The following is a 72,089-nucleotide window of genomic DNA, read 5'->3' as shown; positions in this document are numbered from 1 at the left end:
TTTTAATTTTCAGATTCTACATATAAGTGAAATCATATGATGTTTGTCTTTCTCTGTCTGACTTATTTCACTTGTCATGATGCCCTCAAGGTCCAGACATATTGTCACAAATGGCAAGACTTCATCCCTTTTTATGGCTGAATAATATTCCAGTGTGTGTGTGTTGTGTGTGTGTGTGTGTGTGTGTGTATGTGTGTGTGTGTATACCATATTTTCTTTATCTGTTCATCTGTTGATGGACACTTAGGTTCCATATCTTGGCAATTGTAAATAATGTTGCAGTGAACATTATTTACATATATAATGTTCATATACCTTTTCAAGTTTGTGTTTTCTGTGAATAAATATTCAGGAGTGGAATTGCTGATTATATGATAGTTCTATTTAAAATTTTTTTAGGGACCTCCTTTTCCAGAGTGGCTGCACCAATTTATATCTCCATGAACAGTGTACAAGGTTTCCCTTTTCTGCACATCCTCACCACCTCACTTGTTTGTTCTTTCCTTCTTTCTTTTTCTTTTTTTTTTTTTTTTTTTTGCGGTACGCGGGCCTCTCACTGTTGTGGCCTCTCCCGTTGTGGAGCACAGGCTCCGGACACGCAGGCTCAGCGGCCATGGCTCACGGGCCCAGCCGCTCCGCGGCACGTGGGATTTTCCCGGACTGGGGCACGAACCCGTGTCCCCTGCATCGGCAGGTGGACTCTCAACCGCTGGGCCACCTGGGAAGCCCCCTTTTTCTTTTTTTTTTTTTTGATAATAGCCATTCTAACGGTATAAGATGATATCTTCTTGTGGTTTTGATTACACTTCCCTGATACAAATTCTTAAAAATTGCAATATTCTTTTAATAATGTTTTAAAAAACATTTTTAACATCTGGGAACTTGGCATAAAATAATTCACTTATCACCTTCCCTGGTGGCGCAGTGGTTAAGAATCTGCCTGCCAATGCAGGGGACATGGGTTCGAGCCCTGGTCCAGGAAGATCCCACATGCCGCGCTGCAACTAAGCCCATGCGCCACAACTACCAAGCCTGTGCTCTAGAGCCCGTGAGCCACGACTACTGAGCCCACGTGCCATAACTACTGAAGCCCACATGCTTAGAGCCCATGCTCCACAACAAGAGAAGCCACTGCAATGAGAAGCCTGTGCACTGCAACGAAGAGTAGCTCCCGCTCTCCACAACTAGAGAAAGCCTGTATGCAGCAACGAAGACCCAACGCAGCCAAAAATGAATAAATAAATAAGTTTAAAAAATAAACAAAAAAGATTTATGTATTTTTTCATACCACAATCAAATTCCACATGAATTTAATGGTTAGTGTATAAAAAATCATTAGGTGGAATAAAATATTGAACATTTAGAAAACATCTGGATGGGAGATTTTTCAAGCCTGAAGGCAAAGGAGGAAAGTGCCAAGTAGAAGACTGGTAATCCAGAGGAAATATATATATTTTTCAAAACAATGAAGATGGTGCATTAGGAAAAAAGCAAATAAAATGAAAGTGGGAAAGGTTATATGTGACACATATGACAAAGGATTTCTATCTTTATAGACAGCTCTTTTAAACTGAGAAGTTTCAAGATTTATCCAAGAGATAAACGGCATGGACAAAAAATCACCTAAGAGAAAATCCAGAGGAAATATTAAAAAAAATTTCAACCCCATTAGGAGGGAAAAGCAGATTAAAATGAGATGCAACTTCCATCTGTCATATTATTAAGTTTTTAGTGAGAATATCTAATGCTGAAAAATGTATTGTGAAATAGGTACTTTCATAAGGGCCAATGGAAATCTTAATTAGTACAACTTTTCTGGAAAGCTGTTTGACAATTCCATCAAGAATGTCAGATGTTGTAATTTTGGGGGCTCTAGATTAGGAAATTAAATTTGGTTAAAAATTAATCCACAAAGATGTTCAACAGTGTTATTTAATTGCAAAAATTAGAAACAACTGAAATGCCTAAAAGTAAGGAAATGCTATATGCCATCCATTTACATTAATAATAGCTCTATCAATACCATCGAATTACCATAAAGAAGATATTATAAAGCTCATGATATAATGCTGACAGACTTAAAAAGCAGCATTTAAAATTGTGTTTATAGGTAGAATTCAACTGTGAAAAACTCTTACGGAAAAAACTAGAAGAAAATATACTATAATGAGAATATTATAGGGTTTTGAGTTGTGTTATGAATTTAGCTATCTTATATTCTTCTGTACTTTGCAGTTTTCTACAATTTTTAATTTAATACTTGTTAATTGGGTTTTTATCATATGCCATACCGTCTTCTAGTTGTTGGAGAATATGATGGTAGATAAGGCAGGAAAAGATCCCTGTCTTCATGAAGTTTTCATTCTAGTGAGGCTGATATAATAAATAAGCTAATTACAGATTGCAGTTAAGTACCAGAAAGGATGGAGAGCAGATGGTCTGGCAAGAGGAGTCTGTGAAGATTTCTCTGAGGTGGTGATGTTCGAGCTGAGATCTGAAGAATTAGAAGGAAAGGAGGAGCATGACAGGCAAAGGGACCAGTCTGAGCAAAGACAATGATGTGGGAAAGAACTTGTTATTTAGAACTATAACAAGGAGACCGGTGTGTCCAGGAGGCTTAGTTATAAGAAATGAGGTTCAAGGATTGAGAAGAATCCAGACTTACTAGGCTCTTAGGTCATAATAATGATTGTGGATTTTGTTTTATCCTAAATGTAATTGGAATCCATTGAGATTCACTCTTCTCCTAGGCAGAATACAATACAAAATCTCAGAACTTGAAGGAACAGTTTGATAAGGAACCACTTAGGCTGCCAACGTAAGAAAACTTCTCAAATTCAATAAGAAGTATATGGGAGGGTAGCAGAAGACATGTGTCCTGTGATTAGGAACAGCCTTTTCTTTGACATGATGCTTTGAGATGGGAGACCCCAAACAGCGTCAGTCCTTTTCTTCCTTACATGACTACAGTCAAGGTCTAAAGTTGTAATCATGTATATATGGTGATTTAGGGATTAGTCAAGAGTCTGGATGTCAAGATCAATTCAGAGAGGCTTTGAACTTTCCTCTACTTCCCCAAAATATCATGCTGACCTTGAAAAGAACATTAGATTCTCATATGATAAATATAGAGCAAGATAAATCATCTTTAATATTGACTGGAGAAGTTTTGTTGGATTACAAACCTGTAGGATCCACTCACCCACTGAAATATGTGTGTGGATCTGGAGGTACAAACCTGTCCTTCACTGGGTGCTCATATTTCTAACCCAAGCTCTCTATCTATGATAGATCGGGTAACCCCAAAATTACTTATATTGAGAATTGTGACCTGAGCTCAGAGCAGAAGAGGGCTATAAAATTGGAGGGGTCTTTAGAAATCGAATCTACTTCCTGACCTTATGATATATCGGATGAGGAGTCTAAGATGCGGAGAGGTTGAGAAATTTGTCTGAAGTCTTAGGTGGTTTATGGTAAACCTCAGGTTTCATTTAGTGCTGCTTTATTTTTTAATATTTATTTATTTTATTCTATTTTATTTACTGATTGATTTTGGCTGCGTCAGGTCTTACTTGCAACATGCAGGGTCTTCGCTGAAGCATGCAGGATCTTTCACTGCCGTGTGGGCTGTTCGTTGTGGCATGCGGGCTTCTCTCTAGTTGTGGCTCAGGCTTCAGGGCGCGTGGTCTCTGTAGTTTGCGGCATGCGGCTCTCTCATTGAGGCGCGTGAGCTCGGTAGTTGTGGCACGTGGGCTTAGTTGCCCCTTGGCATGTGGGATCTTAGTTCCCCAACCAGGGATTGAACCCGCGTCCCTTGCACTGGAAGGCAGATTCTTTACCACTGGACCACCAGGGAAGTCAATTTAGTGCTGCTTTTGGATTGAAGACATTCAGAATGGCTAATATTAGAATTCAAGATGTGCTGGACTTTTCCTAAATTGAGCTCTACAACTGGAAGTGAAAGTGGTTCACCTAGATAGCATCCCTCCTGTTAGGGTGGTTCTGCTCCTTCTCAGCCATGAGGATGAGGCCTCCTGGAACAGGGAATACAATTGCCACTTGCACAAAGGAATGGTTTTCCGTTGTGCTGGGTATACATTCCTATATTTTAGGAGTTATGAATTTCTTTGGATACAGCCAGGCAAATATAATTTCTAGAAGTTGAATTTCTGCTTAAAGCTCATTTAGCCAAAAAGTTTGCTTTTATATTGCCCATATTTTATTTCTTTATTTAGCATCTTTATTGTAGTATAATTGCTTTACAAGGCTGTTGTTAGTTTCTGCTGTATAACAAAGTGAATCAGCTATATGTATTCATATATCCCTGTAACCCCTCCCTCTTGCATCTCCCTCCCACCCTCCATATCCCACCCCTCTAGGTGGTCACAAAGCAGTGAGCTGATCTCCCTGTGCTATGCAGCTGCTTCCCACTAGCTATCTATTTTACATTTGGTAGTGTATATATGTCAATGCCACTCTCTCACATCATCCCAGCTTACCCTTCCCCCTCCCTGTGTCCTCAAGTCCATTCTCTACATCTGCATCTTTATTCCTGTCCTGCCTCTAGGTTCATCAGAACCTTTTTTTTTTTTTTTTTTTTTTAGATTCTATATATATGTGTTAGCATACAGTATTTGTTTTTCTCTTTCTGACTTACTTCACTCTGTATGACAGACTCTAGGTCCATCCACCTCAATACAAATAACTTAGTTTCATTTCTTTTTATGGCTGAGTAATATTCCATTGTATATATGTGCCATATCTTCTTTATCCATTCATTTGTCAATGGACACTTAGGTTGCTTCCATGTCCTGGCTACTGTAAATAGTGCTGCAATGAACATTGTGGTACATGACTCTTTGAATTATGGTTTTCTCAGGGCATATGCCCAGTAGTGGGATTGCTGGGTCGTATGGTAGTTCTATTTTTAGTTTTTTAAGGAACCTCCATACTGTTCTCCATAGTGGCTGTATCAATTTACATTCCTACCAACAGTGCAATAGGGTGCCCTTTTCTCCACACCCTCTCCAGCATTTATTGTTTGTAGATTTTTTGATGATGGCTATTCTGACCAGTGTGAGGTGGTACCTAATTGTAGTTTTGATTTGCATTTTTCTAATGATTAGTGATGTTGAGCATTCTTTCGTGTGTTTGTTGGCAATCTGTATATCTTCTTTGGAGAAATGTCTACTTAGGTCCTCTGACCATTTTTGGATTGGGTTGTTTGTTTTTTTGATATTGAGCTGCATGAGCTGCTTGTATATTTTGGAGATTAATCCTTTGTCAGTTGCTTCATTTGAAAATATTTTCTCCCATTCTGAGGGTTGTCTTTTCATCTTGTTTATGGTTTCCTTTGCTGTGCAAAAGCTTTGAAGTTTCATTAGGTCCCATTTGTTTATTTTTGTTTTTATTTCCATTCCTCTAGGAGGTGGGTCAAAAAGGATCTTGCTGTGGTTTATGTCATAGAGTGTTCTGCCCATGTTTTCTTCTAAGAGTTTTTATAGTGCCTGGCCTAACATTTAGGTCTTTAATCCATTTTGAGTTTATTTTTGTATAGGGTGTTAGGGAGTGTTCTAATTTCATTCTCTTACATGTAGCTGTCCAGTTTTCCCAGCACCACTTATTGAAGAGGCTGTCTTTTCTCCACGGTATATTCCTGCCTCCTTTATCAAAAATAAGGTAAACATATGTGTGTGGGTTTATCTCTGAGCTTTCTACCCTGTTCCACTGATCTATATTTCTGCTTTTGTGCCAATACCATATTGTCTTGATTACTGTAGCTTTGTAGTATAGTCTGAAGTCCAGGAATCTGATTCCTCCAGCTCCATTTTTCTTTCTCAAGATTGCTTTGGCTATTCAGGGTCTTCTGTGTTTCCATACAAATTGTGAAGTTTTTTGTTCTAGTTCTCAGAAAAATGCCATTGGTAGTTTGATAGGGATTGCATTGAATCTGTAGATTGCTTTGGGTAGTATAGTAATTTTCACAGTGTTGAATCCTCCAATCCAAGAACATGGTATATCTCTCCATCTGTTTGTATCATCTTCAATTTCTTTCATCAGTGTCTTATAGTTTTCTGCATACAGGTCTTTTGTCTCCTTAGGTAGGTTTATTCCTAGGTATTTTATTCTTTTTGTTGCAATGGTAAATGGGAGTGTTTCCTTAATTTCTCTTTCAGATTTTTCATCATTAGTGTATAGGAATGCAAGAGATTTCTGTGCATTAATTTTGTATCCTGCTACTTTACCAATTTCATTGTTTAGCTCTAATGGTTTTCTGGTAGCATCTTTAGGATTCTCTTTGTATAGTATCATGTCATCTGCAAACAGTGACAGTTTTACTTCTTCACTTCTGATTTGGATTACTTTTATTTCTTTTTCTTCTCTGATTACTGTGGCTAAAACTTCCAAAACTATTTTAAATAATAGTGGTGAGAGTGGGCAACCTTGTCTTGTTCCTGATCATAGTGGAAATGCTTTCAGTTTTTCACCATTGAGAGTGATGTTGGCTGTGGATTTGTCAACATGATCTTTATTACGTTGAGGTAAACCCCCTTTCCAGAGGATTTTTGTCATAAATGCGTGTAGAATTTTGTCAAAATCTTTTTCTGCATCTATTGAGATGATCATGTGGTGTTTCTCCTTCAATTTGTTAATATGGTGTATCACATTGACTGATTTGCATATATTGAAAAATCCTTGCATTCCTGGGATAAACCCCACTTGATCATGGTGTATGATCCTTTTAATGTGCTGTTGGATTCTGTTTGCTAGCATTTTGTTAAGGATTTTTGCATCTATGTTCATCAGTGATATTGGCCCGTAGTTTTCTTTTTTTGTGGCATCTTTGTCTGGTTTTGGTATCAGGGTGATGGTGGCCTTGTAGTATGAGTTTGGGAGTGTTCCTCCCTCTGCTATATTTTAGAAGAGTTTGAGAAGGATAGGTGTTAGCTCTTCTCTAACCATTTGATAGAATTTGCCTGTGAACCCATCTGGTCCTGGGCTTTTGTTTGTTGGAAGATTTTAAATCAGAGTCTCAATTTCAGTGCTTGTGTTTGGTCTGTTTATATTTTCCATTTCTTCCTGGTTCAGCCTTGGAAGGTTGTGCTTTCTAAGAATTTGTCCATTTCTTCCAGGTTGTCCATTTTATTGGCATAGAGTTGCTTGTAGTAATCTCTCATTATCCTTTGTATTTCTGCAATGTCAGTTGTTACTTCCCCTTTTTCATTTCTAGTTCTATTGATTTGAGTCTTCTCCCTTTTTTTCTTGATGAGTCTGGCTAATGGTTTATCAATTTTGTTTATCTTCTCAGAGAACCAGCTTTTAGTTTTATTGATCTTTCCTATTGTTTCCTTCATTTCATTTTCATTTATTTCTGATCTGATCTTTATGATTTCTTTCCTTCTGCTGACTTTGGGGTATTTTTGTTCTTCTTTCTCTAATTGCTTTAGGTGTAAGGTTAGGTTGTTTATTTGAGATGTTTCTTGTTTCTTGAGGTAAGATTGTATTGCTATAAACTTCCCTCTTAGAACAGTTTTTGCTGCATCCCATAGGTTTTGGGTTGTTGTGTTTTCGTTGTCATTTGTTTCTAGGTATTTTTTGATTTCCTCTTCTATTTCTTCAGTGATCTCTTGGTTATAAGTATTGTCTTGTTTAGCCTCCATGTGTTTGTAGTTTTTGCAGGTTTTTTCCTATAATTGCTATCTAGTCTCATAGAGTTGTGGTCAGAAAAGATACTTGATATGATTTCAATTTTCTTAAATTAACCAAGGCTTGATTTGTGACCCAAGATATGGTCTCTCCTAGAGAATGTTCCATAAGCACTTGAGAAGGAAGTGTATTCTGGTTTTTTTTGGATGGACTGTCCTATAAATATGAATTAAGTCCATCTTGTTTAATGTGTCATTTAAAGCTTGTGTTTCCTTATTTATTTTCAATTTGGACAATCTGTCCATTGGTGAAAGTGGGTTGTTAAAGTCCCCTACTATGATTGTGTTGCTGTCAATTTCCCCTTTTACGGCTGTTAGCATTTGCCGTATGTATTGAGGTGCTCCTGTGTTGGGTGCATAAATATTTACAATTGTTATATGTTCTTCTTTGATTGATCCCTTGATCATTATGCAGTGTCCTTCTTTGTCTCTTGTAATAGTCTTTATTTTAAAGTCTATTTTGTCTGATATGAGAATTGCTACTCCAGCTTTCTTTTGATTTCCATTTGCATGGAATACCTTTTTCCATCCCCTCACTTTCAGTCTGTATGTGTCCCTAGGTCTGACGTGGGTCACTTGTAGACAGCATATATATGTGTCTTGTTTTGTATCCATTCAGCCAGTTTATGTCTTTTGGTTGGAGCATTTAATCCATTTATTATCAATATGTATGTTCCTATTACCATTTTCTTAATTGGTTTGGGTTTGTTTTTGTAAGTCTCTGTTTCCTGCCTAGAGAAGTTCCTTTAGCGTTTTTGTCAAAGCTGGTTTGTTGGTGCTGAATTCTCTTAGCTTTTGCTTGTCTGTAAAGGTTTTAATTTCTCTGTTGAATCTGAATGAGATCCTTACTGGGTAGAGTATTCTTGGTTGTAGGTTTTTCCCCTTCATCACTTTAAATATGTCCTGCCAGTCCCTTCTGGCTTGCAGAGTTTCTGCTGAAAGATCAGCTGTTAATCTTATGGAGAGCCCCTTGTATGTTATTTGTTCCTTTTCTATTGCTGCTTTTAATATGTTTTCTTTGTATCTAATTTTTGATAGTTTTTTGTTGTTGTTGTTGTTTTTGTTTTTGTTTTGCGGTACGCGGGCCTCTCACTGTTGTGGCCTTTCCCGTTGTGGAGCACAGGCTCTGGACGCGCAGGCTCAGCGGCCATGGCTCACAGGCCCAGCCGCTCCACGGCATGTGGGATCTTCCTCGACCGGGGCATGAACCTGCGTCCCCTGCATCAGCAGGCGGACTCTCAACCACTGCGCCACCAGGGAAGCCCGATAGTTTGATTAATATGTGTCTTGGCATGTTTCTCCTTGTATTTATCCTGTATGGGACTCTCTGCACTTCCTAGACTTGATTGACCATTTCCTTTCCCATATTAGGGAAGTTTTCAAGTATAATCTCCTCAATTATTTTCTCAGACTCTTTCTTTTTCTATTCCTCTTCTGGGACCCCTATAATTCAAATATTGGTGAGTTTAATGTCCCAGAGGTCTCTGAGACTGTCCTCAATTCTTTTCATTCTTTTTTCTTTATTCTTCTTATTTCCACTATTTTATCTTCTAGGTCACTTATCCGTTCTTCTGCCTCCGTTTTTCTGCTCTTGATTTTTTCTAGAGAATTTTTAATTTCATTTATTGTGTTGTTCATAATTGTTTGTTTGCTCTTTCGTTCTTCTAGCTCCTTGTTAAACGTTTCTTGTATTTATTCTATTTCCAAGATTTTGGATCATCTTTACTATCCATACTCTGAATTCTTTTTCAAGTAGACAGCCTATTTCTGTTCATTTGTTTGGTCTGGTGAGTTTACCCCTTGCTCCTTCATGTACTGTGTATTTCTCTGTCTTCTCATTTTGCTTAACTTACTGTGTTTGGGGTCTCCTTTTCACAGGCTGCAGGTTCACAGTTCCCATTGTTTTTGGTGTCTTCCCCCAGTGGCTAAGTTCGGTTAAGTGGTTTGTGTAGGCTTCCTGGTGGAGGGTACTGGTGCCTGTGTTCTGGTGGATGAGGCTGGATCTTGTGTTTCTGGTGGGCAGGACTGCACCTGGTGGTGTGTTTTGGAATGTTTGTGAACTTACTATGATTTTAGGCAGCCTCTCTGCTAATGGGTGGGGTTGTGTTCCTGTCTTGCTAGTTGTTTGTCATGGCATGTCCAGCACTGTAGCTTGCTTGTCATTGAGTGGAGCTGGGTCTTAGCGTTGCGACGGGGATCTCTGGGAGAGCTCTCGCCAATTGGTATAACATGGGTTCTGGAGGTCTCTGGTGGACCAATGTCCTGAACTAGGCTCTCTCACCTCAGGGGCTCAGGCATGACACCCGGCCGGAGCATGAAGACCCTGTCAGCCACACGGCTCAGAATAAAAGGTAGAAAAGAAAGAAAGAAAGAAAAATAAATAAATAAAGTTATTAAAATAAAAAAAACTAAAAATAAAAGAAGAGAGCAACCAAACCGATAAACAAATCTACCAATGATAACAAGTGCTAAAAACTATACTAAAAAGAAAAACAGACTGACAGAACCCTAGGACAAATGGTAAAAGCAACCCTATACAGACAAAATCACACAAAGAAGCATACACATACACAGTCACAAAAAGAGAAAAAGAAAAAAAATATATATATATAAAAAGAAAGAGAGCAACCAAATCAATAAAAGAATCTATCAATGATAATAAGCTCTAAATACTTAACTAAGATAAACATAAAACCAGAAACAAATTAGATGCAGAAAGCAAACCCGAAGTCTACAGTTGATCCCAAAGTCCACTGCCTCAATTTTGGGATGATTCATTGTCTATTCAGATATTCCACAGATACAGGGTACAACAAGTCGATTGTGGAGATTTAATCTGCTGCTCCTGAGGCTGCAGGGAGAGATTTCCCTTTCTCTTCTTTCTTCGCACAGCTCCTGGGGTTCAGCTTTGGATTTGGCCCCGCCTCTGCATGTAGGTCGCCTGATGGCATCTGTTCTTCGTCCAGACAGGAGGGGGTTAAAGGAGTGTCTGATTCAGGGGCTTTGGCTCACTCAGGCCGTGGGAAGGGAGAGGTACTGAATGTGGGGCGAGCCTGCAGTGGCAGAGGCCAGCGTGACCTGCTCCGTGTGTTCTCCTGGGGAAGTTCTCCCTGGATTACCGTACCCTGGCAGTGGCGGGCTGCACAGGCTTCTGGGAGGGGAGGTGTGGATAGTGACCTGTGTTTGCACACAGGATTCTTGGTGGCTGCAGCAGCAGCCTTAGTGTTTTATGCCCATCTCTGGTGTCCGCACTGATAGCCGTGGCTCATGCCCATCTCTGGAGCTCTTTTAGGTGGTGCTCTGAATCCCCTCTCCTCACGTACTCCGAAACAATATTCTCTTGACTCTTAGGCAGTTCCAGACTTTTCCCCTGACTCCCTCCCAGCTAACTGTGGTGCACTAGCCCCCTTCAGGTTGTGTTCATGCAGCTAACCCCAGAGATCCCAACCTCTCCCTGAGATCTGACCTCCAAAGCCCGAACCTCAGCTCCCAGCCCCCACTCTCCCTAGTGGGTGAGCAGACAAGCGTCTCAGGCTGATGAGTGCTGGTTGGCAGCGATCCTCTGTGAGGGAATCTCTCTGCTTTGCTCTCTGCACCCCTGCTGCTGCACTCTCCTCCATGGCTCTGAAGGTTCCTCCCACCCCGCCCCAGCCCGTCTCCACCAGTGAAGGGGCTTCCTAGTGTGTGGAAACTTTTCGTCCTTCACAGCTCCCTCCCAGAGGTGCAGGTACCATCCCTATTCTTTTGTCTCTGTTTTTACTTTTTTTCTTTTGCCCTACCCAGATACGTGGGGTTTCTTGCCTTTGGGGAGGTCTGAGGTCTTCTGCCAGCATTCAGTAGGTTTTCTGTAAGAGTTGTTCCACATGTAGATTTTTTTTTTTTTTTTTTTTTGCGGTACACGGGCCTCTCACTGTTGTGGCCTCTCCCATTGCGGAGCACAGGCTCTGGACGTGCAGGCTCAGCGGCCATGGCTCATGGGCCTAGCCGCTCCACGGCATGTGGGATCTTCCCGGACCGGGGCACGAACCCGTGTCCCCTGCATCGGCAGGTGGACTCTCAACCACTGCGCCACCAGGGCAGCCCTAGATGTATTTTTGATGTATTTGTGGGGAGGCAGGTGATCTCCACATCTTACTCCTCTGCCATCTTAAGGTCCTCTGCCCATATTTTATAAAAGCTACTTTCTTTTTCCATTCTATTTTTCCTTACCATTAAGAAAGGAAAATGTTTTGAAATGACCATATGACAAGAAAATAAAATTTTGAAAAGGACTACAAAGGGTCAAAGAATTTCCATTGCCCTGTCTAGCTTTACTTCACAGACAGTAGTGCCAGTTGTCCCGGCTCCTTTCCTGTTGCTGTCCTTTTCATATTCAAAACACTGATGAGCTTGAGTTGTTCTTTTTTTAACTCAGAAGTCTGCAAATGATGAAAAGCAGCAGGTTAAACCTGAGAGTTTTCTGAATTAAAAAGATATTTTGCATTTTATGTCCTGCTCCCAAATTAGGGAAACTGAATCACCTAATTTTTGGAAAAGAGGAAAAGGTATGTGTCAGAAATTTATGTAAGGCACTGGCTAATAAATGTTTTAGCATATAATCCCCAAATGTAGGAAACCAGTTTATTGAAAATAGTATCTAATTCAAAACACTAATATTTCCCAACCAAATATTAGTAAGAATAGCACGCAAACACAAGTGATACATTGGGTTCTTTTCTGTAGTCTTATGGTCTTTACATTTCTAGACACCAGGGTGTGCTTGCCACCACATGTAAATATGGATGAACATTTATTTTCTGGTTGATTAGAAATATGCACATCCTTTGGTTTCATGTGGGTAACAGATGTCTTGTGGGTAACAGATGTCTTGGCTTTTATAGACTAATTGGCAAAAAGGGGGAAGAAGAGGATAATTAAAAGGGTAGGAGGAGACACAAGAAAAATGCAATCTTCCTTGTGGGGAAAATCTAATAGACCTCCTTATTACGGGTAATTACCTCCTTCTTCAACTTCATTTGCTATCCCTTTCCATATGACTCAAGTACAGTATAATGGGAAAGTATAAAATAAAGAAATGTAAGTCTGACCTGTTGTCTGCTAACAACCAGTTTTATCCTGTCATAGAATATTCTAGTGTAATTGACTCAATAACATAATTTTTTTTAAAAAACAAAATATGAATGCATGTCTCGTCTCTTATGGCAACCTATGTTTTAATTGGTAACACTAGGGATCTATGTTCAGTCTTGCATTTTTCATTTCCCACCAATCCACTATGTGCAAGACTGAATATGTTTGTAGGTTGTGTCTTAGATATACATCTTAGGTTCGTTTTAGTTTGCTGTTTGTTCTCTGTCAGTGCTACAGTACAGCCAATTGACTTGGAATAAATGAGGACATTTAGCAATTGTTTGAAGCCATTATCATCAACAAATCCTCAGTTTTGTCAGTGTTTTCCATCATGCAAGATTTAAAGTAAATGTGTCACTTAACTATGTCTTAACTGTATCACTTTGGTCTGTATTATTCTTCTGATTGGTACCTTTTACTTTAAATTGAAGGAGTTTTTTTTTTTTTTTTTTTTTGCAGTACACAGGTCTCTCACTGTTGTGGCCTCTCCGTTGCGGAGCACAGGCTCTGGACTCACAGGCTCAGTGGCCGTGGCTCACGGGCCAGCCGCTCTGCGGCATGTGGGATCTTCCCAGACTGGGGCACGAACCCGTGTCCCCTGCATTGGCAGGTGGACTCTCAACCACTGCGCCACCAGGGAAGCCCTGTAATCATTTTTATAAGGAGCTAGTAATGCTTCCAAGAGAAAATATCAGATTATGTACTTAGAAACTTACACTTAATACAAAACTTAAACAAACTGAAAGGTAAGATTATTTATACTAGATGTTAGGCACAGGATATTGACTTTTATTTGACCACTTGTCTCAGAAAATATGTAGGCAGAATTTGTTTAAAAAGATAATTAGGACAATAAAGATCAAAATATCAATTGTCCATTGTTAAGTAATTATTAATTTCTTTTTGCTGTATTAGAATTAAATTTTATTCTAAAAATAAAATATTTTCTTGTATATAAAATCTAAATTTTATAATAAGTTATATTTTATTCACCATTGCTAGAAACTGGTGAGGTGTGAGGATGGTTTCTGTACCCATCTTTTTTTTTTTTTTTAATATCAGCTTTGGTAGGATAGAGACAACATTGTTTGAGTAGTCTGATGACTGCCACATAAATTCAGTCACTTGATCTTTTTGAGCCTCATTTCATTATCTGTAAAATGGAGAGAGTGGCAACTAATTCCCACGGTTGCACTGGGAATTATACGCAACGATGAGCACACATGAAACTAACATATGTTTAGTTATTGAGTACTTTATGGTTGTCTCCACTCATTGGACCCATATCCCTTAGTTACTTGCCTTGATTTCCAGGCTAGGCTTCTCATGGAAATAGAAAATTCAAGGAGACTCTGATGAAGAGTCTAGTAACAAATGGTTTGAGACTATGTGTCAGGAGAGTTATTCTTCCCAACTTAAGCCCCTTAAAATATGAGATTGAAGAATAACCACAGTGGGGTAGGTTTTTTAATTGTAAAAGAATTTTCCATATTTTTAAATTTCCGTAAGTTGTAAATTCATAAAATTGTAAAATGTTGGCACTCTATGAGACTTCAGGATTTCTAGACCCACTGCCCTTCCCCTGGTTAATTTCCCATTTTTCAGAGGAAGGCACTGAAGCCCTATAAGGTTAAATATCTTCTCCAAAGCCAATCAACAAGTGAGTGACAGAGCCAGGACTGGAAACTTGGTGTTTTCCTGAAATCTTTATCTGTACTATCACAAGACCACCCTTCTTTGTGACCACTGGGGATCTAGCCTGGACCATTAAAAGAATAAGAGCTTTCAACTCACTCAGCCATGCAGAAAGAGATGCATTTCTTTGTTATGCTTTTTTATTTTTATTCTTTATTGGAGTATAATTGCTTTACAATGTTGTGTCAGTTTCTGCTGTACAATGAAGTGAATCAGCTATATGTATACCTATATCCTCTCCCTCTTGGATCTCCCTCCCACCACCTCCCCCATCCCATCCATCTAGGTCATCACAGAGCACCAAGCTGAGCTTCCTGTTCTTTATAGCATGTTCCTGTTAGCTATCTGTTTTATGTAAGGTAGTGTATGTATGTCAATCCTAATCTCTCAATTCGTCCCACCCTCCCCTTCCCCCACTGTGTCCACTTGTCCATTCTCTACATCTACGTCTCTATTCCTGCCCTGCAAATAGGTTCATCTGTACCATTTTTCTAGATTCCACATATATGCATTAATATCTGGTATTTGTTTTTCTCTTTCTGGCTTACTTCACTGTATGACAGACTCTAGGTCCATCCACATCTCTCCAAAGACCCAATTTCGTTCCTTCAAATGGCTGAGTAATATTCCATTGTATATATGTACCACATCTTCTTTATCCATTCATCTATCATTGGACATTTAGGTTGTTTCTGGCTATTGTAAATAGTGCTGCAATGAACATTGGGTACATGTGTCATTTTTAATTATGGTTTTCTCAGGGTATATGCCCAGTAGTGGGATTGCTGGGTCATATGGTAGTTCTATTTTTAGTTTTTTAAGGAACCTCCATACTCTTCTCCATAGTGGCTGTATCAATTTACATTCCCACCAACAGTGCAAAAGGGTTCCCTTTTCTCCACACCCTCTCCAGCATTTATTGTTTGTAGATTTTTTGATGACGGCCATTCTGATCCATGTGAGGTGATACCTTATTGTAGTTTTGATTTGCATTTCTGTAACAATTAGTGATATTGAGCATCTTTTCATGTGCCTCTTGGCCAACTGTGTGTCTTCTTTGGTGAAATGTCTATTTAGGTCTTCTGGCCTTTTTTTTTTTTTCCTTTTTTTTTTTTCTACTTGATCCTGCTTAGATAATAGGAACAGAATAAACTGTGGTACAGAATAAACCTGGGCCCTCAGCTGCCAGTAGCAGCTTGTTTCTTGGGCTGTCACTGGACCCGTCCTGTTGGAGGATCCAAAGTAGACCACACCCTGATACAAGGAAGGCGCTAACTATCCTCGATTCGTATTTTTTAAAGTCCTGCTTCTGGGGCTTCCCTGATGGCGCAGTTGTTGAGAGTCCGCCTGCCGATGCAGGGGACACGGGTTCGTGCCCCGGTCCGGGAGGATCCCACATGCCGCGGAGCGGCTAGGCCCGTGAGCCATGGCCGCTGAACCTGCGCTCCGCGACGGGAAAGGCCACAACAGTGAGAGGCCCGTGCACCGCAAAAAACAAAACAAACAAACAAAAAAAACCCTGCTTCTGAGCTAGAGTTTACACCAACTGCCTACTAACCCTGCTAACTTGGGACCCCCTCCATTAAGTACCAAAGGGGCTAGACATGGCACTTGTGCATACCTGCCCTTCAACACGTGCTGCCTTGTACTCAGAAATGATGCACGTTTCACCTAAATCCAGGAGGGATCGTTATCACCTAGAATGTGGATTACGAAGGAGTGATTGTGCATTTATTTAGGTGCCTATGTTGTGCCCCGCAATGCACAAAACCGTCATTGTGAGCTGTTCAAGCTATCTGGGGCATAAGCAGTTGACCCTAAACGGCGGTTTTTCTAAGTGGTCCGCGAACACACCTCAGCCAGACGAGTTCAGCCTATGCAGCTCAGGACCGGGAACCAGTTCGTGTCAAGTGCACTACAGCCTTCACTCAAGCTGTTTAAGGCCACAGCCGGATTCTCATCTCCCCTCCCTGCAGACGCCCTCCCCGCCGCGGTTAAATGAACCTGCCCGTCTCACTGATTTCCACGGAGAGAACACTCGGACTCACAGGACAGGCACAGGAATAAGCAAAGACTGCAGGACCCCCGACGCCTTCCCCAGCCCCCCCACCCCGGCAGCCCAGTGCCGCAGTGTAGCTCGCGGTTAAAAGGGCCGCCGCCGCGGGGGCAAGACGGCCCCAGTTATGCGCAAGCGCGTGCTGCTCTGGCGCTGCAGCCTGACCCGTGGCCATTTTTTAATTGGGTTGTTTGTTTTTTGATATTGAGCTCCATGAGCTGTTTGTATATTTTGGAGATTAATCCTTTGTCCATTGCTTCATTTGCAAATATTTTCTCCCATTCTGAGGGTTGTCTTTTCATCTTGTTTATGGTTTCCTTTGCTGTGCAAAAGCTTTTAAGTTTCATTAGGTCCCATTTGTTTATTTTTGTTTCTATTTTCATTACTCTAGGAGGCGGGTCAAAAAAGATCTTGCTGTGGTTTATGTCAAAGAGTGTTTTTCCTATGTTTTCCTCTAAGAGTTTTAAACCCAGAGATAAACCCACACACATATGGTCACCTAATTTATGACAAAGGGAGCAAGAATATACAATGGAGAAAGGACAGCCTCTTCAATAAGTGGCTCTGGGAAAACTGGACAGCTGCATGTAAAAAATGAAATTATAACACTAGCTAACACCATACACAAAAATAAGCTCAAAATGGATTAAAGACCTAAGTTTAAGACTAGACACTGTAAAACTCTTAGAGGAAAACATAGGAAAAACACTCTTTGTTATGCTTTTTAAATGGTCTGTGCACATTAGTTCATTCAGTCTTTCTTTATGGATTACAAATGTATTTTGATTGTTTCATAGGACCACCAGCTTTAACTCCTCCAGTAAAAGAAGACAGAGTCACTAATATTTACATAGTAATTCCTATGAGCCAGGCATTATTCTTAGGACTTTATGTAGATTAACTATTTTATTCTCCATAATGACACCGTGAGGAGGTATATCTCACCTTTCATATAAGGGTGTGGAAGCACAGAGGAGCCAAGTAATAGCCAAGATTATTACCAGGATTTGAAGGCTTTTGTCAGATTTGAATCAGAAGATGCTAGAGAGAGGGAGATTCCACTGTCAGAAGATGCCTGGGTGGATGGATCTTTATTATATGAGCTCTCTTTTATGCAAGGAGAGTGACTTAAAACATTTCCAAATTACCTAGATTTTATATGTCTAGCTCTCCTGAGTCCCAATCAGTCTACATCATTAGGTTCTACCATAGCACATTAATATCAACAAAAGATTATATTTATTTATATTGATAACCACTAGAATAAATAGAAGAGTAAGCTATTATACTTGATCCAATGTTGATAAAAAGAAGGTATTTTATTTCATGATTGTAAGTCCCTTAGCATGTAGTAATAAAAATGTTTGTAGGGATGGTATTTTGCTGTTCAAGAACAATTATCAAAAGAAGAGGTAATTTCTATTGATCACTATGTGGTTTGTTCTTTCTTACACATGCAGTTATATAGGAATATTATCTATATTGCTTACATTGGTATTTGAAGTTGAGTATAAAAATGTCCATTTCTGTATCAAATATTTTACAGGTATAAAATCAGCTCCAATTTGAGTAATTAGCAATTTAAAGACTTTAATTTGAGAAAAAAGTGATTGTATGGAAAAACGTTGGACATTCAGAAATTGCAGGGTGCTGTTACGATTTAACAAAACCTTCATTAAAGTAATGATACAAAAGGCTTATTCAGCATTGTTCTATTTAAAAATAATTTAAATAAAATTTGAATAAATTACTCACAACCACTGGATTATTCCAGTGGTTGACGTGATGACAGATATTTAACGTCAGAACAGAAGTGCTCTACCACATTGAACATGTGAGTTAACGTGGGGTGTGTGTGTATATGTGTGTGTGTGTTTATTAAGTAGGGAATGTTGAGAAAACTTGAGAATAAAACAGATTAATTTAGCAAAGTCTAATTTTTCAAAGTTTTATTGATGCGAATATATTAAATTCTATGATTGATTTGTTTTGCTCTACTGAATAGATGTGTTCATTAAAGAAAATTGCCTGAGGGTCATGGTCTATGTTCAAATGACTCTCGTTCTGAGATGTATTCTTTAGTGAAGAGGGGGAAGTATAATGGCTCATCAATGCCTTAAAGGTAACTGTGACAATACAATAATGTTAAAGAATCACAGAATATAAATGTGAAGAGTCACACTATTTTTTAAAGCTGTAAATATCTATGGTTAGGTTTGTGTTTAGCACATTCACTTAACAATTTAAAGGAGAAATTGTAAATGAACAGAATACACTGGACTGTTCAGTTACTCAGCTCCTGTAACAATACTTATGTTCTACAAGTGATGCTGGACAGCGCCCCTAGGTTGCTGTGTTACTGTATCCTAGCATTTCATAGGAGCTATTGATTTAGGAAAGAGCTGGTTGAGCTTAAAAAGGAGGGATTTACACCATGGATTAGAAAATTGTTTCAAAATATAGTAGCAACTGAATAAATTGCTTGTAAAAATATAAGCAATAGTAAATGATGATTGGGCAACCCTTTTGATAAAACACATTGCCGAGAGGGAGTAACAGCTTTAGCATGTGTGTCTATCTAGTACTATTTAAACCCTCTCTCAATCTTCATAAAGATTGAATTTCGCTATTCAAGTATTATGAAATAAATTTGCATTATAGCTTCCTAAAGCTTTTTGCCTTACCTTTTCCAGGTTTGAAGTGTGTTTGTCTTTTGTGTGACTCTTCAAACTTTACCTGCCAAACAGAAGGAGCATGTTGGGCTTCCGTTATGTTAACCAACGGAAAGGAACAGGTGATCAAGTCCTGTGTCTCTCTCCCAGAATTAAACGCGCAAGTCTTCTGTCATAGTTCCAACAATGTTACCAAAACGGAATGCTGCTTCACAGATTTTTGCAACAACATAACTCTGCACCTTCCGACAGGTAAAGGGTTTATCTTTGTTCATGCCAAATTTAATTGTACTCTTGGAAAGTTATATACACGTGATAGAAATCAAACTGTTTTATGTTTCTTTAAATAAGAAAATCTGTTTTACAGTTCTCTCTCTCCCTTTTTTTGTTTTTGGTAAAATTCTCTAGAGCCTAGTTGAGATTGATTTTTTAAAAATTGCGCAAGACTGTCAAAACATTGACAACAGCATAACAATTTTGAAGAAATCTGTACACGAGTTGTATTTTTTGAAGTGATTAATGAACCTAAAGTAAAATATAAATTTTTATGGATTCTCTTAAAGGAAAGAAATTAAAATGTATACCAAGAAAAAGAAGAGAAAAAAGAGCAAAACAAAAATAGTAGATTGCCAACTTTTATGGAGACAGAATCTTTTTTTCATAGGTAACTTCTGCATATCTTCTTTGCCCTCACTCAAGTGAGAGCACTCATTAACAGAAGACAGATAGAATGGAATTTGACCCTTCATTATTGTGCAAATATATTCTTGCCTTTCCCCCAATTTCATGGAGTTTTATCCTAATTTACAAGGTACAAAAATCTTAATCTGGCCTTTTATCAATAATCTGGAGTCTGAAATTTTGGGGGCTAGTAAGGGGCAAGTAATTCAAATTAAAAACTAATTTATGACATGAAAATGTCCTGCTTGTAGATTTTCTTTAGTACGTTAATATCTATACACAAATACATATTCTTCCTCACAAATGAACATTTACATGTGCTGTTATCCAATCTCAGATGTTCATATATCACCATATTCTAATATAGTATTTTTAACCTATTATTATTATTATTTTTAATAAATTAACTGCTCTCCCCCTTTTTTACTGGAGAACATTTACTTTATGCAAAAACTTGACATTACTTCTACAAATGAAAAACCAATTTACTTGCCATAAATAAAAGGTAACTACGTAAATAAACAAATGTACTGACTGCATTACAGTTAGGTATTTTGTATTTTCTTTTTGTTTAAAAGAGAAGACAGTGGTGTTAAAGATATACTAACATGAAATGAGTGCTTTTGATACATAATCAGAAAAACTAAGAGAACTAGAGGAGAAATTCTTGTGTGATTCAATGTTATTTAGTATCATGTTGGTTTACCACTCCAATTAATCTCAAGAACCCTTAAAAATCATTTCATGAACCACCCCTAATACTTGTCCCATTCTTTGAGAAACACTACTCTGAAGCATTATCCTATATGTTACGACCTCAGAAGTCATACTTGGCATATTTCATCCCCCAAAGCTACTAGGAGTCTTTGATTTTAGACCACAGTTATTTTGTCTCAGATTCCATAGACTTTCTTGGTTTGATAGTGATCTGGTATCTATTCTGATACCAGAATTTTTCTTTCCTTATATATTCTCCCCTGATTTTGGTGGACCAGAGAACCCTAAAATGAAGGTCCCCTATATTTGATGCTGGTCTTCCCATGACAAGATCCAAAAGATTAAGGAGGGGAAGGAAAGTCTCCATATTAGGCTGTGGCAATGACCTCTTTAATGTGTCTTCTTAATAAAGAATTATCCATAAGACCATGTTCTGCCAGTCAGTATGGGTACAAGACAGTACTTTGACTGCAACAAAAGGTCTTGGAGGACAAAATGGTTCACACGCAGTTGGGCAAATTAAAGGTGCTTAGCGCAGCTAGGATGTGGGTCCTTCCCAGCCCAACTCTAAACTGTCTAACTACTGAGATGCCTATGATCTACCTTTAAGTCCACTTGGGAACCAGACTTTCTTTTTAAAAAATCAGTTTTATTGAGGTATAATTTGGATATAATAAAATGCACACATCTTAAGTGCACAGTTTGATGTGTCTTGACACATACATTTGTGTAACTGCCACAACATTTCCGTTACCTCAAAATGTTCTCAGTCAATCGCCACTTTCACCAGGGCCGGGAAACTCATCTATTTTCTAATAGCTGTAGATTAATTTTTACTGGAGTTTCACATAAAAGGAGTCCTATGGAAGATATAATTTTGCACTTGGCTTCTTTCACTCAGCATGTTTTTGAGATTTATTCATGAAGTTGGGTATATCAGCAGCTTGTTTCCTTTTTACTGCTGGGTAATATCCCACTGTATGTTTTGTTATTTTTACGTTTTCATCCACAATGGGTATTCAGGTTGTTTTCATTTTGGGGCTGTTATTAACAAAGCTGCAATGAACAATTGAGTACAAGTCTTTGGAGATATGTTACCTTTCTCTTGAGAAAATACCTAAGAGTGGAATTGAATGGTCAAATAATAACTATATGTTTAATTTATAAATCTAATCTCCCAAATAGTTTTCACACTGCTTATACCATTTTATGTTCCCAATAGAAATGTATGATAGTTCCATTTGATCCATATTTTTGTCAGCACTTGGTATAATCAGTCTTTTTAATTTTGGCCATTCAAGTGATTGTATAGTGGTATTTCATTGTGGTTTTAATTTGCATTTCCCTAATGATGATCAATTATTTTTTTCTTGTGCACATTGGACATTTGTGTTTCTTTCTTTATAAAGTGTCAAATATTTTACATATTAAAAAAACTGGGTTACCTTCTTATGGTTGAATTTAAGAGTTCTTTATATATTCTGAATACAAGTCCTTTATCAGATATGTATATTATGCCTATTTTCTCTCATTCTGTGGATTGACATTTTGCTTCCTTGAAGGTGTCTTTTGCAGAGTAGAAGATCAAAATTTGATGAAGTATATTTTATCTTATTAAAAATTATTAATGGTTCACATATTTCATGTCCTGAGAAGTCTTTATCTATCCAAAGGTCATAAATATTTTCTTTTATGTTTTCTTGTAGAAATTTTAACATTTCAGCTTTTACATTTAGGTCTATGTTCAATTTAAATTTAATTTTTGTTATTATGTGAGGTTAGGTGGAGTTTTATTTTTTCCACATGTATATGAAGTTGTTCCTAGCATCATTTGTGGAAAAATCTATCCTTTCAATTACTTTGACCCTTTGAATTAAAATAAAGTGACCATGTATATGTGGGTATATTTCTGGCCTCTATATGTCTATACTTATGTCACTATCAAACTTTCTTGATTATTGTAGCCTTATAGTAAGTATTAAAATCAGGTCGTATGACCCCTCCAACTTTGTTCTTTTTCAAAATTGATTTGGCTATTCTAAGTCCTTTGAATTTCCATTTAAATTTTGGAATTGGTTTGACAATTTTCACAAAAATATGATGATGAAATTTTTATTAGATTGAGTTGAGTATGGATTATTTGGAGAAAATAGTCATGTTAATAATATTAACTCTTTTGATCCATGAACATAGTATGTTTTTCCATTTATTTAGTTTTTCTTCAGTTACTCTTAGTGTATTGTAGCTATCAGAAAACAGGTCTTATACATATTTCCTTGAATTTATCCCTAAGTATTGCATGTTTTTAGATGCTACTATAAATGGTATTTTTAATATATCAATTTCTAAATGTTAACTGCCAGTATATGAAAATAAAATTTATTTTGTATATTGACCTTATATCCTGTAAGCTTGTGAAAATAGCATATTAGTTCTAATAGCTTTTTAAAAAGTTCTTTGGCATTTTCTACATACAGAATAATCTGTGAGTACAGACAGTTTTACATCTTCCATTCTGATCTCTATACATTTTATTTCTTTTTCTTGTTTTTTTGCACTGGCTAGGATCACTAATATGATGATGAGTAGGCGTGGTTAAAGATCCTTGCCTTTTTCCTGGTTCTAGGAGGAGTGCACTCACTCTTTTACCATTAAATATGAAGTTTTTTTTGTAGATCCCTGTTATCAACTGAGGAAATTTGCTTTTATTGCTAGTTTTGGGAAAGTCTTTTTTAAAATCATGAATGGATATTAACATTTTTCAAGTATTTTCATGGATTTATTGAGATTATAGCATGACTTTTCTTCTTTAGTCTACTGATATGATGGATTATCTTAATTGGCTTTCAAAGATTACTTATAACAGGGAAGGTATGTATTATCTAGCCAGTTAATTAATATGTCTACAAAAAATGTCATGTGACATTTAATTGATATCAAATTTCTTTACATAAACTAAAAATTTGTTTCTTTTAGTGACATGGGTATGGTAAATTGACATTGAATTGAGTAGGATTGCATATGCAGTCATCTTGTGTTAGGTTGTTCTCTCTGTGAGGCAGCACTGAATGGTTATTAGCTGTGTTTGGAACAGCAGCTGTTGGAGAGGAGTTGGGAACCTCTAGGCTGAGCTGTGATATAGCCAGTGCCAAGAACTCTGCTGTTTTTGTGTCATCAGGTGAGTGTGATTGATATCCCCTGCTCTGCCTAGTAAGAATTTATCAATTTCAAATGTGATCACATGTATATGAAATATATAAAAGCACGCTGAAAAGTAGACAGTGTGATATTTCCACAGTACTTAATCCTCTGCATCACATTCATGGGTAAAATGATAGAAGAAAAGATTGAGAGGTGACCAGAACAGGTTGGAGAAACTCTGGGACTTCCCTTTTCAGTTTCAGCTGAAAGCTAAGTGGATCCTTCCCTTTTGGCTCTTTCATTCATCACCCCAGATTGTGGTGTCATTTCTGGCTAACTGACTTCATGTAGGTACAGTTACCCACTCTTGTCATGTTTCAGCTGGCTCTTTTCCGTCCGTAAGTCCTGTTTGTGATGATTGGGCTCTTGCTTTGTTTCTTTGTGACAAACTTCCTACCTTGAATACATCTCGTGACTTTTTTCTCCCCCCTTCCTCTCCCTGATGGTGTCCTAGTAACTCAGCAACTGGAGATCTGTAGGCACAAACTCTTGCCCTCCTAAAAATCCTCTTAAGTGTTTGATTCTAATTCTTAAAACTTTAGACCAGTGGCTTTCATACAGCTTTCCATTGTGGAACACAGAAAGAAATACATTTTATATAATTTCCCCCAACCCACATGCACACACATCTGAAACAAGAATTTCACAAAATATTCTTACCCATAAAATGTACAAGGTACTCTGTGCTCTTTCATTAAGTAAAAATGCTGATCAGACCCCATAAGTTGTTTACATATTTACAGTTGAAGAGAGACTGCTTTAGTTGATATTTAAAATGTGGTAATTTTAAATGCAGCAAGGACATTTATTATTTTAATTAACTAGCTCAACAAACTATTAAGAATCTGGTTACTATTTTAATTTACAATGTTTTTCTTTTAAGTGGCCTTTTAAAACCTTCTTACCCATTCATTTATAATACTAAATTGGATTAAAGTTGAATTAATTCAGATCATTGTAAGCAGGATTTGATTTAGATCACATTAAATTTGATCACTTGCCCTTAAAAAAAAGTACTTCCTTGCTTCACATTGCATGTGGGTTTAATTTTCAGGAGTTAATTTTTTTGATAGAAGTAACTTTATAGTTTAGTAGAAATATAACATTAGAAAAATTGCTCGTTTCCCTGAAGCTTATTGTAGTAGATATCTTTGATGTCACTGGAGTGACCTTCCAAGTTCAACTATTATCACAAATATTTAGAGGGCTTTTTTCTAAGTAAACTTGAAAGGTGAAAACCATTTCCAAAAACAGGCATGTATTTGACTAGTGCTTGGAGCTCATGTCTCTACTAATAGTAAATATGTTATTTTCATTATACGAACATACTGAATATTTAAATAATACAATTAATATAGGCTATGCAAATCAGTTAAGCAAGAGAAACATATGTATTTTATGTAGTGTAACCTAATTTCTTATTACTGTTTATTTCTAGACCAGATAAAAATAGCTCTTTTAAACTCCAAAAATATCTGCCCACCTTTCTGGATTCTACTTGTCTTTCCCTGACTCCAGTGACTTTAGATCTAGTACTCTCAGGCTTCAGTACATTTCCTGCACAGTAACTCATGCAGATTGACCACTCACAGCTTCCTCTGAAATTAGGAGAGAAGCCACTTTGGTGGGAAAAATTCACCTCAAAAATAAATGATGTTTTCTTAGCTCTTCAAGAGCATTTCCATTTCAATAAAAAAAGGACTTATTTACCCAAATTTGTGCATACTTTTGGGGTGGAGGATGGGGAGGGGGATTGTTTTCAGGGTAAACAAACAAATAATAAGTGAAAAAGTTCCATTCTTTTGGAAAATGTTCCAAAAGATGTTTGGGGTGTGTGTCCCTGTAATGGGTTCTGTCTGTGAGCCCTCTAATAAGTTCTCACAGTTTCTTTACTGGTTTTGTGTAAGTTGGGCCTTCTGTATCTATTCTTCAAGCTTCTTAAACTGTTTTCCCTATATTTTCTAATATTTGAGTCTCTGATAATTAATTAATAATATCTACAGCTTCTATGAGTTTGAATCTGCTGACTCATATTCTGGGTGGCTACTTTCCTTGCGTGTTTTTTAATTTTTGATTGTGAGTTCATGTTTTGAGAATCATATCTGGAGGAAACTTTTGATGCCTGTATTTAAAATATGTTCCTCCAGAGGAGATTTATATTAGCTACTGCCAGGTATCTGGAAGTGCTACCAACTCCAACCCATTCAGTGTTTTGATTACGTTTTTTTGGCCAACATATAGCATGAATTCTGGCTCTAAGCCTGCCTATATAGATGCACACTTATGGTGAGGACCTCTCAGAGAGGTTTTTTTTTGCTCTACCCAAAGTCAAGGTTGAGACAGACAAATAGATGAATATACACCCTGTCTCTCTCTGCAGAAATTTTCTATTTTGTTTTATTTTCAATGTAATGCCATTCATATTTGACTGATTTATACCAGGATCTCTGATCTGACCTTTCACAATTTCAGGAACCATGTTTTATTTCCTGATCTTGTTATACAATCTGATAAACTAAGCACTGAACTACCAAGAACTGGCAGATGCCTCCAGGGTAAATGGCAGTCCCAGTGCTCAGATACCTCCTGGGATTTGCATTTTATTTTTGGCTGCTGAGCAATTCATTTATTTTCCTCCCAGGTTAATCATATAATAGAAAAAAGAGTTTTTCATTTATATTTTATTCAGCATTTTTGTGTGTGCTGTACTAAGAAGGGCTCTGTGGACATCTAAAGTGTAACTTGGCAGAAGTGGAAACTCCAGGATGGTTTATTTTTGAAATGATGCTGGCATAATTATCTATCCATCTGGAAGAAAACAGGGCTGTACCACAGTGTCATACCATATACAAAAATAAATTACAGCTTGATTAAATATCTAATTGTGAAACATAAAACAATTTAAATGTCAGAGGAAAATTTAGGAAAAAAAGGGTTTTTATGACTTTACAGTATGGAAGCTGTTTTTAAGTAAGACAGGAAATCCAATTGCTGTAAAAGGAAAAGACAGATATAATTGACTACATGCAAACTAAAATAAAAATGAATAATAAAAGATAACATAAATAAAACCAAGATAATGAAATATGGGATAGAAATATTTGTAGCATATATGACTGGAAAAAAATAACTATTTAAAAGATAAAGAGCCTCTGTGTATGTGTGTGTGTGCATGTGCACATGCCTGTGTACATGGCAAGGGAGAGAGTGGAAAGAGAGAGAAGGAGAGGGGGTGAATGAAAAAATGGGCAAAAAACACACATGGAAATTTTACAGAAGAGAATCTTCAAAGTGGTAAAGTATTGAAAAGATGTTCAACAAAACTAATAGCTGGGGAGATGCAAATTAAAACAACATACTATTATTTTCCACCCACTGGATTGGTAAAAGGTAAAGGAGGATGTTTTCAACTAAAAGTATCAGAAACTTAGATAATATCTTAACTAGTGAGGGAGTTCACAGCCTCAGCATGACAAGAAATCTGGAAGTAGGTTCTTTCTATGATTTGTTAACAAAGAGACTCAACAGTGTCAACAGCCTACTTCCAGTTTTCTTTTTATGTGAATTGGTGAACACCATTATTGTTTAAGACATTATTATCTAACTTTCTGATGCTCTTATCTGGTACATTTTTTTCCTCATGTGTATCTGCTTTTTCTAACAAGGGAAATGTTGGGTTTTGCTATTAACAATTTGAAGATTCAGGGAAGACAAAAGTAAAACATCATGATTTGCTCAGATTGGGTCGTCTAATAGAAACTGCCATGTTTAGCAGAATTATCAAAGGTCTCTTTCCTTATTGCAAGTTTAAACCAGACGTAAATACATCTCCTTCTAACCTCAGGGAGGAGGCTTGGGTTTATTACTAAGCAGAACAGGGGAAAAAAAGAAATAATGACAAGCAACAACTTTAAAACAAACCAAAAACCTTATTCTTGAGAAGCTGTGGACATAGCATAGCCATCACATGGATTTTAAACCTGAGTTTCCATTGTCTAAGTGGTACTCTCCAGAAGAAAAACTTTTTTAAAGTATACCCAGACTAATAGTGTCCCCAGTTGCCTGCCAGAAGAAAGTTCAAACTCTCTGGAGAAAGGCACTTTAATATTAGGTCTCAAAGAGACACAACAAACACTTTTTCAAGGACATGAGAAGTACATAATGAAGAACAAGGACTCCAAGCTTACAGGGGTTCAGAACAGCATGAGCATGAGCCAATAGAAGAGAGCACAAAGTTTCATATATTGGAATTATCAGACAATAATTATAGAGTAGCTATTCTATGTTTAAAGAAACAAAAGGCAAATTTGAAAACATTTGTTAGAGAATAGGAAATTATAAAACAATGACCTAGCAGATTTGAACAATATTGAAAAAAACTTTTTAAAATTAAAGATACAATAACAAAAATTAGAAACTTAATGTATAGGTTTAACAACAATTTGTATAACAACAACTGAAGAGAGAATTAGGGATCTGAAATATGGGTCCGAAGAAACTATTTTGTATTCAGTAATAAAGAAAATACATAATGGAAAATATGGAAGAGAGGGTGACAAATAGAGGAAAGTATAAGAAGGTTTGATATGTGCTTTTACATATACCATGCATAGATTACATTAATAAAAATGTTGACATATTACTAGCAGGCAAAATTAACTTCAATGAAAAAAATTACTAGAGTTAAAAAGTTCACTTTTTAATGATTAAAGTTTCAATTTACCAGGGATTCTTTTTTTTTTTTTAATTATTTTAAATTTATTTTTGGCTGCATCAGCTCTAGTTGCGGTACTCAGGATCTTCGTTGAGGCACACAGGATCTTTCGTTGTGGTGCGTGGGCTCCTCACTGTGGCACACAGGCTTCTCTCCAGTTATGGCATGCAGGTTTTCTCTTCTCTAGTTGTGGCGCATGGGCTCTGTGGCGCGAGGATTCCAGAGTGTGTGGGCTCTGTAGTTTGCGGCACGCAGGCTCTCTAGTTGAGGTGCGTGAGCTCAGTAGTTGTGGCACGCGGGCTTAGTTGTCCCGCAGCACGTGGGATCTTAGTTCCCTCACCAGGGATCAAACCTGTGTCCCCTGCATTGCAAGGCAGATTCTTTACCACTGGACCACCAGGGGAAGTCCCTACCAGGGATTCTTAATAAATTTAAATTTCTGTGTACTTAAGAATATGGTCTCAGACTTTCCTGGTGGCACGGTGGTTAAAAATACACCTGCCAATGCAGGGGACACAGGTTTGATCCCTGGTCCAGGAAGACCCCACATGACGTGGAGCAACTAAGCCTGTGCACCACAGCTACTGAACCTGTGCTCTAGAGCCTGTGAGCCACAACTACTGAGCCCATGCACCAAACTACTGAAGCCCGCATGATCTAGGGCCCGCGTGCCACAACTACTAAGCCTGCGTGCTGCAACTACTGAAGCCCACGTGCCTAGAGCCCATGCTTTGCAACAAGAGAAGCCACCACGATGAGAAGCCTGCACACCACAAGGAATAGTAGTCCCCACTCGCCGCAACTAGAGAAAGCCCGTGTGTGGCAACGAAGACCCAATGCAGCCAAAAAAAAAAAGAAAAAAGAATATGGCCTCAAAAATAAAGCAAATATTTACAGATCTATAAGGAGAAATAAAGAAATCCGTGATCTCAGAAGGAGATTCACCACTGTCTTGGTAATTGATAGAATAAGTAGATTTTTTTAAAAAACCAGTGAGACTACATAAGGTTGAAACAACATGATTTATGAGCAACCTAATTTTTAGAAAATTATAATGTAAATTGTAATAGTCTTATGACGTATCTGTAAGGAAAATTTCAAAGCCCAAGACGTTCTACCACAAAATTCTGCTAAATTTCCAGGAACAGATAACTGTGTAACTGTTACACAAACTCTTCCAAAACATGGACAAAGAAGAAACACTCCTTAACCTATTTTATGCATAACCTTGGTATCAAAACCCAACAAAGACAGTATGTAAAAAAGAAATTACAAGCCATTCTCATTTATGAGCACATATGTAAGTATCCCAACTTTAACCTGTAACAATACAGGAAAAGGGATTCTGGGAAGCACAGTACAAGGAGAAATGATTATTTGCCAAATCAGGATAATGATTACCCTGGAGGTTGGGAAAGGATATGATCATGTTGGGTATCTCCGAGTGGGGGAACAGGTAGTGGGTAAGGGGGCTGGTGATCCATGGGGGTTTATAATTATTTTTATGCTCAGTGTATATGTTGTATGCACTTTTCTGTATATTTATTATATTTCACAACAAAAGGAAAACAAAACATCAAGTTTCAAAGTAACTTTTTTTGGCCACACCGCGCGGCACGAGGGATCTTAGCTCCCCGACCAAAGATCAAACCCGCACCCCCTGCGTTAGAAACACAGAGTCTTAACAGCTGCACCACCAGGGAACTCCCAAAGTAACTTCTGAGTATGGGTAAATTTATGAAAATTACACATTCTCTTAACATCCGGAGTTGATATCGGAGAGCTAACCAGCTGAGGACATTATTTAATTCTTTCTTTATAAATTTTCATACTGTTTGTTTTGTTGCAAATGTGTTCTTTTTCTAATGAAAAAATCTAATGGATCAAAGTTTGCTAAGACTATAAATGTTTCAAAGACATCTAGTTTCCTCCAATACCCATTTAGTAGCAGAACCTAGACTTACCTAGGTGTATGGCTCTCCTACCAACTGACAGTATTTTCAGCTACTCTTACTGGTAGGTGTGGCGTAAGTTGTGGCTAATGAGTTGACTGGCAGTGTTTTGGAGAACTTCTGAGAAGACCCATTTAAAACAGAACTGGCACCTTATATGCCATCCTCCATCATGCTGCCTGGATGTAAAGGATGGAGTTTAGCAGCTGCCTTGGACTACATAATAGGGATGGAAACAAGGGAGATGAAAGGACCCTGACCAAAAACTACATGGAACCAACCTGCTGACATTGGACTATCCATCTTCAAATTTCTTTTACGTGAAAGAGAAAATGAAACTTCTGTATAGTTTCCTCTGTCATTAGTAGCTAAATCTAATTCTAATGAACATAGAAACAGCAAAACAAGTCATTGAGAGTTCTACCTGCTTATTGGTTGTACCTCACCCACAGACAGGTTTCATTTGATCTACGTAGTTTCTGGGAGAAAAGAGTGAGTTTCTTTATAATGTTAAACATTGAGTCAGTATAAAACTCCAGACATCTGGCTTATCTTGAAAAAATCAGAAGCTTTGGCATTCTTGAAGTTGGCTGTAGCAGAAGTGACTGATTTCCTTATTGGGCATGAGCTTTCCTTGTTCATTCATTCACTCATTCAATACCTATTGAACTTATATCCACTGGCCTAGAGTTCCTACTATCAGTAGTTTAGTCTATTTTCTATTTTAATATAGTTGAGTTATTCTGTTTAATATAATTTTATGTCTGACTTTCCTTTCTTATTATTAAAACATGTCTTTCCTATGTGAAGGAATCACATTTTGTTGCTTGTTTCTTTCATAGTGGGTTGCATTGTGATTTGTAACAAATGATTTCTGGTGACTCTAGGTGACATCGGAGACATGCTCCGAGAAATAGTGGTGATGTCAAATAGCATCAAGAACATTCTAAAATTGTCTATGAAAGTTCATCAAGGATAAGGTCAGGAAACCTGGGCTAGAGAAGCCTCTTATTTATAGGGTTAATTTTTATAGGAACTGCTATTTGGTTTATGCGTGCACTAATTACCACCCTTCATATGGAAATAGAGTATTCAATAAAAACATTCATGTTCTGGGTATCTTTGTTCCCATTTTGCTACCAAAACATACAGTGACTGAAAGGGTAAGTGTAATAATAATTTCTGATTTTTCCTTTTGGAGTTCAATACACTATTTTAATACTATCGTATTTTTGACTAATTCAAATAATTAGTTTCAATAAAGAAAATACATGCACAACATTAAGATGTGGGTACTTTCCTAATTAACCTCAGTACAATTTTCACCTTCCTGTTCTCAATTGTGTAAAGAAAAAAAGAACAATTTATTATTTATATCAGCTAGGGTAGATGAACAATGCATATTGTTAGGCACATGTCTAAATTAGACTTTAAGGCAAACTGAAGGATTACATTTGAAGGAAGATAAAATGTGAAAACATTAGAATTGAATTTATCAAAATTAATCATTTTAAAGCGTGCTATAATTATAAAAATTTGCAGGCTCAGATAGTGAATATTATTCTTTGGGGAGCTGAAAAGTCTTGCTATCTTAATCCCTTTAAAAAATCCATTGTTGTCTCAACTTTTATGGTTTTCTATTTTAAATGTAAATTTATTGCTCTAGGCAGTGTAAGGTGATATCAACATGCTGAGAAATACTCATGGGACCCCTTGTGGAATTGTTCTGCCACCACATGAACAAATCCATTTGTAGCTCATTCTCTGAGGATTCCCCACACACCTGACAGGTGTGCCAGACAGGGATTTTTTTTCCCCATAAGCTGAAAGATGCTATGATTTTTACATTTTGGAAAGTCTATGAAATATAAGCATACAAAAAGTCAAACTTGTACTTTAAATGTTTAATATAGGAAGCATTTCTTGTCTCAAGGAACAAGTACACTGATTTTAATTATGAAATTTTGTTCATAGGAATTAATAGGAAATTGAAAGTAAAATTTATAACCAATTCTAAATTGAGGATTTTACACTATGTAAGCCCTACTCTTCTCAGTTACATAAATACTATTACCTGTTTACTCAGATATTTTTCATGTGATTATCATATACAGGATGTTGAACTGGGTCAAAATATCATTATCTCATGTCAGTCTTTTCCAAATGGACAAGCTGCTTTGTGTGAATGTGTTAGCTGAGGGAGAAATTCTATTAGCGTGAACTTTAGGACAGAGAAGTGTAACTTTTCCTTGTCACCAATATTTTTAAGTGCCTTCTTTGAACAACGCCCTCAGCTATGAGATAGGGTGCTTCTTCCAAGGAACTTTTATTTTTCGTAAGTAAAAGTTTGGCTTAAAAAAAAATTAAAATATTCTTTGAGTAATTACTATCTAATTTCTTTATAGATATGTATCATTCAAGAATACACACTACTATATATAAAATAGATAATCAACAAAGACCTACTGTATAGCACAGGGAACTCTACTCAATACTCTGTAATAACCTGTATGGGAAAAGAATCTGAAAAAGAATAGATATATGAGTATGTATAACTAAATCACTTTGCTGTACACCTGAAACTAACACAACATGGTAAATCAACTCTACTCCAATATAAAATAAAAAATTAAATAAATAAAAAAAAGGATATGTGTTTTGATGACAGATTAAGAAACTCATCTCTGGTGCGTGCCCTAAAATTAAGAAAAACTGCAAAGCCGATTTGAATTCTTCCTACATTGTATTAATCTCACCTCTGCTTGAGTCAGAGTTCTTCCTACCCCTTATGCCAAAGATTGTACTCTTCAATCTAACATTCTTATTTCCTTAATATATAAAATCATTGTTATTTTTAAATTCAGGTGCTGGTGGACAGAAGAAGATTTGAGGCTTCTCAGTGTTCCTCCCAGAAAACTGGCAGCACAAGGGGAACTAGCTAGGAAATATTTTGATGTGGGGTGCTCTCTGCCTGTTACACATGCATGAACTCAGGCCAGATGTAGACCTTGTATACTAGTAGCCATTTATAGATTGATCACTGAATGACGGAATGGCCCATCAATACCTCATCTGATATGGTTAAAAGGCAGAAGTAATTCTCATGTTATTTCTGTCACTGTCATGGCTCAGTTGAATCTCTAGATTAGAAAATATTCTGCCATTGTTCAGTACTTGAGGTTCATGTTGATCAGAAACAACCTGTTTAACATGATTATTCTCACTCTGTGAAGAAGGGGGACCATTTGCTTCCCCCTATAGTGAAGCATGTTGGAGGGATCTAATCAACTTAACTTCTAACTGCATTTTTCTTGGTGACATTTATAAATATAAGGGTCACTGTGAAGAAGTAGGAGGCTAGGACAAGCTCTCGTGGGTGGTGGTGGAGGGCTCCTTGTAATCAGGAGTAAAGAATTACATGGAAATGTTAGACAAATAAAACTGCATTTGTGACTTAACTCCTTGGACCCGTTCTACATCCCATGTGTGTGCTTCACACATGTAAAGTTTTAGTTACATATTCTTTATACTAGACTGATTCATCATGAATGGAACTCTTCATCATGATCTTTTTCTTATCTGCCACATCTCTCGCTCCTACATAAAGTTTTCTCCGTATTTTTACCAGCCAAATTGCTTTGGAATTGTACCCTAGATAGTAGATTTTAAATTCCACAAAGATGTGGACTCTGCTCCACTCTCTGCTCCCCATCCCAGAGAGTTGTTCTCAGTGCAGTAGTATACACACCAATCCATTTGGTTCCAGGTTTTGAACCAATTTAGTAAAGCAACCAATTAGAAATGTATTTTCATTACCATCAGGCAAATGTTTGAGATAATGGTACCCATATTTCTGGGTGCTTTGAAATGGCAGGTAAAGGAGAAGATTTGGGAGATTTCTTGTTGCTTAACATGTCACTCTGTTTTTGACAAAAGAAATCATTCCTGTTGAGCTAATTAGCAAGGTAGCTTTGAATATCTTAGAGGTAATGTATTTCTTTTTTCTGTTTCAGCTGCACTTATTATTTCCACACTTTCCCCCCAGAAACCTCTGAACTAAACAAAAGGCTCTTTAACTGAAGTCAGAGGTCATAGAAGTTTATAGGGTAGGTAGATGGACTGTACATCACCATGTCATTCAGTTGTTCCTAGTGGCATTTCTTCTGGTGCCAGGACAGAAACAGACCTATCAGAAAGCATCTCGAGCTACACTGTCTTTTTGGTTGCTTTATTCTGAGAACATTTCAAAGCCACAAGCTGGAGAAAGAAATGCTTCCCTTTTCCTGGGGTGGGCGGGGGGCGGGCGGGTGGTAGGGAGGCAGTTGAAGACTTGATATTTATACGTTCATGGATTCAACCTTGCAATAATAGCATCTTTTCACTTGGGGAAAACTTTTGATAAAAGGAATAGGAGTGGTTCAATGCTAAATTAGTTTGTGGTTTCTTTAGGGGTGCTTTGGACCCTCTTAAATTTAGGTAGCTACTTGCTATAGCAACTTTTGGGAAGGAAGCACTAACCTTGAAATGATTCATAAAAATTCACTTTGTCTGGATGAAGACCTCTGTTTTCTTTGCTCAGATTTGTTTTTAAACAGCTGTCCAGCCAGTATATATCTTTTCAGTCACTATATCCTCATTTTCTGTACATCGCTCCATTGTAATATATCAGTTTCTAGTCAGTTGAATGCCATTCAAATACAGTGAAGAAATATACCTTTAAGTTGAACACAAATATACTACAGAATTTTTGTGTTATTTGAAGGCACCGATCAAGTCCACATCTCTCCTCAGTTCTAAGGCATCTCCTCCTATTAGCATATACTAAAGAAATACAAATTAATTAATATGAAGGTCATATAAATCTCATAAACATCAATAATTTTTCATACTTTTAATAAAGAAAGAGAAAAGGTCAGCAGGGGAAGAAACATGGAGATCATGCCCACATTTTCTCATCTTTTTCTTTTCATCTTGAGAAGTTTGCCTCCCTAAAGCCAGAAATAGGAGGTGGCGAGGAGGTAACAGGAACTGTCCTGGGAGAAGCTGAGGCATCTAAACTGGTTCTGAACTTTATTTGGGCAGGAGTAACCACCACTGCTTTCACAATCACCAGTTCCACTCCTGTCTCTAGGGAAAGCTGCAAAGTCACAAAAATAGTTTTAAAAAATTTCTCCTTTCTTTCCTTTTTTCTTCCTTCCTTCCTCCCTCCTTCCTTCCTCTCCCTTTTTTTGTTCTTACCTTCTTACAATCTTTTGCCTTTTGTATGATTCCCTCCAGCTGCCCAGAATCTTCCACCTCATACATTCCCTTCTTCCTGGCTTGTTAATACCTCCTTCCCCTGCGCCATCTTGGTTTAATGGACTGCAGAACTTATATAGGGGAGACTCATCCATGTGGGCTAGTGTTTGTCTCTTTTTTCCCAACCTCTTCTATTTCATTTACTAGAGAGTGAAATAACTAGAGTTAGCAATGCAGCACTCCCAGACCTCACTTTTGGGATTAACGTATGCCACCATGGAGCTGCTTATTCCATGGAGATATCACCTCAGTTGACATGGTCTCAAAATTTGGAAATTATCAAATAATAAAAGTTCTCCTGGGACTTCCCTGGCAGTGCAGTGGTTAAGAATCCGCCTGCCAATGTAGGGGACATGGGTTTGATCCCTGGTCCAGGAAGATCCCACATGCCACAGAGCAACTAAGCCCGTGCACCACAACTACTAAGCCTGTGCTCTAGAGCCTGCGAGCCACAACTACTGAGCACACATGCTGCAACTACTGAAACCCGCATGCCTAGAGCCCTGCTCTGCAACAAGAGTAGCTACTGCAATGAGAAGCCCATGCACCACAATTAAGAGTAGCCCCTGCTTGCTGCAACTAGAGAAAACCTGTGCACAGCAATGAAGACCCAATGCAGACAAAAAAATAAAAATAAATAAAATTATAGAAATGGAAAAAATATTTAAAAAAGCAAAAAACAAAGAAAAGAGTTTTCCTATGATCAAGAATGTAAAATCTGGGGCTTCCCTGGTGGCGCAGTGGTTGAGAGTCCGCCTGCCGATGCAGGGGACACGAGTTCGTGCCCCGGTCCAGGAAGATCCCACATGCTGCGGAGCGGCTAGGCCCGTGAGCCATGGCTGCTGAGCCTGCGCATCCGGAGCCTGTGCTCCGCAACGGGAGAGGCCACAACGGTGAGAGGCCCGTATACCTCAAAAACAAAAACAAACAAAACAAAAAAGAATGTAAAATCTGTTGGGAAAATTAGTATTTTCATCCGAGATAACTTATTAAAATGTATTCTTAACTGCACTACTGTCTTTTTCTACCATGACTTATTGGGTGTAGACCACAGTTTTCTTCATTTGTCTCCTGTAGAGATTACAATCAACATTTGGTTTAGAAGATAGTTTTACAAATGTTTGCCTTAAAAATCGCTCAGTGCTTAAGGAGCTCTTTCTGGATGGTGTTGCTAGCCTTTTTCTAGCCGAGTCATCTTTTTTTTTCTTACTAACTCGTTTCAGTAAATTGTTCACAAAAGTAGAAACATTGCCCATCTGTAATAAACATCCCTGAGAGCAGTAGCCATCACCAGAGCCGTGCACTTTTATAGATATTATTCTATTTTCAGGCTTGCTGACCTTTCACCTCTTTATTGGTTGCCATAGTGATGATCTGAGCTCTGCTTAATAGAGCTTTACTAAAATGAAGACAATCAATAAGCTTTTTAACAGTAATGTTTATATTAATAGTTCCTAATAACATGTATCAAGATAAAATTTAGCCATATAAATGTATCCAATAGTGGAGTTTTATTTTTAAAAACATGTTTAGGTACATGTTTATGTAAGTTGCAAATGGTTAAGTACGTTCTGTGGCTTTCTTAGAATTCCTGGAATACCTTTGTGAGGACATAAAAATATGGATGCAACTTGAAATGTAGATTTGAAAGATTATTATGAAGTGGATTATAAAACTTTTTTATAACAGCAAACTTCAGAAGTGCAACTTCCATGGTTAATGATTTCTCGTTCAAAGTCAAGTCTGAGATCTCTTGTAGCACCTTGTCCTAAGAACACTCAAGGCCAAGCTGTCCTCATATGCACCTGTACAACTTCTAATGATTTCAGAGGAATCCTGCAACACTCAGGAGAAGGAAAGTTGGTGATCTGCCAAAATTCACCTGGCAAAGTAGAAGAGCATGAAATATGTTTGTTTCCAAAGTTCACTTAACAGTTTTAAATATTTTACTCATTGGTGGTAGATAGACTACTATTTTTAGGCTTATAGTGAAACTTTTATGAACACATCTTTGAGGAATTTGATTCTTTTTCCTTTAGAATTAAATAATATTTGTTTTCAAATTATGTTCACATATTCTGGTTAACATGTTGTAAGTAAAATTCAAGTGCATTTAGTATAATAAGCTCTCCTGGGTTGTCATTACCAAGAAGGAAGTCTGACTTAATTCCTCCTCTCATTAAGAACTAGCATATGTTTTTTGGAAGAAATCAGATAATAAATAAGTGAATCTATGATGTGCCAGGTGGTGATAAGATCCAGGAAGTTAAATAAAACAGGACAAGGGTATAGAGAGTAAACGGGGAGTGAGAAGGAAGTACTATTTTAGATAGAGTTGTCAGCCAAAACCATCATCTCTGCCTGCATTATTGCATCAGGCTTCTAATTGGGTTGTAGGTATTTTCCAGGTAAACATCCTCGCCACAAACATTTTTTCAGCAGTTTTTGCCATATAACTAATTGGCCGTAAGGTAATTTTGCCATGAAAGATGAAATAACTGGTTGACAGTTTGGTTTCATTTCTCCATTGATGGAGTACTCCTATTTTTATATTAGATAAATCTTAGCCCTCATAATGGTCTCTACAGTGATGAGTAGATGTGGTGATCTTAAAATACTGGATGATAGTAACAATTATATCGACTTGATAGAAAAGACAGTAATAAATTACTGGAAGTGTGAAATAAGAGAATGTAAAGCCAGATTGCATACGATACTAGAAAATGATAACCTATTGGTTTGCAAATCCTTCGGTGATTTGAAGGTGCAGAGTTGAACCCACATTTCCCGTGCAACTTTGGAATGTCTATCAGTAGACGTGTGACAATTTGCCAAGAACAAACAACAGCATAGAGGTTTTCGTGAAGCAATACAAAGCTCAGTTACAAGTATGCATCCGAGCATTTGGAAACTGATACCTCTCTTAATTAAGGAAGAAATTTTAGCGAAAAGGTGTGATGCTGAATGAGGAGACGAATCAACAAGCAAAAACAAAAGGTATAAAACACTATGAACGAAAGACTTGGAAGACAAGTACTTAGGTACAACTCATTAAATAAAATTAGTTATTTATGCAGTATCACCATGAATCTCTTACACATTTTACATGTATTCAAATATTTTGTATTTCACTATAAAGTCTTTTAAATTTTGTTATTCATTTTTCACTGTTTCATTGTTTCCTTTTTTTTTTTTTTTTTTTGTGGTACGCGGGCCTCTCACTGTTGTGGCCTCTCCCGTTGTGGAGCAACAGGCTCCGGACGCGCAGGCTCAGCGGCCATGGCTCACGGGCCCAGCCGCTCTGAGGCATATGGGATCTTCCCGGACCGGGGCACGAACCCGTGTCCCCTGCATCGGCAGGCGGACTCTCAACCACTGCGCCACCAGGGAAGCCCCATTGTTTCCTTTTTAATGTCACTTTTATTTTTTGTTATTTTATCTTTTACAGCAGAATTGCCTTATGGCCAAGTAGTTATTCAGCAAAAATGTTTGCGGCAAAAATGCTTACCATGAAAATACCAGATACATTGTAATTGGTTTCTTAGCTTTTACTTTGTGCCCCTAGTGTCTGTTCACACAGTGGTCACTCAAGATATGTTAGATCCTATCTTTTGTCTGTTCAGAACCCTGTGCCAGCTTCCACTTGGAATACAATTCACAGTCCTTTTAGCCTTCAAGACCCCACATGATCTTTTTCTTTTTGACCTCCCTGACCCCATTTCCTTCTACCTTTCTCCTCATTTACTGCACTCGAGGCAAAGATTGTTCCTGAACACTCCAAGTAGGTCTCCACCTCAGAGCACCTTGCACTTGCTTTCCTTCTGCTGGGAACATGCTTCCCTGAGATACTTCTCTTGTAGCTCCCTGCCCCCTCCTCAGAGTGGCCTTCTGTGACCAGTCTCTCTAAAGTAGTGTCCCACCATCACTTTGTCTCTTTGTTCTGTCTTCTTTTTCTTCATAGCACTTATGATCTCTTGCTTTTGTATTACATACCCATCTGTGGTTGTATGAGAACATAAGCACCACAGAGCAAGGATTTGGGCTCTCTCACTCACTGCTATATTTCCATCACCTGGAATAGTGGCAGCATATTGCAAGAGCTCAGTAATTATCTGTGGCTAAAAGAATGAATGTGCCTTAAGGATGGATTGCTGAAAAATGGGGAGAAAATAGTAATAAAATGTCAAATGGTTTGGAGGTTTTAAAAAGGATCGCAGGTGCTAGTGCTTTCCATGATCCTAATTCTATCTTCCATTGTCACCTAGCAGAACGGAACTGCAACTGCATCCTCACCTCAACTCCCTTTCCCCGCCTTTGCTTTTATCATAGAGAGTCTTCACCAACTAACATGAGTGCATACTGTGTAGCTGCACATTATAGATGTAAAATTTTGGTGATCGCATTTCCAATGTCTAAAATACTTAACGTGGGTTAACATATGGTCCTGTTCTTTCTTTTTTTGATTACAGCATCACCAAATGCCCCAAAACTCGGACCTGTGGAGCTGACCATTATTATTACTGTGCCAGTTTGCCTCCTGTCCATAGCTTCACTGCTGACAGTATGGGCATGCCAAGGTCGACTGTGCACCTACAGAAAGAAAAAGAGACCAAACGTGGAGGAGCCCCTTTCTGAGTGCAATCTGGTCAATGCTGGGAAAACTCTAAAAGATCTGATTTACGATGTGACTGCCTCTGGCTCTGGCTCTGGTATGTGCCTATTGTTCATTTTTCAGTAAGAAAAACTCTACTTAAAAATAACACCCATTTTAACAAGAAAGGGCCCAAATATTCTTAATTCCATTGTTCAAAATGCTTGATATGGTACATTCTGGCATGGAAACTCCTTTCAGGATTTGAGGAAGAGTAAAAACTGTCCTGGCCTAAAGAATGAAGTCTTCTCAATTGCTTTTTGTGCCTTTAGGTGTTCAGATTCTCATTTTCACATGCCTTCAGAATTTATTTCTGAAGCCAGAAAGAGTTTTTTTTCTCTGCCCTCTCCCACATTATGGTTAGTAATAATCATGGTTGCCGTCTTGGTCACGTTTCATGGGCACAAAATAGTTACGGGGCTTAAGCAGTTGAGTTCTGGGGAAAACATATTAGTTATGCAAAGTAGCGTTCTTTGCTTGTGATTATAAAGGTCTTTGGAATCGGTCCCCTGGGATCAAGAATGTGGTCTTAAAGCATAGAAACGGAAGATGAAAGGGAGCAGCACAGCATTCCTGGGCTGGCTTGTGCTCCTAAGGTTATATGACAACTCTTTCCCTCTTTAATGGAACTTCAGAACCCCTGATGAAGCAGTTCAAAATACCAGGCTGTATTATGGCTTAAATGAGCCTTTCTCATAGCACAAAGCATCTGAGGGCTTTTTGTGTTTCCGGTGACAGAAGAGCGTTGACCCCCGACCCACATCCCGTAATAACAAACTCCCTAAAATGGCAGGGGACTCCCAACTTTCATGTATAATTCCAGAAATCCTGTCAGCATGTGGTGTTGCAGAAACATGAACGAGGGTAAGCCTAATTGAGTCATTTCAGGCACCCCTGCATCCCATCTTGCTTTGGAAAGATCATTAAGGATGATTACGCCAAACAGATTTTGAGGAACTCCCTTGCCCATGGCCTTTGGGAGTGTCCAGGCAGGCACAATTAACAAGGGCAGGTGACAGAGCGTTGGTAGCATCTATGTGGGCATCCATATTTAACAAGAAGCAGCTTTGGACTCAGAAGTATTTATCAGAAAAGAGAGGCCTAGGGCTTCCCTGGTGGCGCAGTGGTTGAGAGTCCACCTGCCGATGCAGGGGACACGGGTTCGTGCCCCGGTCCGGGAAGATCCCACGTGCCGCGGAGCGGCTGGGCCCATGAACCATGGCCGCTGAGCCTGCGCGTCCGGAGCCTTTGCTCCGCAACGGGAGAGGCCACAACAGTGAGAGGCCCGCGTACCGCAAAAAAAAAAAGAAAAAAAGAAAAGGAAAGAAAAGAGAGGCCTAATTATGTCATCCAGAAAGCCCAGATAGTTGGCTGCTTCTGGGGGCAAGATCGCTTGCTCACTGACCAAAGCCTCAATGTTTACAACATCACTGCACAAATCAGGCGGCATGTTTTCAAAGGAGGAATACTGGAAAGAGTATCTCCAAACTGCGAAGTTTATAAAACTGAAATCCAGATTAAATTGTTGGATAGAAAGTTGACATTTTTTCTTTAAAAGTAAAACTTACTAGGATTTAATACTCTTTCCTTCCTTGAGTGTTACCTTTTGGGGGCCACTGCTCCCTAACTTCCTGAGCCCTGGCAACGTTCTAGGCTCAGAATATAGGCACAGAAAGCTCTGATTTGTGCCAAATTCCTTGAAACCTTATACAATTTATTAAAAGGTTCAAGTGATTAAATAACCATCTATTTAATCCCCACCAAACCTTTCAGTTCGTATGAAGAGGTAAGGCAGAAATATGTGTTTTGGAGCTACTTCTTGACTATACTTAAGATTGACCAAGGATTTCCCTTTCAAATAAAAGTAATGAAGATTTTATAACTGGAGACTGGATATTTAGTTTAAGAAAGCGGTTGTGAGCCAGGGCATAAAATCAAAAATTAACGTTAAGTTTTTTGGTATTTTTGTGCATCTTGAAACCTAAATCTGGACTTATTGACTGCTGGACCCTTTCCTCTTTAGATTATTCTAAGTTCTCTCTTAAAAGAGAGCCGTGAATATACCCAAGCATGGATGATTTCTTTAATGATCAACTTAAAATAGTTCTAGGCACTTTTCTCCAAAGCCAGCTGCATATGTTTGCCAGTGACCACTGGCTAACAGTAATGGATGGCCATACTGCCTTTGATCATCAGGGAGAACGGGTCCATGTGTAGCAAGGCTTCTGTCACAAAAGCTCATGCATTGGAAGGAAATCAGGAGTTCTGCTTCTCCTCTGCTTCTCTTCCCTGGACAACGACCTTAAGCAAGAAGCAGCTTTGTCAGATGTTGAGAGACAAAAATTATGAAGCATATCCCGACCTGGTCAGGGACAGATTTCGAAGAGATATAATGTTCGCAAGAGAGGAAAATGGACTGGTGTTTGACTGGATGGTCTTTGAGAGATCATGGTGTCTCAGGTGGCTTCTAAGAGGCTTGGTAGGTTTCTGCTTTCCTGTCGTGATATAACACTACTGATGGATGGTTTCATTTCCATAAGTCAGTCATCAGCTTTTATAGCCCCTGGTAAAAAAGCGTAACTAGCAGGGAGAGCCAAAGTCCATGTGTCTTCAAAGGAAATCTCTAAGTGTGTAACACAAAAATTACTCAGATTATTTTTGGTGGTTGCTTTGAAAGATGCTGAAGCAATTTTCATTGTCTTACCTCCTCAACTTAATTGCTGTGCTGAGTACCTTAGATGAAATCCTTCTTTGTCCCTGGTCTGAGGCATTGATTTTGTGCCTAATCAATTTGCAATTTGAAAACATTGGCTTATCTAGTTCTCTAGCCAATTGTTGTTGTTGTATTGTTGGTATTGTTGTCGTTGTCATGGTTGTTGTGATTGGTCGTGGTGATGCTTTCGTGAGTTTGTGTGCGCAAGACGAGGGGAGGGAAGAGAGAGAGATTGAAATTGTACTTTGGCTTAATAATTGTTAGTACAACTTTCATTGTGTGGCAAGTAGTGAAAGTGACTACGGCTTACAAAAATATCCTGGATAGTTTGCTGCTAGAAATCTTTCCAGCTGGGGAGGACTGTAGTCATATCCACTGAATGGTGAGAGCATAAGAATTTGGATTGAAAAACAGCGTTTTAGTTGTAGGTCTGACTTCCACTTATTCCTGGGCAAGTTTTTGACTACCATACAGCCCCAATTTTCTCATCTCTAAATGATAAAGTTGAACGAGATGATCTCAGAAGAACTTTCTGGCTGTGAGGCTTTGTGACTAATTGTTGAGATCCATAATAGCAAATTTATAGTCTGTGCTTATTTAGTCATGGTGGGTGGTTCTCATGCACATGAGAACATCTGAATAAACTGGCTCATTTCAGGAGCAGAGGTCGAAGCCTACAGGAGCTTACAGGGTTGTTGCTATAAGGGTTTCCCAGCCAACTGAGTACAATGACAACTAAACATGACTTTCCCAAATAAATTATACTGTGACCTCTTTAGCTATTTTCCTTCTAATTATAAGAGTAATAAATATTTATGGACTATTGTGGACATTAAGCAAATGTAAAGAATTAGAAAGGAGAATATCACAATTTGCTTCACCCCGATTCCACTAAATAGAAATACGCATCATAGCATTTAGCATATATTCTTTTCAGTCTTTTTCCCGTGAATATTTTCAATAGCTAGATACACTTATCTAGATGGATAGAATTTGCTGTGCTATTTGTCTTTAACAAAAGTATTTTTTCATTTAACAAGGTATGGTTTTTATTATAGCAGAAGTACTTTCCTATGTCATTAAGAAATAACTCTTCATAAACAGCATCATTATTTTTGGCTCTAAGTAATCCATCCTTAGACATAATGTTAAGGGCAAGCCATTATTGAGCATGTAATAGGCCAGATACTGTGCTAGGTGCTTAACATGCTTATTAATTCTCAAAGTATCCCTATGATATAGGTAATATTATTGCCCACAGGTTTTCAGGCAAGGAAGCAGAAGCTCAGAGAAGTTCAATAATTTGCCCATGATTACCATGTGGCACAGATGAAATCTGAACCCAAGCCTTTCTTATCTGTGGTCTCAACCTCTGCACTGTACTTAACAATTTTTCCATTATCAGACACTTTTCCTTACTTTTTCTATAAGTAATAATATATTAAATATCTTGACATAAATTTTGCTGCATTTTTCATTAAATCTTTAGAATAGAATTCTAGAGGTATAGCTATTGGTTCAAAAGAACCTAAACATTTTACATACATTCAGAATATATTTTCTTTGACTTTCTTTTATTCCACAGAAAATATCCATTTGATATTTTCTATGACTGTACCTTGCTTTCAGTGTAACGTGATTGCCTCACTTCATCATTGAATTCGATTCTTCACTTTCCAATTTTAACTTGGTTTTTAAAAAAATGCATGAAGCATTCTCTGTTGTACTAGGAATCATATTTTATTTTAGAGGCTAAAAACTTATGCTTTTTAACCTTTGTGTATTTAGCAAACTGACTGGCTTCAATGTGCAAATCAGAGAGATTTGCAACAATTTTGGAAAATTAGATATCTGCAGTGGCAGGCTATATTCAAGAAATTTTTATTTGTGAATATGAGAAGAGAAATCATAGTAAGAATTTGGAGTGCTTTTTGAGCATGCTTTGACTAAATTAAAGTTTGGTATAATGGTGCTTATTTCTTCAAAATCAGTAAAATTACTAAAGTGGTTAAATGTTTGCTTTTTTATGTGAAAATAATGGTTATCATGACAGTTATTTTCTGGCAATTACTTGTTTTTAATCATCAATTTCATCTTTTCTTTGGTTAGGTCTGCCTCTATTGGTTCAAAGAACAATTGCAAGGACGATTGTACTTCAGGAAATAGTAGGAAAAGGTAGATTTGGTGAGGTCTGGCACGGAAGATGGTGCGGGGAAGATGTGGCTGTGAAAATATTCTCCTCTAGAGATGAAAGATCTTGGTTTCGAGAGGCAGAAATTTATCAGACCGTTATGCTGAGACATGAAAACATCCTTGGTTTCATTGCTGCTGACAACAAAGGTATTTTCAATCTAATTGGGTCCAGCAAATAAGATATTATGTCTACTATCAGAGGAGAATAAATAATCTCTTTGTTTTAATAAAATCTACGTAAAAGTCTGATTTCTTTTTTGAGGAAAGAAAATGCTTTCCTCTTCTCCACAGATAAATGTGCAATAAATGTAAAATAAAGCAGGGCAGATGAGTGATATGAAGTCATGATGACGCTATAGTCAGCTTGATACTTAAAATATTTGGTGACTGGTATGGCACAGGAGCTAACCAACCGGAACAGAAGCTTCAACTGGAACAGAGTTTTGGGAGAACCCTGCCATGCTAGGTTTTTTTGTTGTTTTTTTTTAACATCTTTATTGGGGTATAATTGCTTTACAATGGTGTGTTAGTTTCTGCTTTATAACAAAGTGAATCAGTCATACATAAACATACGTTCCCATATGTCTTCCCTCTTGCGTCTCCCTCCCTCCCTCCCTCCCTATCCCACCCCTCCAGGCTGTCACAAAGCACCGAGCCAATATCCCTGTGCCATGCGGCTGCTTCCCACTAGCTATCTACCTTACTACGTTTGTTAGTGTGTATATGTCCATGACTCTCTCTCGCCCTGTCACAGCTCACCCTTCCCCCATGCTAGGTTTTATCCCTTTAGTTGCTGGGTCATAAAAAGATCTGGAGGCATCTTGAGGGTTCAGGAGTTGCTTTGGGTGTCTAGGGCAAAGGAATACCATTGGAAGTTTTGAATAGCAGCTGTTAATTAAACAGGACAGAAATATTTCAATATTTTGATAACTGGTACAAAGATACCAAAGAATGATAGTTGAATAGTCATCTTTGTTAGGACTATACTTTCATCTGTACAGCAGACCTCAACTCCAGGACTCTAGTTTTCTATGAACATTATTAGAATGGTGGCAAGCAAGACACTTTTAGTGAAATTAATGTACTTTGAGTATGGTTTATATCGTGAGGTTTAACATTAACAACCCCAAATAACACTGCTTTATGAGATTTGTGGAATAAGACAGACCATCAACTTTTTGGTATTTAAATCAATAGTCATAAAATTTTGTGTATATGCCCAGTAATCAGGGACTAGATATAGAGTTTGTGGATTACCTATGCTCTCTTTCTTCTTTTTGCATAGCTTTTACTCACTTAGCTGTGCAACAATTCCCTTAAAGGGAAACAGGGAACAAAGGTGAGCAAAACTTGATCCAGTCAATTATTTTTTTATTTGTATCAGTTATACTCATGAAGAACTTTGGCGAGGTGGAGATTATAACATCTATCTAGCCACAAATTATCTGTGGCTATCAGAAACCTACCATTACCTAGGAAAATTTTAAATCTATGGTTATTTCTATTTAATATAAGCTTTATCATGAAAGTATTTATGATTAATTAGATGGCCAAAGGGAAGTTTAGTGTTATTATACATTTTGGCCATAGTTATGTTTGCTGATGATTTGTCTTTTCTGATTTGCCAGGGAGAAACTGAATAAAGCCAAGTCAAGCCAGGGAGAAACTGAGCTTAAAAAAGGAAAAGGTTCTTTCCAAGTTCTTAACTATACTATTGAAAATGAAGCATTGCTTATTAAGCTGTTAAGAACTTTTACTTTTTGTTCGTAACATTGAGCTAAACTATCTACTGGTTAGCTTCATTCACAATGTTATGAAAGCAGTAATGACTGCCGTTATATGGATCATCCTGATAGAGCTAATTTAATCATGACATTTATTGGATTATAAAACAATATGCACAACAAAGATCACCCTTGATTGTCTCTTCTTCAGTTTAACTGGTCTACCTGTGTCAATGGCTTAGTTGTCAGTGGCTTTGATTCCAAGTGGTCTCTAACATCACTTTCATTTTCATGCATTTCTATATCTTTTGCAACATTTACAGTTTCACTCTTTAGTTTAGTCAACTGTCTGACAAAGACATTGGTACGAGAGGGCAAAGATAGCCACTGGTGTTAAGCAGGGAGAGAGGTGTAAGTGTTAGTTTTATATGTGGTCAGTTTATTAGCGAACTTTATCATGTTATGTTGATTTTTGCATCCCTAGGAAATGTTATCACTACCTGGATTTGGAAATTAAATACTTGGATAACCAGGAGCTCTTGTACATAAAGCACTAAGTACAAAAATTCCTTAGCAAATGTTCTTTAATTATAGTTCCCTTTCACTGAGGATCAAAACTGGTCAGGACTTCCCAGGGCTATTGTAGACATCTGATTCTGAAAGCTAAAGCTAAGTCTAGGGACTCTAATACCTAGAGAAATTTTAGGCTAATTTCTTGTCTGCTAAAAATCTTTTATAAACTGGATTAGCTTTGGTTAAATAAGGTAAATTATTTGAAAAGGTCTAGTAATTGTGTTTGGCACTTATATTAAGCTTTGAGGGAAATCATCAATTTCATATTTTGAAAGATGAATAATATGACCATCCTTGGAATGTTAGAGTTTTATGATAGAATAATACTTTGTGTAAATTTGTTATATTTCTGTTTTTATTGGTACAATCTTTCTTAAAAGCTCAAGAATAATTTATAACACAATGCTGAGCCTAAATGCATCTCTCAGTAGTTTCTGCCATAATGTGATTGCTATTACCAGCAGGTACTGATATAGAGGGAATAAGAAAGGAGTAGTTCAGTTGGTAGAATCACTGCCTCACAGCTTCCTATAGCAATGGTGGGTACATGTAACAGGTTCTAATATGTCAATAGGAATTCGTTGAGAATTTTCACCCTACTAACTTGGACTGTAAGTATTATCACGGAAGGAGTTAATTTTGCTTTGTTAACAACACAGATTTGCTTTGAACACTGACATTTGTTAAAAGCTTTTGGCTTCTTTCTCAACATAAACTTACAGCAACAAAATAACTTTTTCCTGTTAGATAATGGAACTTGGACTCAACTTTGGCTTGTCTCTGAATATCATGAACAGGGCTCCTTATATGACTATTTGAATAGAAACATAGTGACAGTGGCTGGAATGATCAAACTGGCACTTTCAATAGCTAGTGGTCTGGCCCACCTTCATATGGAGATTGTTGGTACACAAGGTATGTATTTTCTTTCTAATTTTTTTTCTCCTTGAATATGAAGATAGAAACACTGAGTTGTATTATAGTGTTCAGCTGTGTTTTAGTTTATGACAAACAATTATCAAATGTAAAGAAACACTAAAGGTATTTTATAAAGCTGAAGGTTTTGTCATGATATAGCCAACTCTCATCTACATACTTGTCATTTTGTATACTATCCATAATAATATTTTTATTCCTAGTGGCTCTATCTTTGCTATTTACAATATGTACCTGAGAGATCTTGCTTTGGTGGCAAATGCTCTATTTTCAGAGAATACAAATGATTTAACTGTTTACCTTTGATAATTAAAATAATTAGGAAGAGTTATTCTGACCTTAAAAAATACTTATATATCATGTACTTGAACTCCAAATAATACACACTGTCTCGTCTGTTCATTGAGTTAATAGAGAATTGGCTCTAGAAAGTCAGTCTAGTCACCGTAGTGCTTCTCAGATTTGGATTCATGATCCCTTTAAACTCTTAAAGATTATTGAGGACCCCAAAAGTTTGTATATGTGGGTTATATCTATTAATATTTACTATATTAGAAACTAAAATTGAGAAATTTTAAAGTATTTATTAATTTACTTTAAGTATAATAATTAACCAATTAAATATTAAAATAAATAACATAATTTTTAAAAGTTACATAATTTTTGTAGTACAAAAGCCAATCTAGCTAAAATAATGCCATTTTACACTTTTGCAAATCTCCTTAATGTCTGGATTTTCATACCTGTTCTTCATTCAGTCTGTCCCAGTATGTTGTTTTTGGTTGAAGTATGTGAAGAAAATGTGACATCACACAGATATGTAGTTGGAAAAGAGCCTTAAGGACCCCCAGGGATCTTTGGGCCGCATTTGAGAACTGCTGGTGTAGGGTGGTAGAAGTTTGAAACTTGTTTTGTAAGAGAATATTTGCTATGTTCTTATGTGGACATAGCAATGCTAATACTTTCCCTACTTATTCAGCAAATATTTACCAGTGGTTACTAAATGTCACCTAGTGTTCTAAGCATTGGAGGCATGGTGATGAGTAAGACATAGCCACTGCCCTTAGGTAGCCTACAGTCTAGTTGGGAGGGACAGATAATGCATATGAATGAGTAAGATAATTTAGATAGTGATAAGGGCTATGAAGAAGGCAAAATGGGATAGTCTGATGGAGAATGACTTGGAATGTAGAATGGGGGTCAGGGAAGACCTTTCTTAGAAGATAACATTTGAGCCAAGTCTTCAAGATGACGCCTTTCAGAGAGGTTCAATCTCCAGTAATGAAAAAAGTGAATATGTTTACCTTATGCTTCATAGGTAAACCTGCTATTGCTCATCGAGATATAAAATCAAAGAATATCTTAGTGAAAAAATGTGAAACTTGTGCCATAGCAGACTTAGGGTTGGCTGTGAAGCATGATTCAATACTGAACACTATTGACATACCTCAGAATCCTAAAGTAGGAACCAAAAGGTAAGATAACTTACTTTGGTAGCATACTGAGACTTATGACTGCCCATAAACATGAATGCCTGGGATATGTGTATAGGGAGGTGGGTGGAAATCCAAAGTTGGAAACCATTAGGCCCAAGAAAGCAAGAAGTCTTCTCTGGGTCACCGAGAAATCAGTGGCACAATGGTTATAAAGCAAGAAGAGTTGGCATTTGGTCATATAGAAAGTAGCTATTTGTGTGGGGAGTCCAGTGGAAAGGAATGGTGGAAGTGATGGTGATATATTATTTTCAGCGTGCCACATCTGAGAATAGTTTTCCTACAGAGAGGAGGAAAAAAATGTTAGCAGTGTATAGCTCCTCCAAAGCCTTTATATCAATTCTTCAATACCTCGTAAATGAACTGAAACTCAGGGCTAGTTCTATACATTCAGGTCCTAACAACAGATATAGAATCAATACACTTAACTAGATAGGTGATATAATATATATATATCTATATAATATAGGTTATATAGATATATATCTATATAATATTCTCTCAATATTTAAAAATATTATGTAACATATTTACCTATAGTTGTACTTATCCATAAGTCTCCCCAGTTGATGTGTATTAAGGTAATATGAGTTTGGACACAATTCCCACTTTCAAGGAACAGAATCTCTGAAAGTTAAGAACAAGCATGATTTATATAGAGCATACCACACGTATGTCAGGACAGACCCATTAGTAATGGGATTCCTGGTGTTTTCTTATTATAGCCAGACTGTGGCCATATGGCCAGCATACTTCTGTTTCCTTTCATTTGAATTTCAGGATCTGTGCTACTTTGGCATAATTCCAGGTTTCTTGACCTTGAAATCAGAAATAACCAAAACACTTTCCTGGAGTTGTTAAAGGCCCTTGAGAGTAGAGAATTTCTAAGCTGGTATAGTTAGCCTACAAGCCATATTTGAGATTCCAGGCCAGTCCCTCTGAGTCCTTCACTTTGTTCCCTGGGAGACTTTAATGGGACCCCAGAAACACTTTAGGACAATTTATTCAGACTGGGCAGCCCTAAGGGACCTCTTCTTTTTTCCCTTTAAAAAGCAAGTTTTAACTTGTCCGTCAGGGAAGTCTGGGATGCTGGATTCCTTCAGAGAATCTAAAGCTTTTAAAATATTGGGGAGAGTGTTGCATCCTCACCTCAATATTCTGAGAAATCCTCGATATATCCCTAAGACAGCTAGGCTCTGTCAGGTCCCAGGGACTGTAGAAGTTTTGATTTAGTCCTATTCAAGCAAGGCTGTAATTTTATTGGAGCCAATATATAATATGAATATATGTCTTGGAACCAATGTATAATAACATTGTTCATTCAGAGCAGGTATTTGTGGAATGATGCTGAGCACTGTGTTGGGGTACTGGGCCCATCATGATGAATAGAACATACTCCTTGCCCTCAAGGAGCTTTCTTGGCTACAAACTACTGGAAATTGAGTTCCATCTTTCCTATTGAGTGCTTTCCAAGTATTTGGCTCCTGGCCCACAGGCTTTAACACTAGGATGATCTCTAGTTCTATTTAAAATGTTTTTAAAATTATCGTTCAATAATTAAATAAATTTACAAATAAATAAAACACACAATTATGTTAATAGATGCAGTAAAAACATTTAACTAAATTTAATCTCCATTATTGATAAACACTCCCAACAAACTAGAAATGAAAGGAAACTTTCTTAATCTTATAAAGGACTCCTACAAAAAACTTACAGTTAGCATCACACTTAGTGAACCCTGGCCCCCTGCATTGGGAACGCGGAATCTAAACCACTGCGCCACCAGGGAAGTCCAGTTAGCATCATACTTAATTTTATTCTGTTATAGTGGCTCAGATCAACCTGTAAATTTGATGTAAACTGCCTTAACATATTGTATATCAGGATTTATTAACATTGCGTTTTACTGGACTGCTATAAACTCATACACAGAATCTGAAGTGTGCATGTTTTTGAAGGTACATGGCTCCTGAAATGCTTGATGATACAATAAATGTGAATATCTTCGAGTCCTTCAAACGAGCTGACATCTATTCTGTTGGTCTGGTTTACTGGGAAATAGCCCGGAGGTGTTCAGTTGGAGGTAAGATTTTGGAAATATTCTTTGTGTCTGCCTTTCCTTGATGCTCTAATTCAATGCACTATATTGAATCGTTTCTAAATATTTAAGAGATTACCTTTTGGCGATATCTTTCCAGTGGCAAAAGTGGAGCATTTTGAACAGAACGGAGATTTTAGGTTGTGATTACCGCTTAGTTCTCCTGATAATTCTGATTTCCATAATAATACTTTGCAAAGCACTTGAAAATTTTCTTCTTTGAGCTGTATTCCTATTTTATATCAGAAATTAAACCCAAGGAAGCTAAATGACTTGCCAAGGCCGCAGGACTTAAATTGAAGTCTTCTGGTTCTCGGGCTTTTCTTGTTCATTTCTTTCCGGTGATGATGTATGTGTGGGGATTAAAGTGGAGGACAGAGGTAAGCAAAGACTAACTTCCTGACTCTACTGCTCCCAGCAGTTTAGAGATTAATAATGAGAGGAAGAATTTGGGAAGATGAAACCCTGTAAATGCAGTCTGATGAAGTTGTTTCATCAGTGGAGAAAAGTTAAATCCTGGTAGAAAATGATTTAGATTTTTCAGTTTCAAGTGAGACAGACTTAGTCCTAAACCTTGGTTTAGCAACTTCCTGAATGTCTGACTTTAGGTGAGTTATATGGTCTCGCTTTCCTCATCTGTAAAATGAAGATAATAAAACTGACCTCTTGGGCTTTAAGGATTTAATGGACTAATTCAATTAATTCATGTGAAGCTTTTTGTATAGAGCCTGCTCATAGTAAACATTCAATGAAAGAACTGTCATTATTAAACCACTGTCAGTTTTTGCATTTTGTATTGATGTCATTTTGCCTTACATAAATCTCATATTTAAAAAAATGAAAAGCTTAAAAGTTTAAAATTATATTTGAATGAGAAAACATGCTTTCCCCCTTTTATTCCTAGGTTAGATAATAAAATATTCAGGAAGATGAAACTATTCACAGAAGCAATAGACTTAGAGTGGTGCAGAAACAGTACATGGACACTGGAATCCCCAAGCCTGGGATCGAGTTCCAGATCTGCCACTTACTAGCTATGTGACCTTGAGAAAATTCATGACACTCTTTGTGCCTCAGTTTCCTGATTCTGTAAAAATGGGATACTATGTACTTTCTTTAGTCAGTGCTTTTGAGGAATAATTAGTTAAAACATGTAAAGGGCTTAGGAAGGTGCTTGGTAAATAGCAAGATTCAAACATGTTATTATTTTTTTTAATTTCATACTGATATTTGTCTAGATTTGCTTTTAGATTTTTGTCCTTAAATTTTCTTCAACAGTTGAAATGGTAATTTAGTTAACACGATTTGAATTTCATTTTCTAAATTATGCCAGTCTTAAATATTTAAATTAAAAGAACTATAGTTTAATTCAATTGATTCTGTAAGGAAATTCTTGAACTCAGGTAACATTCTGATAATTAAAGTCAAATCTTTGTCTATTATTTGAGACTCTTTAAATATTAACCTTCACGTTGAACTGTTCATCTTCAAATACCTTTGGCCATTTCTCTGGAACATTCTCAGATCTAGTAGCTGTAAAATCCAAATGTAAAAAACTCAGCTCTTAAAAGATTGCTTAACAATTTTCAAAAAGAGAAAGCTATTGTGTTTTGAAAAGGAGAAATATACTTCATTCATGGAGAAATATACGTCATTCACAGATCAGTGAGGCTTGCTGTAAATTTTGTAATTAGATATTACTTCTGAATTGCACAATGGCATTTTATGAAAATCAAAATTTACATAATTTTCATAATATAAAATTATATTTTTGTAATTATTAAGTTATGTAAATGTAACATGATATTTTATATAAAATTATATATGTATAATTATGTAAAATGTATTTTATACAGTAATTACATATACTTTTGTCTCATATAACTTGTTTAATTATCAAAATTATATAAATTTTCATAGTATAAAATTTCATAAACTTATATAACTATTCAACTTAGTGCTTTAAACTTATATCTTTGGTTTTACAATGATACATAATTTTAATAAGCCTGATTTTCCAGTTTTCCAGGGTACCACTTGTGCCTAGAAAACTTAATTGGTATTATTTTGAAGTAAACATCTTTGTTTATTATTCACACTGGGAAATTTATTACGCAACTTTTTTATAGGAATTGTTGAGGAGTACCAGTTGCCTTATTATGACATGGTGCCTTCAGATCCCTCAATAGAGGAAATGAGGAAGGTTGTCTGCGACCAGAAGTTCCGACCAAGTATTCCGAACCAGTGGCAAAGCTGTGAAGTAAGGCTATGTTCTTATGTATATTTTTCCCATTATAATTTTGAGGTAAGTATCAGGGTGGATTTTCAGAGGCCATAGTCCTCTTTATCTAGGCATCCAATTCATTTCATGTATGTAGGTATATGTCTTCATATAAGCTTCAGAAGGATTTTATTCCCTTTAGCTGTCAGCATCATAAGGCTAAGTTATGTGGCAGGAACAACCTTGACATCCCAGTGACTTCACACAAGACTTTATTTCTTGCTATGCCAAGTCCCCTGTAGGTTAGGCGGCTTTCATTGGAATCTGTGCTCCCTGTGGTGATTCAGTAATCCAGGTGACTTTGATCTTGTGATGCTGCTATCTAAACACATAGTTTCCAGAGGTCTAGGTCAGGAGAAGAGAGGAGCTGGAGGGTCATACACTGGCTCTCTAATACTTTGGCTCAAGTGACACATTTCATTTCCACTCATGGTTCATAGACCAGAATGAGTCACACAGTCCCATCCAGCTGGAAGGGAGCTGGGAATGTCGGGAACACAGGCATATTCGGTGGGTAGTCAATGTCTGTGCTACACAGAGTATTACAATGTCAGTCATCCTTAGAGTCAATAAATTATTCCTAATCCCTAACTTGCTGAAGTTTGAGTTTATTCTCTTCCATCAGAAAAGCTTCCCCATGGCAGGGACCATTGTTGTTTATCTCCTCATCTTGTACCACACATGTAGTAACCATCATAGAGCAGACATATTGCAATGCTTGTTCTGCCTGTGTGAAGAGAGAGACTTCTCTAGCTCCCACAGGAAGTAAAAGGGAAGGTGGAGGAAAGACTATAAATCATCTAACTAGTTCCACAACTATTTTAATGCTTTAATCTCTCCCATCCCAATTATGACTGTTTGTCTTCTGCCATATTTAAATGTAATGCTTGAGGCGATTTTTTTGGTGACATCTTTTAGTTTTGGCTCTGTCATATGTCATATCTTACACAGTTATGTTTTTCCTCATTTTTCCTCTCCTTCATGTTTCGCTCAACTCATTTCCTATTTAAGGCAAGATTTATGTCCTGATATTTCTATTTTGTGTAGATAGCTTACCTATATACTCATTTGAGAAGCAGAATTTGAGGCATTTATAAGCAAATTGAAATTAAATTAAAATTTTTTCTGATATTAACCATTTCATGCATATGAGAGGATATTAACATATATGTAAAGTTATATGTAAAGATAATAGAATTCATGACCAAGTTTAAAAAATAGAACACTTCCAATACCTTTGAAGATTCCTCACCCCTCTGTGAGGCTACTATTATAACTAATCATTTTATTATTGCCTTGCTTTGCTTTAAAATTTAACCATACATATATATATATGTACGTGTATATGGCTAACTTTTGTTTATTTGTGAAATATATTAATGACACTTACGATAGATATTCTTCTTAATTTTTTTTACCTTATATATGTATAGCTATAATCTGTCTATTTTCATATCTGTGTAGTATTCCATTGTATGTATCTAATTTCTTTTTTTCACTCTACTGTTGATTGTCACATGTGTGAATTTTAGTTTCTTTTAAAACAATACTGCTGTGTGTGTGTGTAAAAATTATTTCTTTAGGGTATAAAACTATAGATTCTTTTGGGGTGCCTACATAGATGATCATATCCCCAAATAATGAGAGTCCGGGGACTCATACCTTTCTTATTGCAGTTTCTAGGATTTCCAGTATAATGTTGTGTGAAAGTTATAATAGTTTTGCCCCTTAAAACTTTGCATGTCTTACCTTTGACACCTTTTTTTATATTAGTTTTGTTTTTTATTGTTTGTTTTGGGGTTTTTGTTTTCTTTTTAAAATTTTCTTTGGTTTTTGTTCTGTTTCTGTGAAAAATGCCATTTATTTGTTTTGTTTTGTTTTAAATATACTTTTGCTTTTTACTTATGTTTAGACTTTTCTCTTTGCTTTTTAAAATGTACTTTATTTTTAAAATATTTTATATCATTTAATTCTAGCATCTAATGTTTTGATAGGTTTGATTTTCCTGTTTGTTGTTTTGACTAACTCTTGCTTATGATACATCTTGCTTATGATACATCTTCTTGTGAATTTTCACTATGAGCTCAGGCTTACTGCAACATTTTAAGGCTAAGGTTTGATTTTTTCTTTACCAAGATCAAAGATTTAGACAATTTTCTTCACAAAGTTCCTTCTAAGACCAATTGATCCTTACAGTCTGGACTTTGTAAATGTCTTGATCTGACACCTTCTGTGTGCTTTGGGCTGTATTTCCTGTCTTTCACATATGGTCCATCAATTCTGAAATTCTAGACTGGGAGATCAGCAAATGCCATCAGAGCAACGCCTTGCTTCAGTGATTTCTTATACCTCTCTGGATTCATGCATTCTCATTGTTTTCCCCTCTGAGTATTTATCTTATTTATTTACCAGTTCACTTATACTGATTTTTTTTAATTCAAAATTTTGGTATTAGTATTTAGATCATTATTTTATTGTGGCATAATTTACATATGATAAAATGAATACATCTTAGTATGTAGTTTGATGACTTCAAAAAAAATGTATATGTGTGTACTTACCATCCAGAGCAACACAGGGAATTTCCAACCCATCCCTTATCCATTTTTGTCTTTCATGTCCTTTCTTAGAATATTTTAAAAGATAGTCATTCTACCATATTCCCAGAATTTTCAATTAAAAGAGGATTAATAGCCTCCCTCTATAGGATTAATATCTGTGTTTTGACAGGATTTTTAAAAATATTTTAATTCCACTACAAAGATTTTAAAGAACGTTTACATATTCTGAAAGCCCAAGGGCAGAAATTGTTAGCTTTTTTATACATAACATATATAATTTCTTAATTGAAAGCATTTTATTTTCATGCAGCTTGAAAGAAGAGGAAAATTTTCATAAAATGCATACATAAAATGCATAAAAAGATTAATCGTTTCAAAGATTATTGATCATCTCAAGAAGATAAAGCTATTCAATTGATTTCACTTACTCTAAAAGGATGTTGTGTAAGGTGGCCATATTCTCTTTCCTAAAATTACATTCAACAGAGTAGGTGGAAGACAAATAAACAACTAATTACTAAACAGAAAAGACTAAAACAAATGAAACTGGTCCATCATTTCACATTATGCTAATCAAACATGACCTTAAAAATGATAGTGTAATTCCATAAACCAAAATGCCACTGAGCAAAGGCTCCCTATCATCTCCTATAGCTACCTTCAAGGTCCACAAATGATGGCTTCAAATCATCTAGCAGATCAGTGGGCCCTGTGCCTCTGCCTGAAGCTAGAGGAGATCGCCTGGCCCCTTTCTGAGAGGAGACACCTGGCCTGTCTGAGAGAAGACACCCTGGTCTCCCTAGGAGAGGAGATGCCCTGATCTCTGTTTGAGGGGAGACAGCCTGGGCTCTGTCTGAGGGGAGAGTCCTGGTCTTTCTATGCTAGAAGTTGACCTGGTCTCTCTCTGAGGGGAGAAACTTTTTTCTCTGTTTGAGGGGAGAGCCTGGTCTTTTTCTGAGAGAAGTCACCTTTGTCTCTGTTCATGGGGAGACATTCTGGTCCCTCTCAGGGGAGATGCCTTAGTCCTTGTCTGAGGGGAGACAGTCTGGTCCCTTTCTGAGAGGAAATGTCCTAGTCCTGGTCTGAGGGTAGATGTCCTGGTCTCTGAGAAGAGACACTCTAGTCTTTTTCTGAGAGAAGTCACCTTGGTCTCTTTCTGTGGGGAGTTGCTCTAGTCCCTCTGAGGGGAGATGACCTGGTCTCTGTCAGTGGGGAAATACCCTGGTCCCTTTCTGAGAGAAGTCACCCTGGTCTCTGAGAGGAGACGCTCTGGTCTTTTTCTGAGAGAAGTCACCCTTGTCTCTGTCTGGGAGGAGAAGCCACGGTCCTTGCCTGAGGGTTGATGCCCTGGTCCGCGTCTGAGGGGAGATGCTCTGGTCCTTGTCTGAGTGGAGACGCCCTGGTCTGTGTCTGGGGGGAGATGCCCTGTTCCTTGTCTTAGGGGAGACACCCTTGACAGGATTTTTGAAGTGATTTGGCCCTGATCTCCTTCTCATATTGATTTAAGTTTACTATTTCTGTATCAGAGCTTAGCATCGATTCCTGTGTTTGTGGCTTTTCTTCTCTCGTACTGTGTTTTGTGCTAAAGACTTTGATATTTTCTCTCTTAAAGGCACTCCGAGTCATGGGGAGAATAATGCGCGAGTGTTGGTATGCCAATGGGGCAGCCCGCCTAACCGCCCTCCGGATTAAGAAGACTATTTCTCAACTTTGTGTCAAAGAAGACAGCAAAGCCTGATGATGAGAATTGTGTTAAAAAGAAACCTCGCACATCTTTCTTTCTCATTTTTCCTTTTTATGTGAATTTTTTGGCCTTTGTTTTGTCATCGTTGCTGTTGTTCTACCTCAAAGATAATGCAGTGCAGTATTTAAGTGCCCAAAGGCACCATGAAAAAATAACTAAAGTCAAGTATGGGCTGGAGTTGACTTCATCCACTCCCCATGTTGTCTTTAATTTTATTTTGAAAAGCAACACATCAACTCATCTTTTTATTTAAGAAACATATTACAAAAGTGTAAAATAAGCTATATGAAATAATGAAAGTTATTAAGGTTTTATTTTACTTGAATCAGGAGCACATGAATGAATAGAAAAGAAAATATAAAAGCCCATTGTTTTTTCCTGAGATGAAAACACTTTTGTTAAAAATGTGGCCTGGAGGATGTTATATCTAAACAAAACTTTAGATCATAGAATCTGTGGTTTTCTCTTTAAACAGGATCTTTTAAAAATTAAATATTGCTCTGAACTTTAGTATACAAAACATGTAAAAGTAGTGCTGCTCAGGTGGAAGATGGAAGGGAGATCAGATCACTTCCTTGGTTTCTCCTTCCCTGTTCTCCTCTTCATAATCCACCACCACAGCAGCCCCTGAGGCAAACAGTTGGGAAGTCACAAGGTTGTTACTTTCTCTTATTTTCAAATGAGACACCTGACACCTTGAGACATTGACAGATGTCCCAAAGTCACATAGCTAGTGATAGAGCTGGCACTAGGTCCAAATCTTATGATAATCCACATGATAGTTAGCTAGCTTCCTACTTTCCCTTTAATTCCTATAGCAGTTTTTCTCCCTATGGAGAAACAACATCTTTCATGACGGAATTTGTGGTTTAGTCAAACGGAAGACAAATTAAGTTATTTTGCAGAATCATAATGGATCTGTATGAACTCTCAGGACAATATCCACTGACATTTTCCTCATAGAAATTCCATAGTCACCCTATTTGTTAGATGAGTTTTAATGTTCTCTGAATACTTCCAGACATTAATCAGTCATAAGGTCATAAATTGTCAGAGATGTCTTTAAGATGTATTGCAGAGGTCCCTACTACTTTTGTACATATACATTTAGAAAGAGAAGAACAGAAAAGGAAGAGGCTACTAGGGGATATTTTGAGGAAAAATTAAGAAAACTCTTAAATGAAATATGATAACCAAACCCAAGCAAGGGTTATCAGTAAAGAGATATTCCCTTACCCTTTCAAAATGAGCAATGGGTACAGAAGGCTCATGATAATTTTGCTTTTATTCTATTTCCTGTGGAGACAAAAGTGATGCATTCTGAATAATACATGGAACATTAAATATTTCCTTCAAATCTATAATTCTGCTTTGGTGAAGGAAGATTTAACATGGTATCGTTTATTGTTCTAAAACATTGTTTCCTAAACTCTGTTCCTTAGAATGCTCTTCTGAGATGATCAAAGACCAAAAGTGTTCTTTGATAGATTTTTAGAAAGTGATACCGCATATTAGTATATTATGTGCTTTGAGGAGTCTAGCAGTAAAAAAATGTTACTTGAATTTCTTTAACTGGATTTTCCAAATTATTTGACCAATGGAACTCTTTTATAAAAAACAGGAAACCTTTTACTAGCCCACATTTTAGTTTCTACAAAGCATGACTTGGGTAACAATGTTCTAAAGGATATACCTGTGTATTATCACATAGAGTACAATCTAGTGATTACACTTCATTCCACTATGGAAATGTGTTACTAAACCCATCTTCATTTGACTAGGATGAGATATCAAAGGCAAAAATCTGACAGCTGTGGTTTACATATACCTTCATTCTCATTCATGCAATTATCCATTCATTACAAAATGTGGGGCACTGCATATCTTCCTTGCCACAATTTTGGGTTCAACAGGGAAATTAAAAGGTGGATAGGTTCTGCCCTCAGGGATTTTAAAGTCTAATTTGGGAATGGGAACAGGGATGTGGGTGTGTAGGGGAAGTAAATTGACAAATGTGAGGATGTCTTGAATTCTATATGACCGTGGGTTTCAAAAATTGCTCTTAATTTGCAGCACATGTAGGAAGTATCTTTATTGGTTATTCGAGACAATCTAAATTATGTAATCAATTTTTTAAAGTGCATATGGGAAGGAATTCTAAAAAGAGCTTCTGTGAAGGAGTAATCTTGCTTGTGCTTGTTACCTTGGTTTCTCATAGATTGTTTCTGCATATATGAGAATGAAATTATTTATTTACTATGATTGTACTATAGTTTCATAAAAACAAGAGTAATATTTCCTCTTTTATTCACATATGATGGGGGAATATACTTATTTAATTTTTGAGAGAAGGTGTTTTATAATCTCCCATTTTCCTTGACATTATGTTTTATAATCTATTTGAAGGTGTCCAAATATAATTCCATATTTTTTATTGAGTCAACTTCCACTGTAGAGAAATCTTTACATTTTGAGATATTTTTCTTGTTTTTGTGTTTGTTAACTATAACTCCTAAATGAATAGTCTTATATTTCAATTTCCAAATGCATTTTTAAAGAAAGAGGGTAGGTTAACATAAATTATAAGAAAAAGTTAAAAGTTTTAATTTTTCCTTAACTTTCAGAATGATTATAAATAGAAAATGCTCATTTACAGGAATATGATCCAGTTTAGAGCATTAGGCAAATTTACTGTATATAACCTATGCTGTTAAACTTTACATTATTTCTTTTTAATGGAGTCATTGTGTAATATTTATTTCTTTTGAATTGCGTTACAAGCAAAAAATATTCTTAGGCTCAAAGTGTCAGTGTTCTTTGCTCCTTTCAAATATTTTGGCTTTGGGTATAACGTGAAGCTTGGGAAAATGCTATTTATGAAATTTCAGTACTGTATAAAGTGGTGATGGGACTTATATGCAGCATCACTTCCTTAAACTAAGGGAAACATCATTTGTTGTCAATATTTCAGCATGAACTTGTTGCCTTATAAGCTAAGCATTTAAGTGTGTAATTGGTACAGATTCTGTTGTGTGCTTTCTTCTGTCTAAAATATTTGGCATGTCACATCTAGAATTCTTAATTTATGTTCTGACTTGAAAGTTAAGTGAAACATGACTGTGTCGTGCACTATTTTAGGTATAGCACTTGCTTCTCATCTTTATACTTTCAATTAACTTTGCATTTTAAATTTCCATGATTATATGAAAATAGTAACCTGATTGCAGTGTCTGAAGACTTCAAAATCAGCTTTTATTTTAAAATGAAAATCTACAATAGATTCACTAGGTTAGACGCTCCATAAAAATTTATTATTTGTAATATTTCTACCTTAGTAGAATTATTAAATAAAACAAAAGAAAACTACTTCTACTATGCTGGATTTTTGCCACCATGTGACTTATTGGGGCAGAGAAAACTCAGGGCTATCTTAGAATTTATGCAGAAGTACCAGGGAAACTACTTAGCAAATCATCTGAAGACAGGGAGCTCACATTTGCCATTATATAAAGTTCAACTTAAAATTACTTAGCAGGGAATAGTTTCTGATTAATTATTTAAAATAAATACGGAAATGTAATTCATTTACAAAAATTTATTTAAAGTCTGGACATTTTATTTCCCACCAGGAAATTAAGAAAGTAAAAATAGCAAATGAGTGAAGGTGATGGTAGTTGATGCCTTCAATAATTGTTCCTTTAAATAAATTTACAAGTACAACATTATAAGTTATTTGGAAATGTTTAAGAATTAGTATCTTAAAATGGTGTCATTGTGGTTTCTGAAGAGATTCTAGATATTTTTTCTTTTGTGAAACATATTCTTCTGTGTTTGATAATGTTTTGTATTAGCTCCCTCCCCAAGCTAATACCTACATGGACTTGATGCATTATTTAGTGAAGACAGTAATCCCTTTGCTCCTGAGGGCTTCTTCTAAACAGAAAAAATGTCAGTTGGAATACAAAAATTTCATTAAAATGTTAATATTAAATAGAATTTCTATAGTATAGACAATTTTTCAAAGTGTTTTAATACAAATTTTCATATATTTGGCTTTCTTTTCTCCCTCTAGCTTTTCTTTTATGCTTCATTATTTTTCTCATCTCCTTTTAAAATATTCCCTCACTGTCTCCCAAAATTATCTTTAGTCTCTAATTAAAAAAAACCAAAAACTAGCTACTATTTACCTTAATCATTTTACTATTTAGCCTTCTAATAAAGGGAGAATCCCTTGGTGGTCTAAATTAGTTTAGTGGTGTCACAGACAAAAACCAAACCCAGTATTTGGGAACTGTAAAGGATGTAAGAGATTTTATAATTCAATTCCCATATTTTGTTAGATGAAGAAACTGAAGATCAGAGATTAAATGACCGCTAGTTATTAGCAGAACTAATGTGAGAAACCAGTGGTGACATCTACCACACTGCCCTGCCACATCCAACATTTACTAATTAAAAAATAATTAGCATCCATGTACACCTACGTTGAATGTAAACTAACATGCCATTTAATGGTGATGATCAAATCCCCCTTCTCTTTTTATTTCTGCTAAAATATTCTGCACACTCATGGTGAGATCAGTGAGTAAAACTAAAATAATCTAAGGAAGAGTTGTAAAATAGTTGTCCAGCTAGGTAGGTGACCACTGGAGTGCTGAATAAAATTTAGAAATTGTGAGAATATAGAATTTCTTAGTGCAAGTAGTGATAAGAGATGCTTCATGACTTCTTTCTATAAGGATTGTTCTTTATATGCACTGGAGTGGGAGTGAAAGATGATTTGGTAGTTGAACGTGGGACCATGTGTAAGTAGCACATTATCTTACTTCTTTCTTAGTTTCTCATTAGTTCATCCTCGGCATTCACATTCTTTCAGTGCATTAAAAAATATCTTTGCTAGATTTCATCAATTCCAATCACTGTTCTTTTAGTATTCTAGCTCCTGTTCAGATTACTACACACTGAACCTCTTAACAAGATTTTAATCTCCCGTATCCACATATGAGAGCTTTCATCTCATGCCTTCTGGTACTTTTTCATTAGCATTATGAAGAGTGTATTTGTTAACGGCAGAGAAGACTTTCTTTTAAATTTTAAAAAGACTAAGCAGTCTAGGTATATTCTAGCTTTTAGCTAACATACAAGGGATGTCTACTTTTGCCTTAATGATAAATTCCACCTAAGACGTAGATTGGACAGAGAATGTGAAATATATGTCCCATAATGTGATTGCTAAATTTCTTTCTGCTATATTTCATACTATTGCTTTGTTTTGCTTTGACTGTCTTAAAATTAAGCCATTATGCTATATGGTTTGGAATATATTATATTGATGTTAGGTAATAATCCCCATTTAAAAAGTCCCTCTATTAATATAACTTCCAGGATACTTCTTTTTTTTTTTTTTTGCGGTACGCGGGCCTCTCACTGCTGTGGCCTCTCCCGTTGTGGAGCACAGGCTCTGGACGCGCAGGCTCAGCGGCCATGGCTCACGGGCCCAGCTGCTCCGCGGCATGTGGGATCTTCCCGGACCGGGGCACGAACCCGTGTCCGCTGCATCGGCAGGTGGACTCTCAACCACTGCGCCACCAGGGAAGCCCTAGGATACTTCTTAATTAAGTTGTAGATTAATACAACATTTGGGAGAATATGAGCTCTATCTAATCCTAGATTTTAATATTTTCAGATATGACTAATTTTTTTTTATCATTGGTCAATGTTATCCTACAAGAAGTTTTTCTCTCCATAACTAACAGTTTTAACTGCTAGATTTTTACTCTGGGCTACATGAACATGAATACTAGCATAGCCACTAACAATCCAACTGTATTAGGGAAATTAACCTTATGCTGAGTGTCACCAGATCCAGCTGGGCGTGTGCTTTGCTAGAATCCTCTCAGGTGAGGGGTAGGTAGGGGCTGAACTCCAACCTGCAATTGCAGAAATATTTTTATAGTTTGCAGAAAAGCACCGTATTAGCTTATATAGCTTTAGAAACGGGCCTGCTTACACATCTTCAGAAAATGAGAACTAAAACTTCAAAATGGTTCCTGATAATCTGCAAGTTGAGAACTTGGAAAAAAAAATACTTTAGATTTTCATCCTACATTCCCAAGAGAGCAAAAGAGATTGCATGTTTATCTTGTTGATTTAATTTTTCAACCCAGACAATAGGTAGCAAGACACATGGACCCTAATTTTTATATCTCCATAGAGTTTTTAATTCCACACCCAAACCTATTTGCTGACTTTGCCTTTAAAAAGGCAATTATGTGCCTAAATTCTAACTAATGCAGGATTAGAGTGATATTTACCAATATCTCCATTTCCTCCAGTAGGCTAAATACAAGTAGTTAAATATTTTTGAAAATCCAACTCTTTTTTCTCTTTATATAAAGGAAGGTTATTTTAGCCAACATACTAAATTCTAGTTCATTTCCACAATGACTAGTGTTCAGCTTTTGTACTCTTCTGATCCTAGACTGGAGAAGATTATTCAAACTTAATCTGTGTTTCAGATTTTAAAATATCCTAAAAACAGAAAATTAGATTCAGATCTCGAAAAAAGTAATTTTGGATTGACTTTCAAAGTACTAATACTAATTATACTTTTCTTTTGGTAGTGTGACTTTTCTTATACCTAAGAACATATTACAAATGTCAAAACCATTGCATTTTGACATTGCAAAGCATGCCTTGAACTCTTGAACTACTGTGAAAAGAATCACTGTTGTAAAGACATTGTAAGCTAGCTGAAATTCTTAAGAATGTAAAAAGATATTACCTTTCAACAGACAGGCACAAATGAATGTATATAAGAAATATGAAGAAATAAATTAGGTTTTAAAATGAGAAATAGGCAATAAATTGTATAAAATATATGTAGATGGAAATTTTAGTAGTTGCAATTTAATCATTGATGCTGAAGAGAATTCCAAATTCCAAAGAGAAATGAATGACATTCAGAGGTTTCATTAATTTCTAGCCGGTGGAAATATGCATTTTATAGTAATATATGTATACTTATTTTGTTTAAAAATAACAGTATTTTAGAATTTAGTATGAACTCAGTGATAGCCTTCATACCAAATGTTTAACTTTACCAAAAGCAAGTCATAAAAGTATTTATTTTAAAGCTTTTAAAAATATTATTGCATAACTTTCAGTTGCCTCCAGATGTAAATAGGTATCTGCCTGAATGTTATATTTTTATGTATGCATTTTCCAAAAAAGTATTGTTTTGTAAAGTGGCAAAAATAATAAATTAAGCACTCCTTGAACTTGTTTCTGTGAAGCATATAGAGCTCTATTTTAAATAAAAAGAAAAAGTGTCATATTCCAGTTTCTATACAATTATGTTCTATTATTTTAAAGTCGTATTTATATTTGCATGCAGTATATGGAGGGGGTTTTGGGAATTTAAATGCTGCCTCCATGGGCACTGGAATTTTCCTTCCTTCCTTCCTGGAAGTGACACTTGCTTCTTCAACAGCTGTTTCTCTACATGAGACTTAGGACAATAGCCTTTGTTTTACTTTTCCTGTAGAGTAACAGGAAAAATATTTGAGCTGGGTTGTCCTGCTTTCAAGCCTAAAATAGCTTCCTTCACACTTAAAATAAAAGCCTAACACTCACGAGGTCTACAAGCACCTTGGGGATATGGACTCTGGCAACCTCTCTGCCTTTATTTCCGGTATCCTCTTATCTCCAGCCCCAGCTGTTCTGGAGATGCCTGATCTGGCTGTTCCTTGAACTTGCCCTACACATACCTGTCCAAGGGATTTGCTCTATTTCCTCTGCCTGTTCCTTCTCTAGACATTTGTATGGCTTAAGTTTCTGTGCGAAAACCATCACACCAAACAGACCTTTCTTGCCACCCTTTATAGAGCAGCACCCTTTGTCATTCTATCCACTCGGTCTGTCTTATTTTTCTTTATGGCATTCTGCATTAGCTGGCATTATATTATATCATGTGTCTTGTAGTATATAGAACCATGGTGACTAAATCCTTGAGCACTAGAATTAGGGGTAATTTCAGCTAAGTTTGAAGATGTAGGTTTTTAAAATTTATTTTGTATTTTAAAAATTTTTTATACAGCAGGTTTTTATTAGTTATCCATTTTATACATATTAGTGTATATATGTCAATCACAACCTCCCAATTCATCACATACTTTAGATGGACATTTAATTCCTGAGTGGTTACCTTAAGCTATCATTTTTCTCTCTCAAATTGTTTGATAGAGAACACTTGGTAGCACGTGTGACTCTTGGAAATAAGAACCTTAAAACATGAAATTTTGTATTACAGGTTTTTTTTTTTAACATCTTTATTGGAGTATAATTGCTTTACAATGGTGTGTTACTTTCTGCTTTATAACAAAGTGAATCAGTTATACGTATACATATGTTCCCATATCTCTTCCCTCTTGCATCTCCCTCCCTCCCACCCTCCCTATCCCACCCCTCCAGGCGGTCACAAAGCACCGAGCTCACCTCCCTGTGCTATGTTGCTGCTTCCCACTAGCTGTCTACCTTACATTTGGTAGTATATATATATCCATGCCTCTCTCTCGCTTTGTCACAGCTACCCTTCCCCCTCCCCATATCCTCAGGTCCATTTTCTAGTATGTCTGTGTCTTTATTCCTGTCTTACCCCTAGGTTCTTCATGACATTTTTTTTTCTTAAACTCCATATATATGTGTTAGCATACGGTATTTGTCTTTCCCTTTCTGACTTGCTTCACTCTGTATGACAGACTCTAGGTCTATCCACCTCATTACAAATAGCTCAATTTCGTTTCTTTTTATGGCTGACTAATATTCCATTGTATATATGTGCCACATCTTCTTTATCCATTCATCCGATGATGGACACTTAGGTTGATTCCATGTCCTGGCTATTGTAGATAGTGATGCACTGAACATTGTGGTACATGACTCTTTTTGAATTATGGTTTTCTCAGGGCATATGCCCAGTAGTGGGATTGTTGGGTCATATGGTAGTTCTATTTGTAGTTTTTTAAGGAACCTCTATACTGTTCTCCATATGGCTGTACCAATTCACATTCCCACCAGCAGTGCAAGACTGTTCCCTTTTCTCCACACCCTCTCCAGCATTTATTGTTTCTAGATTTTTTGATGATGGCCATTCTGACTGGTGTGAGATGATATCTCATTGTAGTTTTGATTTGCATTTCTCTAATGATTAGTGATGTTGAGCATTCTTTCATGTGTTTGTTAGCAGTCTGTATATCTTCTTTGGAGAAATGTCTATTTAGGTCTTCTGCCCATTTATGGATTGGGTTGTTTGTTTTTTTGTTATTAAGCTGCATGGGCTGCTTATAAATTTTGGAGATGAATCCTTTGTCAGTTGCTTCATTTGCAAATATTGTCTCGCATTCTGAGGGTTGTCTTTTCGTCTTGTTTATGGTTTCCTTTGCTGTGCAAAAGCTTTGACGTTTCATTAGGTCCCATTTGTTTATTTTTGTTTTTATTTCCATTTCTCTAGGAGGTGGGTCAAAAAGGATCTTGCTGTGATTTATGTCATAGAGTGTTCTGCCTATGTTTTCCTTTAAGAGTTTTATAGTTTCTGGCCTTACATTTAGGTCTTTAATCCATTTTGAACTTATTTTTGTGTATGGTGTTAAGGAGTGATCTAATCTCATACTTTTACATGTACCTGTCCAGTTTTCCCAGCACCACTTATTGAAGAGGCTGTCCTTTCTCCACTCTACATTCCTGCCTCCTTTATCAAAGATAAGGTGATCATATGTGTGTGGGTTTATCTCTGGGCTTTCTATCCTGTTCCATTGATCTATTTTTCTGTTTTTGTGCCAGTACCATACTGTCTTGATTAATGTAGATTTGTGGAATAGTCTGAAGTTAGGGAGCCTGATTCCTTCAGCTCCATTTTTCGTTCTCAAGATTGCTTTGGCTATTCGGGGTCTTTTGTGTTTCCATACAAATTGTGAAATTTTTTGTTCTAGTTCTGTGAAAAAAGCCAGTGGTAGTTTGATAAGGATTGCATTGAATCTGTAGATTGCTTTGGGTAGTAGAGTCATTTTCACAATGTTGAATCCTCCAATCCAAGAACATGGTATATCTCTCCATCTATTTGTATCATCTTTAATTTCTTTCATCAGTGTCTTATAATTTTCTGCATACAGGTCTTTTGTCTCCTTAGGTAGGTTTATTCCTAGATATTTTATTCTTTTTGTTGCAATGGTAAATGGGAGTGTTTACTTGATTTCACTTTCAGATTTTTCATCATTAGTGTATAGGAATGCCAGAGATCTCTGTGCATTAATTTTGAATCCTGCTACTTTACCAAATTCATTGATTAGCTCTAGCAGTTTTCTGGTAGCATCTTTAGGATTCTCTATGTATAGTATCATGTCATCTTCAAACAGTGACAGCTTTACTTCTTTTCCGATTTGGATTCCTTTTATTTCCTTTTCTTCTCTGATTGCTGTGGCTAAAACTTCCAAAACTATGTTGAATAAGAGTGGTGAGAGTGGGCAAGTTTGTCTTGTTCCTGATCTTAGTGGAAATGCTTTCAGTTTTTCACCATTGAGGACAAAGTTGGCTGTGGGTTTGTCATATATGGCCTTTATTATGTTGAGGAAAGTTCCCTCTATGCCTACTTTCTGCAGGGCTTTTATCAAGAATGGGTGTTGAATTTTGTCGAAAGCTTTCTCTGCATCTATTGAGATGATCCTATGGTTTTTCTCCTTCAATATGTTAATATGGTGTATCACATTGATTATTTTGCATATATTGAAGAATCCTTGCATTCCTGGAACAAACCCCACTTGATCATGGTGTATGATCCTTTTAATGTGCGGTTGGATTCTGTTTGCTAGTATTTTGTTTAGGATTTTTGCATCTATGTTCATCAGTGATATTGGCCTGTAGTTTTCTTTCTTTGTGACATCCTTGTCTGGTCTTGGTATCAAGTTGATGGTGGCCTTGTAGAATGAGTTTGGGAGTGTTCCTCCCTCTGCTATATTTTGGAAGAGTTTGAGAAGGATAGGTGTTAGCTCTTCTCTAAATGTTTGATAGAATTTAACTGTGAACCCAACTGGTCCTGGGCTTTTGTTTGTTGGAAGATTATTAACCACAGTTTCAATTTCAGAGCTTGTGATTGGTCTGTTCATATTTTCTATTTCTTCCTGATTCAGTCTCAGAAGGTTGTGCTTTTCTAAGAATTTGTCCATTTCTTCCAGGTTGTCCATTTTATTGGCATAGAGTTGCTTGTACTAATCTCTCATGATATTTTTATTTCTGCAGTGTCAGTTGTTACTTCTCCTTTTTCATTTCTAGTTCTATTGATTTGAGTCTTCTCCCTTTTTTTCTTGGAGTCTGGCTAATGGTTGATCAATTTTGTTTATCTTCTCAACCAGCTTTTAGTTTTATTGATCTTTGCTATTGTTTCCTTCATTTTTTTCATTTATTTCTGATCTGATTTTTATGACTTCTTTCCTTCTGCTAACTTTGGGGTTTTTTTGTTCTTATTTCTCTAATTGCTTTAGGTGCAAGGTTAGGTTGTTTATTCGAGATGTTTCCTGTTTCTTAAGGTAGGATTGTATTGCTATAAACTTCCCTCTTAGAACTGTTTTTGCTGCATCCCATATGTTTTGGGTCGTCATGTCTCCATTGTCATTTGTTTCTAGGTATTTTTTAATTTCCTCTTTGATTTCTTCAGTGATCACTTCGTTATTAAGTAGTGTATTGTTTAGCCTCCATGTGTTTGTATTTTTTACGGATCTTTTCCTGTAATTGATATCTACTCTCATAGCGTTGTGGTCGGAAAACATACTTGATACAATTTCAATTTTCTTAAATTTACCAAGGCTTGACTTGTGACCCAAGATATGATTTATCCTGGAGAATGTTCCATTAGCACTTGAGAAAAATGTGTATTCTGTTGTTTTTGGATGGAATGTCCTACAAGTATCAATTAAGTCCATCTTGTTTAATGTATCATTTAAAGCTTGTGTTTCCTTATTTATTTTCATTTTGGATGATCTGTCCATTGGTGAAAGTGGGGTGTTAAAGTCCCCTACTATGAATGTGTTACTGTCGATTTCCGCTTTTACGGCTGTTAGTATTTGCCTTATGTATTGAGGTGCTCCTATGTTGGGTGCATAAATATTTACAATTGTTTTATCTTCCTCTTGGACTGACCCCTTGATCATTATGTAGTGTCCTTCTTTGTCTCTTCTAATAGTCTTTATTTTAAAGTCTATTTTGTCTGATATGAGAATGGCTACTCCAGCTTTCTTTTGGTTTCCATTTGCATGGAATATCTTTTTCCATCCCCTTACTTTCATTCTGTATGTGTTTCTAGGTCTGAAGTGGGTCTCTTGTAGACAGCATATATATGGGTCTTGTTTTTGTATCCATTCAGCCAATCTGTGTCTTTTGGTGGGAGCATTTAGTCCATTTACATTTAAGGTAATTATCGATATGTATGTTCCTATTCCCATTTTCTTAATTGTTTTGTGTTCGTTATTGTAGGTCTTTTCCTTCTCTTGTGTGTCTTGCCTAGAGAAGTTCCTTTAGCATTTGTTGTAAAGCTGGTTTGGTGGTGCTGAACTCTCTCAGCTTTTGCTTGTCTGTAAAGGTTTTAATTTCTCCATCAAATCTGAATGAGACCCTTGCTGGGTAGAGTAATCTTTGTTGCAGGTTTTTCTCCTTCATCACTTTAAGTATGTCCTGCCAGTCCTTTCTGGCTTGCAGAGTTTCTGCTGAAAGATCAGCTGTTAACCTTATGGGGATTCCCTTGTGTGTTATTTGTCGTTTTTCCCGTGCTGCTTTTAATATGTTTTCTTTGTATTTAATTTTTGACAGTTTGATTAATATGTGTCTTGGCGTATTTATTCTTGGATTTATCCTGTATGGGACTCTCTGTGCTTCCTGGACTTGATTAACTATTTCCTTTCCCATATTAGGGAAGTTTTCAACTATAATCTCTTCACATATTTTCTCAGTCCGTTTCTTTTTCTCTTCTTCTTCTGGAACCCCTATAATTCGAATGTTGGTGCTTTAATGTTGTCCCAGAGGTCTCTGAGACTGTCCTCAGTTCTTTTCATTCTTTATTCTTTATTCTGCTCTGCAGTAGTTATTTCCACTATTTTATCTTCCAGGTCACTTATCCGTTCTTCTTCCTCACTTATTCTGCTATTGATCCCATGTAGAGTATTTTTAATTTCATTTATTGTGTTGTTCATCGTTGTTTGTTTCACCTTTAGTTCTTCTAGGTCCTTGTTAATGTTTCTTGCATTTTGTCTTC

At 36.8% G+C, this 72,089-nt stretch overlaps 1 protein-coding gene and 1 non-coding gene across 2 annotated transcripts; one reads left to right on the top strand and one right to left on the bottom strand.

The window, feature by feature from the left end:
- Positions 1-16,659: 16,659 nt before the first annotated feature.
- LOC125965081 (small nucleolar RNA SNORA76) lies at positions 16,660-16,741 on the bottom strand. Its single transcript, XR_007478583.1, has one exon. It is a non-coding gene; the product is annotated as a small nucleolar RNA SNORA76 (small nucleolar RNA).
- A 2,496-nt stretch (positions 16,742-19,237) lies between these two features.
- ACVR1C (activin A receptor type 1C) lies at positions 19,238-66,119 on the top strand. Its single transcript, XM_004276790.3, has 8 exons — positions 19,238-19,511; positions 40,292-40,531; positions 45,296-45,526; positions 48,424-48,591; positions 49,931-50,087; positions 52,067-52,191; positions 54,336-54,466; positions 58,661-66,119. The coding sequence occupies exons 1-8, from the start codon at positions 19,358-19,360 to the stop codon at positions 58,784-58,786; spliced, it is 1,332 nt and encodes a 443-aa protein (XP_004276838.2). The 5' UTR covers positions 19,238-19,357; the 3' UTR covers positions 58,787-66,119.
- The last annotated feature ends 5,970 nt before the right edge of the window (positions 66,120-72,089 follow it).

The sequence above is a fragment of the Orcinus orca genome, chromosome 7, assembly GCF_937001465.1.
Source record: "Orcinus orca chromosome 7, mOrcOrc1.1, whole genome shotgun sequence".
NCBI classification, from domain to species: domain Eukaryota; kingdom Metazoa; phylum Chordata; class Mammalia; order Artiodactyla; family Delphinidae; genus Orcinus; species Orcinus orca.
This window is presented reverse-complemented; position numbering and strand designations above follow the sequence as displayed.

What these genes read in the sequence shown, in the direction of transcription:
- ACVR1C (XM_004276790.3), top strand. Translation starts at nt 19,358, where the DNA reads ATGTTAACCAACGGAAAGGAACAGGTGATCAAGTCCTGTGTCTCTCTC. An exon ending in TGCCTCTGGCTCTGGCTCTG is followed by an intron (nt 40,532 to 45,295) that starts GTATGTGCCTAT and finishes TTCTTTGGTTAG; the next exon opens with GTCTGCCTCTATTGGTTCAA. An exon ending in GGAGATTGTTGGTACACAAG is followed by an intron (nt 48,592 to 49,930) that starts GTATGTATTTTC and finishes TATGCTTCATAG; the next exon opens with GTAAACCTGCTATTGCTCAT.